The 72,089-nt window shown below is 40.2% G+C and overlaps 1 protein-coding gene across 1 annotated transcript; it reads right to left on the bottom strand.

Moving 5' to 3' along the window:
- Positions 1-31,232: 31,232 nt before the first annotated feature.
- LOC309797533 (uncharacterized protein) lies at positions 31,233-46,134 on the bottom strand. Its single transcript, XM_082646032.1, has 2 exons — positions 46,028-46,134; positions 31,233-33,539 (listed from the first exon to the last, which is right to left on the bottom strand). The coding sequence occupies exon 2, from the start codon at positions 33,469-33,471 to the stop codon at positions 32,404-32,406; it is 1,068 nt and encodes a 355-aa protein (XP_082502158.1). The 5' UTR covers positions 33,472-33,539; positions 46,028-46,134; the 3' UTR covers positions 31,233-32,403.
- Positions 46,135-72,089: the final 25,955 nt, after the last annotated feature.

Below are 72,089 nucleotides of genomic sequence, written 5' to 3'. Positions count from 1 at the left end.
ATAGTCAGACTAAAGACTCTATTTTGCCAACTCTGTTGCAGATTGGTAAGGCCTTGTGAACAAATTTCAGGCAATGATAAGTAAGTAGAAATGTTCCTAAATGTTGAAGGTATACATTTCTATTCTCCTTCCTCCTCCTGCTGGCTGTGATGCAGATGTCATCACATCCGCTAGAGCAGGAATCCACAACCCGTGGGCTGGCTGGCTGTTCTAGAAACAAGGTTTTATTGGAAATCAGCCTTGCTTATTTACTTACATATTGTGTATAACTGCTTTTGTATTACAAAGATGGAGTGATAAGTTATGACAGAGACCATATAGCCAGCAAAGCCTAAAATATCGAATATCTGGCTCTTTAAGCAAAGTTTACTGACTCCTGGGCTAGAGCATGAATTGCCTTCTTGGACCACAAAGACACTGAGAAAACAGTACGATACAACTTAATGTTCTTTTATCTGGGGATTTCTTTTAATATATAATGTTATCTATGTACCTATTTTTAACTGATAGCTTGATGAAGGGATCATATCACTAATTATAGTTTATAATATTTTCTGTGCATCTTAGCCATGAACGTTTTATTAATATTTGATTGAACTTTTAATTGGGTTTCTTATTAAAACTAATTTAAAAGTAAATTTGGTATTAAGACCTGGGAAGTATATACATTCCAAAGTTCCATCTGGGTGATGGTTGGAGGCACAGGCAGGGACAGGGTCAGTGGACGGACAATGGAGGGACATGGGCATGGGTGAGGATGGATTCCTGGGGGGCAGCAGAGTGTATGGGGTGGGTGTAAGAGACAGTGAAGGAGACTGAGAAAAAGAGGCCAGAGATTCAGGAACAGAACCTGGGGTGAGCAGCAGATCTCAGGTACCATATAAGGGGAGAGAACTGAGTTGTGTCAAGAATTGTGTTAAAAGCTAAAGAAAGGACACATTGGATAAAGAATGAGGGAAAAAAATGAATTAAAAAGTTAGGAAGTCTTTCATTTTCAAGGAAATGCAAATTAAAACCATAATAAGGTATGATATCACAGCCCCTAGGATGGCTAAAATCAAAAAGTTAGAGAATAACTAGTCTAGTGAGACATGTACAAACTGGAACCCTTGTCCACTGCTGAGAGAATTAAAATGGTACAGTCTGATAGCATCTAAATGTTAAATATGGAGTTACCACATGACCATATGACCTAGTAATTCTACTTCTAGGTATATATCCAAGAGAAATGAACACATGTTCACATAAGAACTTGTTCATGAATGTTCTCACCAGTGTTATTCATAATACCCAGAAGGTGGAAATAATGCAGATGTCCATCAGCTGATGAATAATGAACAAAATGTGGCATATCCATACAATGGAATATTATCTGGCAATAAAAAGCATTGAAGGGGGCATCCCTGGTGGCACAGTGGTTGTGACTCCGCCTGCCGATGCAGGGGACATGGGTTCGTGCCCCGGTCCGGGAAGATCCCACATACCGCGGAGCGGCTAGGCCCGTGAGCCATGGCCGCTGAGCCTGCGGGTCCAGAGCCTGTGCTCCACAACGGGAGAGGCCACAACAGTGAGAGGGCCATGTACACCAAAAAAAAAAAAACAAAGCAATGAAGTACTGATACACACTGCAACATGGGTGAACCTTGAAAACATTATGCTAAGGAAAGTAGCCAGTCACAAAAGGCCATATATTATAAGATTCCATTCATATGAAAGAAAAGAGAGTGACAGAAAGTATATTAATGATGGCTCAGGGCTGGTAGGGGATGGTGGGAAGATGTGGAGTGATTGCTAAAGGGTATGGGGTTTCTTTTTGAGGTGATGAAAATGCTCTAAAATTGAGTGGTGATGAGTGCACATATCTGTGAATATGCTAAAAATGACTGAATTTTGAGCTTTAAGTTGGTGAATTGTATGGTATGTGAACTATATATCAATAAATCTGCTTTAAAAATTAGGATGTCACCAATAGCTTTTGAGGAAGCATTTTAAATAGAGTATAAATAGGTGAGGATAGAAGACTGTGGCATGTGAATGGGAGGTGTGGAGCCATGTAGGGGAAGCAGTTTTGAGAGAAGGTTATTTTAGGTTTGGGACGATGTGAAGCCACTTGGAGAGCAGCAGGAGAATCCTGTATGTGTAGAGTAAGAGTAGTGACCAAGGGAGAGAAGTGATGATTGATGTAGTTAAGGCCAAAGGAAGTTCTTAGGAGATATAGAGATGGCAAGGTGAACTTTCTGAAACCTGTTTTGTTTTTTTCCAAAATGTGAGAGAAGAATCCTGGGAGCTCATTGAAAAGAGGAACGGCATCAGATTTATTTTTGTAATCTCAGTATCTAGTTAACTTAATGGTAAAGGCACATTTATTCATTCTCTACACATTTAACAAGGGCATACTCTGTGCCAGGTACAGAGCTCATGGCTGGGGATCCAGCAGGGAGGCCTAACAGATAAATCTCTCATAGAAGTCACATTCAAGTTTGTGGGGTAAAACAGTGCATGGGTTGTGGAGGAGACAGTGTTCACTGAATATTCATGTGCTCCTCTCTTTTTCCCAGCATTCCTTGCAGTGAGGTTGGAACCATGTGACTAAATCTGGCCAATGGACTGTGGGCATTCATAGATTTCTGGTTTAGGCTGTATAAAGCCAGTGTGCAGCCTCCATATCTGCTCCTCTGCTATGGTGACCTTGGAAACCACATGCTCATGAAATAATACTTATCCATATTAACTGCAATATGCTCTCATATCTCCTATTTGTTTTGATTTGCTTTCTCTCCATTTCTCTTTCCATCTCCTGCCATCTCTTCTTCCATCCCCCTGTCCTGATTTTTCTTTCAAGGGCTGGTTCCAACAGCCTAAACTGATTTCATGAGTGATTATTAGGCTCTTTGAAAAAAGTATTGTAGATCAGCATTTTCAACATTTAATCTGTACATGAATCATAAGGGATCTTGTTAATGCAGATTCTGATTCAGTGGGTCTGAGTTAGAGCCTGAGAGTTTCTAAAAGGCTCCCAGGTGATGATGGTGCTTGCTCAAGGACCACACTTTATATAGCAAGGTTCTAGAGGGTATTCCTCAACTCTGGTAATGAAATTTCTGACAAAAATTTATTTCTCTGGAATAATGCACACATGCACACACAACAGACTTGTATGTATGCATACAAACATATGCATATGTATATGTGTCCTCACAGTTGCTTGACAATATATCCCCTCCCAGGCACCCTCAATGGTACCTTTCTTCTTAAAGGCAGGATATGTTCAAACTTTTGTTTATTAACTGGTGTTTTAGTAGTGTGCCATTTCCTTATATCTGTTGAGAGGGTGAACACACATAGTCATTCTTGAGAACAGTTATGAATGTCTGTGTGTGGAGGAGAGATGCTAGGGAAAGGAGATCAAAACCTTATGAGAGATGAAGGAAGCTTCTTGTGCCTGGTGGAATTCCCACTCCCTTGCTTGGCTTCATCCAATCTCTGTTACTCATGAGAGCTCTTTTAGAGACATCAGAACATGTAATTCCTGCTGTCTGTAAATGTCTCCTTTGGTTTTCATCTCCTAAATGAAGTTCATCTTCTCTGTGTCTGTTGACATGTGCCATAAGTCTCATCACCTTCCAGTCTCCTAAATCCTCTGCTCTTATTCGCAGGACCCTACACTTATGTACGTATTATTATCGTTGGCACGGTTGTTTTCATGACAATACATCAACGTGTTTGCTAACAGTGATGAACCTGGGGGAACAACTGATACAAAAATGTGAGCTTTACACAGAGAAGAATTAGCTGAAAGTACATAAATCATCAACATTAATACTATTAAAGTAAGAGCTGACTGTAAGGGCCTCTGTACCGCAGCATTTAGTGTTTTGATGATAACCTTTACATATATACTAATTTTATGTCATTATAGGAGTAATGTTTAGGAGAAAAGCAAAACAAACTTTCTTCAAATATGCACCAATAAGAAATACAATAAATCCTTGAACATCCCCTAATTTAGAGTCAAAAATGCCTTACATTTCCAGTCTACTCTTTTTCTTTTCTTTTTTAAAAATTTAATTGAAAAAATTGAAGTATAGTTGCTTTATAATGTTGTGTTAGTTTCTGGTGTAGAGCAAAGTGATTCAGTTATATATGTGTGTGTGTGTGTGTGTGTGTGTGTGTGTATATATATATATATATTCTTTTCCATTATGGTTTATTATAAGATATTGAATATAATTCCCTGTGCAATACAGTAGGACCTTGTTGTTTACCTAATTTATGTACAGTAGTTTGTATCTGCTAAACCCAGACTCCTAATTTATCCCCCACCTCCCCTTTCCCCTTTGGTAACCACAAGTTTGCTTTCTATGTTTGTGATTCTGTTTCTGTTTTGTAAATAAGTTCATTTTGTATCATATTTTGGATTCCACATATAAGTGATATCATATGATATATGTCTTTCTCTGACTGACTTACTTCACTTAGTATGATCATCTCTAGGTCCGTCCATGTTGTTGCAAATGGCAATATTTCATTCTTTTTAATGGCTGAGTAATAGTCCACATTATATATATATATATATATATATCTCTCACATATTCTTTTCTTCTTTATCCATTCATCTGTTGGTGGACATTTAGGTTACTTCTTTGTCTTGGCTATTGTAAATAGTGCTGCTATGAACATTGGGATGCATGTATCTTTTTGAATTATAGTTTTCTCCAGATATATGCCCAGGACTGGGATAGCTGGTAACTCTATATGGTAACTCTATTTTTAGTTTTTAAAGGAACATCCATACTGTTTACCATAGTGGCTGTACCAATCTACATTCCCAACAACAGTGTAGGAGGGTTTGCTTTTCTCTACACCTTCTCTAGTATTTATTGATTTGTTTATTTAAAGAATTAATTTTTTTTGATTTATTTTATTGTTTTATTTATTTACCTTTTGGCTGCGTTGGTTCTTTGTTGCTGCATGCGGGCTTTCTCGAGCTGTGGTGAGTGGGTGCTACTCTTTGTTTTGGTGCACAGGCTTCTCATTGTAGTGGCCTCTCTTGTTGCAGAGCATGGGTTCTAGGTGCACGGGATTCAGTAGTTGTGGCACGTGGGCTCAGTAGTTGTGTCTCGCATGCTCTAGAGCACAGGCTCAGTAGTTGTGGCATGTGGGCTTAATTGCTCTGTGGCATGTGGGATCTTCCCAGACCAGGGCTTGAACCTGTGTCCCATGCATTTGCAGGCAGATTCTTAACCACTGCACCACCAGGGAAGTCCTCTCCAGTATTTATTATTTGTAGACTTTTTAATAATGGCCATTCTGACTGGTGTGAGGTTATACCTCACTGATGCTTTGATTTGCATTTCTCTAATAATTAGCAACATTGAGCATCTTTTTGTGTGCCTGTTGGCCATCTGGATGTCTTCTTTGGAGAAATGTCTATTTAGGTCTATTTAGGCCCATTTTTTGATTGGGTTGTTTGGTTTTTTGTTATTGAGTTGTATGAGCTGTTTGTCTATTTTGAAAATTAAACCCTTGTTGGTCCCATCACTGGCAAATATTTTCTCCCAGTTTTATGGTTTCCTTTGCTGTGCAAAAGCTTTCAGTTTGATCAGGTTCCTTTTGTTTATTTTTGCTTTTATTTTTATTGTCTTGAGAGACTGATCTAAGAAAACATTGCTATGATTTATGTCAGAGAATGTTTTGCTTGTGTTGTCTTCTATATTTTTCTGTTTTTCCTAATCTCTTATGTGTCTGCTGGCAAAAATCTGAGGAGAACAGCACATGAGCATTTTAACTGGACCCTTGGTTCTGAGCAAAGTTGGCTTCCCCATGCACTAATCTCTGTACTTTAGCCCACAGAGACCAGCATTAGGCATGGCTTTGAATTCTGGTAATGACATATTTCAGCTGATTTGTCAACCAGAACTGTTTGTCAGTGGCCAGCCTCTGTAAGTGGCATAAGGAATCCAGTAAAACAGAACCTTAAATCAGAACGGTAATGATTCATGAAATGTAAAACCAACCTTAAATCTAAAGGGTACTTGAGTACCATCTCTTGGCCATGAGGCCACATACTACAAATTAAGGCAAAAACTGAAAACCTGGAGCGGCCTGATGTATGAGAATAGGAAAGTTGTCCACAGCCCCAAATAAATGGCAGACCACACAATTCTGCCTCCAGAATGGTTAATAAAGGTGTGTGGAGGCTCTTCTCCAAAGATGGCCTTCCAATGAGGCATGCCTCCCTTGGCAGACTTTCTGGCAGGTGGGTGTGCCAACAGATGGGTGTTCAGGCACACAGATGTCCAGATGTTACTGGCAATCTTGGATCTACATGCCCTTCATGTAGCAAAGACAATCTACTGACACTGGTTGTAGTGAAGGAAAGTAAAGTGCTTATTGCAAGGCACCAAGCAAAGACAAAGGACAGTTCTTGCTCAAAAGACCAGAACTCCCTAATGGCATTCAGGGAAGTGTTTTTAAAGGCAACATTAGGGTTGTGGGTTTCAGGGTGTCTGATCAGCTCATGGACACTCTTCTGACTGGTTGGTGGTGAGGTAACAGGGTGAAGTTTCAAGAATCTGAATCATCAACCTCTGGTCCCAATGAGTTCAGAGTCTGTGTACTTGTGGTCAGCAGTTTCCATCTGGTGGGAATCTGGTTTCTGTAAAAACAACTTAGGAATGTGCATCAGACATTATTATCTATGTCTTTCAGTGAGAAATGGAAGGTCTGGTGGCTCTGCTATATGGCTGATCTATTGTTTAAATTTTTACCAGTTTCCCTGCCTGACAGCTATTCTTTGTTTCTACATGTTCACATTTTCCTAATCATTAACTCTTGAGCCAGCTTTTGAGACTCAGGGGAGCCTGAAGCAAAGCCTTTTACTTAAGAGAGCCAGAGCACGGGGTGGTGGGCTTGTATACCTGAGAGGGTCCTAAAGAGTCCTGCTTGGTATAACAGACAGACAGATGTTCAGACTGATTTCAACAGATTGACAGATGTTCCGACACACAAGTTTTGGACACACGGACATTCAGAAACACGATTATCAGACACATGGACAGGGCTTCAGACTGACGTTTAAACAGACTCACATTCAGAAAAGTGAACAGATGTTCAGACAGATGGTTGGTTGGACAGATGGACAGATGTTCAGAGAGCCATTTTTGCAGATAAGCATGCAGACAGATGGATGTTCGCACAGACAGACTGATGTTCGGACAGTGGGTGTTCAGACAGATGGACATAAGTTAAGAAAGATGGACATACAAACAGATGGACATTGGAACAGATTGATACACATTCAGACAGATGGGCATTCTTAGAGATGGGTGTTCTGACACACAGATGTTCTGAGATGGACTTTCTGAAAAATGGATATTCTGATAGATTCATATTTAGACAGATTAATATTCAGAAAGACATTTTTACAGATGGACATTCAAACACATGGACACACATTCTGACAGAGAACCTTTCTGGCAGACAGACTTTCTGACAGATGGGCATGTGGACAGATGGGTGTTCAGACAGACCAGTGTTCAGATGGATGGATGTCCCCACTAATGGACAGTTAGGCAGATGAACAGTTATTCACAGAGAGGGAAGTTCAGACAAACAATTCTTCTGACAGACATTTCAGCAGACAGGTGTGCTGACAGATGTTTTGTGGCAACCCTGCATGAAGTGAGTCTATCTATGCCATTTTGTCCAATACCAGTTGCTCACTCGGTGTCTCTGTATCACATTTTGCTAATTCTGGCAATATTTCAAACTTTTTCATTATCATTTAATTTCTTATGGTGATCTGTGATCAGTGATCTTTGATATTACTATTGTAATTGTTTTGGGGTGCCAAGAATGGCACCCATACAAGATGGTGAACTTAATTAATAAATGTGTGTGTTCTGACTGATTCACTGACAGGCGGCTCCCCCATCTCTTTCCCTCTCCTTGGGCCTTTCTCTACCTTAAGACACAACAATATTTAAATTAGGTCAATCTAGAGGCCTACAATGACCTCTAAATATTCGAGTGAAAGGAAGAATCACATGTGCCTCACTTTAAATCAAAAGCTAGAAATGATTAAACTTAGGGAGGAAGGCCTATCAAAAGCTCAAATAGGCCAAAATCTAGGCCTCTTATGCCAAACAATTAGCCAAGTAGTGAATGCAAAGGAAACGTTCTTGAAGGAAAGTAAAAGTGCTACTCCTTTGAACACATGAATGATAAGAAAGTGAAACAAACTTATTGCTGATATGAAAAGAGTGTTAGTGGTCTGGATAGAAGATTAAGCCAGCCACAACTTTGCCTTAAGCCAAAGCCTAGTCCAGAGCAAGGTCCTAACTCTCTTCAATTCTATGAGGGCTTTGAGTAGTGAGGAAGCTACAGAAGAAAAGTTTGAAGCTAGCATAGGTTGATTCATGAGTTTACGGAAAGTAGCTGTCTCTACAACATCAAAGTGCAGGGGCTGATGTAGAAGATACAGCAAGTAATCTAGGACATCTAGCTAAGATAATTAATGAAGGTGGCTATATCAAACAACAGATTTTTAATATAGTCTCATACTGGAAGATGATGTCATCTAGGACTTGCATAGCTAGAAAGAAGTCAATGCTTGGCTTTAAGTCTTCAAATGACAGGCTGACTCTCTTATTAGGGGTTAATGCAGCTGGTTATTTGAAGTTGAAGCCAATGCTTATTTACGATTCTGAAAATCCTAGGGATCTTAGGAATTATGCTATATCTACTCTGCCTGTGTTCTATAAATGAAACAACAAAGCCTGGATGACAGCGCATCTGTTTTCAAATGGTTTACTGAATATTCTAAGCCCACTGTTCAGATCTTTCACTCAGAAAAAAAGACTCCTTTCAAAATATTACTGCTCACTGACAATGCACCTGATTACCCAAGAGCTCTGATGGAGATGTACAACAAGATTAATGTTTTCATGGCTGCATCCATTCTGGGTCAAGGAGTAATTTTGACTTTCAAGTCTTCTTATTTAAGAAATACATTTGGGGAATTCCCTGGTGGTCAGTGGTTAGGACTCCATGCTCTCATTGCCAAGGGCCTGGGTTCAGTCCCTTTTTGGGGAACTAAAATCCCACAAGCCATGCAGCACAGCAAAAAAAAAAAAAAAAAAAAAAAAAGGAAAGAAAGAAACACATTTTGTAAGGCTATAGATGCCATCGGTAGTGATTCCTCTGATGGATCTTGGCGAAGTAAATTTAAGGACATTCGTGATTCATGGGAAGAGGTCAAAATATAAACATTAACAGGAATTTGGAAGAAGCTGATTCTCACCCTCGTGGACGACTTTTTGAGAGTTTCAAGACCTCAGTGGAAGAAGTAACTGCGGATGTGGTGGAAATAGCAAGAAAACTAGCACTACAAGTGGAGCCTGAAGATGTGATCGAATCGCTGCAATCTCATGATAAAACTTAGTGGAGGAGTTGTTTCATACAGATGAGCAAGAAAAGTGGTTTCTTGAGATAGAATCTACTCCTAGTAAAGATGCTATGAAGATTGTTGACATGAAAACAAAGGATTAAGAATATTTCATAGACTTAGTTGATAAAGCAGTGGCAGGGTTTAGAGGATTGACTACAATTTTGAAAGAAGTTCTACTCTTGGTAAAATGCTACCGAAGAGCATTGTAGGTTACAGAGAAATCATTCGTGAAAGGAAGTCAATCGATGCCACAAACTTCATTATTATCTTATTTTAAGAAATTGCCACAGCCACCCCAGTCACCTTCAGCAACCACCATGCTGATCAGTCAGCAGCCATCAACAGTGAGGCAAGACCCTCCACCAGCACAAAGATTACAACTAACTTGATGAAGGCTCAGATGATGGTTAGCAATTTTTAGCAAGAAAGTACATTTAAATTAAGGTATATACATTATTTTTTAGACATAATTCTATTACACATTTAATATACTACAGTACAATGTGAATGTCATTTTATATGCACAGGAAAACCAAAAACTTCATGTGACTCTCCTGCATTGTCTGCTTTATTGTGGTGGCCTGGAACTGAACCTACAATATCTCCACAGTATGCTTGTATTCAGACACAGAGACCTATGTTGAGGCAGATGAATGTTCCAAACGGTGGACAGACATACTAACAGATGGCTGTTCTGACACATGACTGGATGCTTGGACAGATGGACAGAAGATGTTCTGCCAGACAGATATTCTGCCAGAAAGGCCAAATTACAACTATTTACAGAGAATCTATTGATGAGAATGACCTAAAGACTAGCCAAAAATGATATTCCATAACAAAATATATAAAGAAGGAACCACGATGTGATGGGTAGGAGGGGTGGAGACAAGGTATGGTCAAGATCCACAACCAACAAACTGGAGGATAATCATAATTGCAGAGGGTCTCTCAAAGGAGTGAGGGGTCCAAGCCCCACATTAGGCTCTTTAGCCTAGGGGTCCTACACCAGGATGATGAGCCCCTAGAATGCCTGACATGGAAGGCCAGTGGGGCTTGTGTATGGAAGAGTTGGAGAGCTGTAGGAAACAGAGACTCTGTTCTTATACAGCGCATGAAAAATCTCACATGCTTCAAGACTAAGTGTGGAGGCAGTAATTTGAAAGGAGATTGGGTTAAATCCACTTGTTGATCTTTGAGAGCCTCCTGGAGAGGCAAGAGGCAACTGGGACTCCCTCGGGGGACACAGACACAGGTGAGAGCCATTTATGGAAGTTCGTTCTACCATGAGTACACTGGTGCAGGCAAACCCCATTTGGAGTCCTCCCTCAGGCCTAATAGTGCTGGGAGCTTACCTGTCCACCAACTGGTTGGCACCAGTCCCAGGACTCCCCAGGCTCAGAATTCAGCCATAAGGGACACAGCCCTGCTCACCAGTGGGCCAGCACCAGTCCTGGGCCTTGTCCCCCAAGGCTCACAGCCAGCTGCTGGGACCCAGCCCCTTCCACCAGTGGGTCACCACAACTCTAGGTCCCCTAGGCCATGCAGCCAGGCACACTGTGAACTGATGCCACCCATCAGTAAGCTGGCGCCTACACACAAAGCAGGGCCTAATAGCTAAGTAAGTCCAGGGGCTAGCCCTGCCTACCAGCATGCCCACAGTTGTCAGCCCCATTACAATAGAAGGGCCCATGCAGCCCACATAAGGGGCACCCCTAGAGCATATAGATCTGATGTCCAGAGGGGAGGGTGCTGCTGGACCCCATAGGACATCTCCTACATAAGGCCACTTCTTCAAGATTGGGAAACATAACTGAACTGCCTAATACACAGAAATAAACACACAGAATTCAGCAAAATGAGGAGATAGAGGAATGTGTTGTCAACAAAGGAACAAGGCTAAACTGCAGAAGAAGAACTAAGTGAGGTGGAGATAAGCCGTCTACCCAATAAAGAGTTCAAGGAAATAATCCTAAAGATGCTCAACGAACTTGGGAGAAGAATGGAAGAACACAGTGAGAATTTAACAAAGAGTTAGAAAATATAAAGAACCAAATGGAGCTGAATAATACAACAATCAATAAAAAATACACTAGAAGGAAGCAACAATAGATTAGATGATACAGAAGAATGAAGCAGTGAATGGAAGTCAGAATAGTGGAAATCACCCAAGCTGAACAGAAAAAAAGAATTAAAAGAAATAAGGATAGTTTAAGAGACCTCTGAAACAATGTCACATATACTAACATTCACATCATAGGGGTCGTAGAAGGAGAAGAGAGAGAGAAAGGGACTGATAACATATTTGAAGACAAAATAGTTGAAAACTTCCCTAACCTTGGAAAGACAACAGACATCCAGGTCCAGGAAGCACAGAGTTGCAAACAAGATGAACCCAAAGAGAGCCACACCAAGACACTGTAATTAACATGGCAAAAATTAAAGATGAAGAGAGAATCAAGAAAAGCAACTAGATAGCTACAAGGGAACTCCTGTAAGACCACAAGCTGACTTTTCAGCAGAAAGTTTGCAGGGCAGAAAGGAGTGGCATGATATATTTAAGGTGATGAAAGGAAAAAGCCTGTAACCAAGAATACTCTACTTGGCAAGGCTATCATTTAGATTTGAAGGAAAGATAAAGCATATTACAGATGAGCAAAAGCTCAAAGAATTCAGCACCACTAAACTGATTGATAACAATTATTAAAGGGATTTCTCTAAGTGGAAAAGTAAAGATCACAACTAGAAATATTAAAATTATAAAAGGAAAAACCTCATTGGTAAAGGCAATATACAGTAAAGGTGTAGATCAACCACTTATAAAGCTAGTAGAAAGGTTAAAAGACAAAAGTAGTAAAATCATCTATACCTATAATAACTAGTTAAGGGATACACAAAACAAAATGATGTAAAATATGATGCAGAAAACAGTACATATGGATGTGGGGAGTAAAAATTCAGCATTGTTAAATGTGTTCGAATTTAAGAGATTTTAAGCTTAAAATAATCGTATATATATATATATATATATATATATATATATATATATATATATATATGTATATAGGTTGTTACATATAAACCTCATGGTAACCACAAACCAAGAATCTATAATAGATACACACACACAAAAGAGGAAGGAATCCAAACATAACACCAAAGATAGTCATCAAATCACAAGGGAAGTGAGGGAAAGAAGAAATAAATGAAAAAGAACTACAAAACAACCCCAAAACAATTAAAATGGCAATGAGTATATACCTATCAATAATTCCTTTAAATGTAAATGAATTTTTGCTCCAATCAAAAGACATAGAGTGGCTTGAATGGATAAAAAACAAGACCCATAAATATGCTTCCTACAAGACATTCACTTCAGATCTAAAGTCACACATAGACTAAAAGTGAGAGGATGGAAAAGAGTATTCCTTGCAAATGGAAATGAAAAGAAAGCTGTTGTAGCAATACTTATATAATAAAAATAGAATTTAGAACAAAGACTGTAATCAGAGACAAAGATATTATAAAGATCAGAGCAGAAATAAATGAAATAGAGACTAAAAAACCAGAACAAAACAAAACAAAAAATCAATGAAATGAGAGCTGGTTCTTCAAAAAGATAAGCAAAACTGATAAACCTTTAGCCAGACTCATCAAGAAAAAAAGAGAGAGGATTCAAATTAATAAAATCAGAAATAGAAAAGAAGTTAAAACTGAAACCACAGAAATACGAAGGATCATAATTAACTGCTATGAAAAACTATATGCCAATAAAACGGAAAACCTAGAAGAAAGGGACAAATTACCAAAATGTACAATGTGAAACAGAAAGAAATAGAAAATGTGAACAGACAAATTACTATTAATGAAATTGAAAAAATAAAGAAAAATTTAAAAAACTCCCAACAGGGACTTCCCTGGTGGTGCAGTGGTTAAGAATCCACCTGCCATTGCAGGGGACACAGGTTTGAGCCCTTGTCCAGGAAGATCCCACATGCCGCAGGGCAACTAAACCCGTGTGCCACAACTACTGAGCTTATGCTCTAGAGCCTGGGAAGCACAACTACTGAGCCCACGTACCACAACTACTGAAGCCCATGTGCCTAGAGCCCATGCTCTGCAACAAGAGAAGCCACTGCAATGAGAAGCCCATGCACTGCAATGAAGAGTAGCTCGTGCTCGTCACAACTAGAGAAAGCCCGCGTGAACCAACGAAGACCCAACACAACTAAGAATAAATAAATAAATAAATAAATAAATAAATAAATAAATAAATACATTTATTTTTTAAAAAAAACTTCCGACAAACAAATTCTAGGACCAGACGGCTTCACAGGTGAATTCTATGAACTATTTAGAGAAGAGTTAGCACCCATCCTTCTCAAACTATTCCAAAAAACTGCAGAGAAAGGAATTCTTCCAAACCTATTCTATGAGGCCAGCATCACCCTGATACCAAAACAGAAAAAGGTATCACACACAAAAAAAGAATATTAGAGGCCAGTATCACTGATAAACATAGATGCAAAAATACTCAAAAAATATTAGCAAGCTAAATCCAACAATACATCAGATGGATCATACACCATAATCAAGTGGGATTTATCCCAGGGATACAAGGGTTTTTAACATCCACAAATCAATGTGATGTACCACATTAACAAGCTGAAGAATAAAGAACTCATGATCATCTCAATAGATGCAGGTATAGCTTTTGACAAAATTCAAAATCTGTGTATTATAAAAACTCCCCACAAAGTGGGTATAGAGGGAATATAATTCAACATAATAAAGGCCATACTTAAAAATTATGTATTATATAACATACTACTCAAGGGTGAAAAACTGAAAGCATTTCCTCTAAGGTCAGGAATAAGACAAGGATGTCCACTCTCAGCGCTTTATTCAACATAGTTTTGGAAGTCCTAGCCACAGCAATCAGAGAAGAAAAAGAAATAAAAGGAATACAAACTGGAAAGGAAGAAGTCAAACTGTCACTGTTTGCAGATGACATGATACTAAACATAGAAAATCCTAAAGAAGGCAGCAGAAAACTACTAGAGCTCATCAATGAATTCGGTAAAGTTGCAGGATACAAAATTAACATACAGAAATCTCTTGCATTCTTACGCACTAACAATGAAAGATCACAAAGAGAAATTAAAGAAACAATCCTATTTACCATTGCATCAAAAAGAATAAAATACCTAGGAATAAACTTACCTCAGGAGGCAAAAGACCTGCACTCAGAAAACTATAAGATGAAAGGAATCAAAGATGACACAAACAGATGGAGAGATATACCATGTTTTTGGGTCGGAAGAATCAACATTGTGAAAATGACTACACTACCCAACGCAATCTACAGATTCAATGCAATACCTATCAAATTATCAATGGCATTTTTTACAGAATTAGAACAAAAACTTTTACAATTTTTAATGGAAACACAAAAGACCCTGAATAGCCAAAGCAATCTTGAGAAAGAAAAACGGAGCTGGAGGAATCAGGCTCCCTGACTTCAGACTATACTACAAAGCTACAGTAATCAAGACAGTATGGTACTGGCACAAAAACAGAAATATAGATCAATGGAACAGGATAGAAAGCCCAGAGATAAACTCACACACATATGGTCACCTTATCTTTGATAAAGGAGTCAAGAATATACAATGGAGAAAAGACTCCTCTTCAATAAGTGGTGCTGAGGAAACTGGACAGCTACATGTAAAAGAATGGAATTAGAACATTTTCTCACACCATACACAAAAATAAACTCAAAATGGATTAGAGACCTAAATACAAGGCTATAAAACTCTTAGAGGAAAACATAGGCAGAACACTCTCTGACATAAATTGCAGCAATATCTTTCTTGATCCACCTCCTAGAGTAGTGAAAATAAAAACAAAAATAAACAAATGGGACCTAATTAAACTTAAAAACTTTAGCACAGCAAAGGAAACCATAAACAAAATGAAAAGATAACCCACAGAATGGGAGAAAATATTTGCTAATGAAGTGACTGTCAAGGGATTAATCTCCAAAATATACAAACAGCTCATGCAGGTCTATGTCAAAAAAACAAACAACCCAATCACAAAATAGGCAGAAGACGTAAATAGACATTTCTCCAAAGAAGACATACAGGTGGCCAAAAACCACATGAAAAGATGTTCAACGTCACTAATTCTAAGAGAAATGCAAGTCAAAACTACAATGAGGAACTAATGAGAACCTGCAGTAAAGCACAGGGAACTCTACACTTCTACTGTGTACAGTAGAAACTAACACAACATTGTAAAACAACTATACCCCAATTGAGAAAGAAAGCTACAATGGGGTGTCCTCTCACACCAGTCAGAATGGCCATCATCAAAAAGTCTACAAACAACAAATGCTGGAAAGGTTGTGGAGAAAAGGGCACCCTCCTACACTGTTGGTGGGAATGTAAAGTGGTACAACCATTATGGAGAACAGTATGGAGGTTCTTTAAAAAACTAAATATAGAACTACCATATGATCCAGAAATCCCACCCCTGGGCATATATCTGGAGAAAACCATAATTTGAAATGTTACATGCACCCCAATATTCATTGTAGCACTATTTACAATAGCCAAGACATGGAAGCAATCTAAATGTCCATCGACAGAGGAGTGCATAAGAAGATAGGGTATATATATATATATATATATATATATATATATATATATACATACATACACAAAGGAATATTACTCAGCCATGAAAAAGAATGAAATAATGTCTTTTTCAGCAACATGGATGGACTTCGAGATTGTCATACTGAGTGAAGTAAGTCAGAGAGAGAAAGACAAATATCATATGATAGTGCTTATATGTGGATCTAAAAAATGGTACAAAGGAACTCATTTACAAAACAGAAATAGAGTCACAGATGTAGAAAACAAACTTATGGTTACCAGGGGGAAATGGGGGAGGGGACAAATTGGGAAATTGGGATTGACACATACATAGTACTATATATAAAATAGATAACTAATAAGGGCCTACTATATAGCACAGAGAACTCTACTCAGTACTCTGTTATGACCTATATGGGAAAAGAATCTAAAAAAGAGCAGATATATGTGTAACTGATTCACTTTGCTGTACAGCAGAAAGTAACACAACATTTTACATCAACTATACGCCAATAAAAAATTTAAAAAAAACAAACAAATTGACAAAAAAAGTTTCTTGTTGGAGAACATTCCAAGGACAGGTGATGCCTAGGTCCTGAAGTGGTAGGAAGATGATCTGTTCAATGTATAGAAAGAAACCTAGAGGCAAAGGGCAATGAGGATTTAAAAAAATTAGAGTTATGTCTTATTTTTTCCCTGAATTCTGTTAAAAGATGGACAAATAAATTATTTCCCCAAGTTCAATGGTTGTTTTGGGGGCTCACCATATATAAAGGTTCATGATGACAACCTTCTTCCTCTGAGCTATTATACATGAATTTTTAAAAAATAATTAAAATCGACAGCATTTGTCCCAGTTCAAAAATAAAATACTTCAGTTCCAACAATAACAAGAATAAATTAATCAATAGAAGCATATCCAGAGAAGACACTGATGACCAAATTAGACAAGAGCCTTATATATCAGTTATAAATATACTATTTCCTTTGTACAAGATAGAGGAAATTATGAGCATAAGTCAGGTGCTCCTGAGACACATCCTAGAATCTAGGGCATCTTGACTCCCCTGACTGGTTTCTGGGGGAATGTGGGGTAAGAGGTGCCCTTGGCTTCTGGGTCATCATGCCAACAGGGCATCATGGTATTCCACTGAGACTCCTGGAGACTTCCATGCCCTCAAACAGTGTGAAGTAGTTGCTAGCATCCTGTGGCAGATGGGGAACAGGGAGAGGGGGGATGAGGGTTAGGGTCATTCCGTCCCAGGAAGCTCCCTGCCCATAGATGAAAACCCCAGTGGCAGCCCCCAGAGCCCTTGGTGAGCCTGGGTCTGCTTCTTCTGTCTGCTCTCTGGAGGAGAGCCACTGAAGGTCTTGGCATCCTTGGGGGATCTGGAGCTCTTGGGAATCTTCCTCAGGGCACAATGGCTCCCTTCAGCACCAAGAGTTAGTCCCATGGGGAAGGGCCACTGAGCCCAGGTTGGAGTGCTACAACCACATCCTGGTATGCCAGTGACTACACCTTCCTAAGTGGCCTATCAACGTGTCCTTGGTACACACCCAAGGGACCTGGCAGAGCCCCAGCAATCACCTGGGATTTCCCAAACAAGCCCAAAGTCTCGACCTCCTCGAAGGATTTTTCACCTTCAGGACTAGTGAATGGAGCCCTATAGTTGGCCACACATTCAAGTGAAGTTCTCACAAAGCTCATAATCTCCCCCTGAAAAGCAATATTGGACCAGTGATACAATTCTCATATATTTTTTGCCTTATATTCTTTATTGTTAGGAAAGTGAAAATCAAGTGACATGTTTGTGTGTGTGCATGTGTGTGTGTGTGTGAATGACAGTAAAAGTTGTTTAAGAGGAAGACTTGTGAAAGTGGGATCGACACAGAGGAGAAGTGTTTTGTTTTTGACAAATATCTCCTAGGACATGTGCAGAAAGCAATGAAGGAGACACAGAGATAATAACATATATCTATGTTATGATGGTCAAAGAAACTGAAGGAAGAAGCACCTGCTGCAACTTTGCCAGGAGGGACAGGACGCCCAGTAATGCTCAATCAAAGGATGATGATGCCTGTAAAAATTAATAAACAGGGGAATTCCCTAATGGTCCAGTGGTAAAGAATCCCCCTTGCAATGAAGGGGACACAGGTTTGATCCCTGCTTGAGGAACTGGGATCCCAGACACTGCGTGGCAACTAAGCCCGCATGCCACAACTACTGAGCTCGTGCACCTCAACTAGAGCCAGCATGCTGCAAACTACAGAGCCCACATTCCCTGGAGCCCAACTAGAGAGAGAAAACCCGCACCCCACAACTAGAGAGAAACCCGCGCACCACAACGAAGAGCCCGTACACCACATCGAAAGATCCCGCGTGCCCCAAGCAAAGATCCCACGTGCCGCAACTAAGGCCCGACGTAGCCAAAAATAAACAAATCTTAAAAAAAATTAATAAACAGAAACCTCAACTAAAATAGAGCCAGGAGGCCAGAAGGGGAAGCTCTCATACTCTACAACCATAGTGGAACCCCAAAGGAAGAAGACTTCCTCCTCTTGTCTGGCAAGAGCTCAGCCAACGAACGATTGTCACAATTCAGTAAATGAGAAGCCACTAGACTCTTAATTCTCAATTCCTCTAAGGAACTCTTTGTTTACTAAAACCCTCCCAACTTCCTTTCCCCCTCTCTCCTTATGTGAAAGACTTGCATGTGACTTGCCATGGTTGCAGACGCCAAATTGCAGTTCTTTGATGATCATGAGTAAACCCATTTTTGCTGGAGAAATAACTTGCCGTCTATTTTAGGTCAACAATTTTGGCCCACACAGGGACCCAGAGAAGACCCCCAACAACTGGAAGGTGGGCAAGCAAACAAGTGTGATACCAACACTAACCTCATTGATGCCTGCTGGGACCCTGGGGTTTGAGGGTAGGTCTTTCTCCTGGATCTGAGCTTCTGCCCTCTTTACTTTGAGGCTCTCCCGGTTTTATTCAGGATCTATATTAAGGCTTTGTCCTCTCTGATTAAAGCCTTGTTTATTTGGCACATTGACCCGGCTCTTTTGCAATCAGGCTGCTCCAACTGGAATTCCCTTGCCTTCAGCCTGATTCCCATTGGAACAGGGGCTCTTCTGTTGGATCTGTGCTGTTAAGCAGTTGGCCTGAGTCTTTCAGAGCTAGGCCGTGCCCTTGGAACTGGCTGGTGTTAGGCCTACAGGCTGTTTGAGCTGTTAGGGTTTTTTGTAATTTATCCTTCTATTCTAGAGAAAGACCTCTGGGAAATAGGATCCCAGTTATCTAAACATTTTGAAGGAGCATTCCCCCCCCACCCCTCAACCACAGGGGCCCTGGCTGATTTTATGTTTAAAATCTGTGGTCCTTCCTCATGTGCATTTCTATGTGGACCTGAGGCAGGAGATAGATGGGCCCCAGGCCACACATTTACAACTAGCCTCCTGTACATATTTCTTGAGGCAGGGTAGAGATGGGCTCCAGATTAGACATTTACAGCCAGCCTCCTGTTTATACTTCAAGATAGAAATAACAACAGGAATAGGCTAAGCACTGCCTGGGCAAAAGATCAAGAGGTCACATATTTCTCATCCTTGGGGTCAGGGAGATCTTGACTGCACATGCGCAGATAGGATCCTCGGGGGTCAAAAAGGGAGCGGAGGGCTTCCCTGGTGGCGCAGTGGTTGAGAATCTGCCTGCCAATGCAGGGGACACGGGTTCGAGCCCTGGTCTGGGAAGATCCCACATGCCGTGGAGTAGCTGGGCCCGTGAGCCACAACTGCTGAGCCTGCACGTCTGGAGCCTGTGCTCCGCAACAAGAGAGGCCGCGACAGTGAGAGGCCTGTGCACCGCGATGAAGAGTGGTCCCCACTTGCCATAACTAGAGAAAGCCCTCGCACAGAAACGAAGACCCAACACAGCAAAAAAAAAAAAAAATAATAATAATTAATTAATTTAAAAAGATGTTTAAAAAAAAAAAAAAAAAAAGGGAGGGGACACCAGACTATACTAAGTTTTACTAACTTCCCAAAGGTCCTTGTGCTAAAATCCATCTTGGCTAAAGTATGCGTGTGCACATAGGGGTGCACATAGGGGTGGGCCCTGAGTCAAAGGACAAAGCAAGATGATTGGCCAGAGAAAAACAAAGACCTGGAAGACTGCCCCCTTACAAATGATTTAAACTTCCCAGAGGCGTGACTTTTCTCTGAACTCAACCTTGCCTGTGTTGGCATGTACTCTGCTTTTCTAATATATGCCTACTTTCCTCTCTACCTTCTGTCTCCTTGTCAAAATTTTTTTCAAGGCAGACAAGAAATGGGGCTCAGAAGTTATCCGCTGGCCCTCCTGATCTAGTGCTTAAGATCTGGCACTCTCACTGCTGCAATCAGGGTTCAATCATGGTCTTGCTTCCAGCTGCTGCTCACTGCACTCTGAAATTAGACTAACCTAACCAAAGGCAATTACGGGAAACCTTTGAAATCCCCAAACTTACCTTTCTTAAAACCCCACTGAACAACCTTACCTATAAAACTTCTAAAACTGAACAAAACACTTATTTTTATTGGTATTTTGAGGCTTCCAAATGTTAGCAGGAGCCTAAAATTGCCTCTCTGCAAAATAAGATTTTAAGGTTAATTGAGGCAAACAAATGATTAAAGAAGGAAAAAATAGCTTCTGAAGCCTCACGTTCTTCTTCTGCAGCCTCTTTGTCTCAGGCTCTGCCTTTAGCGCCATCTTGTTTCCCTCCTCTGGGACCTTGTGCTCAGGCCCTGCCTTCAGGGCCATCTTTTTCCTTCCCCTTTATACTGCCTATTCCTCCTCTGTACCCTCAGGTCCTCCACACTAACTCCCTCGCTGAACTTCCCTTTCCCCCTGAAAATCTCCTCACCCCATTTTCCTCTGAATCTATCAGAACCTGTCCCTTTAGAATTGAGCTTTCTGAGGATCCAGAGGTTAAACCCTTAACTTTAAATATTCCTTGGGCTAAAACTGAACTGCGAGCCATAGTTAAAGAGTGTCCCAAAGTAACCAAAGATCCTCACAGATTTGCTGAGGAATTTCATATAACAATCTTACCAATCTTGTGCTCTGACTTACATCAGCTAGGTCATATGCTTGTTGGTGAAGGCCAGGCCCAGCATTGGATGAAAATTGCTGACTGGGAAAGTCCTGAAAGGTCTCTAGAATTAAAAGCAGGAGAGCAACCTGCTAACTTATATGCTCAGGCCAAGGCAATTTCTAGGTGACTTCATCGGGCAATTCCTAGGGCTTTTCCAAAGCCTATTGATTGGAATAAAATGCAGGCTTACACACACAAATCTGATGAATCTGTTCATAGCTATTACAATCAACTTCAGATTATTTTAAAGAAAATTCTGGTCTTCCTTCAGATGTTGATCCCACCCAGGTAGATTTAACTCTGTTTATTAATGGTCTGAACCAGGGTCTTTCCTTTCTAGTAAAAAAGAACAGGATGGAATAGGAAATGATGTCCACTCCAGATTTAGTTAATCTTACAAACCAGCTCTCTCACACTCTAGATGAGTCACCTAAAAGGAAAACTGCCAAAATTCTTAATCGTAAACTTCAGCAAATAAAGTTCCCTAAATGAAACGAAAACGCTCCTAGTTTCTGCTATTAGAGCAAAGAGCCAGGGCATTGGAAAAGAGATTGTTACACGTACAAGCCCTTCAGTCACCATCAGCCCTCTAACCAGGCTTTCCAACTTCCTCCCAATTCCCAGTTGTGGGGCTCCAAGGAACTACAGGGGCTCTTCCCAATCCTCCCTCTTAATCAGCTTGGAGAAACATTCCTTCAGATTTGGGATGGGTCTCTTCTCATCCTAACTGACACTGCAGCCACCCTCTCGGTGCTCAACCCCACTACTATAAAGCAGCCCCTGCCTCGGAGTACTAATACAGTTCAAACAGTGGGCATCTTTAATGAACCTCAAGAGGTTCCTGCCTGTGAACTGATTCCCTTTCGTTTAGGCCCTTTGAGAAACACACACTCTTTTCTCCTTAGTTCCTCTGCCGCTATCCATTTATATTAGGCTGAGACTTCTTACAGAAGCATCATGCTAAAATTTCTCTCCCCTGAAAGGGGAAAATAATTTTGGAATTTGATAGTAGTTATCAAAGCAGCCAACCAGATGAATTAAATGACTCTGACATCTTTTATCAGCTCTGTCTCTGAGCTGATTCTGGGAACACTGATCTTTTGTCCCTATTGAATCCACAACCACCTCCCTTATAGGCAAAATCTCCAACTGATATTGGCAAAATTCACAGTGCATCAATTCAAATAGATCCCTCAAAACCTCTCCCAGAATTAATCAACATGCTATAAGTAAAGAAGCCTTTCATGGCATAAAACCCATAATAGGACATTACAAGTCTCAAAGACTCATTATTTCTTGTAAGAGTTCCTGCAATACCCTTATTTTACTAATGAAGAAACCCAAGGGCCGAGGGTGGAGGTTTGTTCAGGACTTCAGAGCAATAAACAACATTGTCATCCCTCCACACCCTGTTGCTCCTAATCCTCATATTTCACTAACATCCATTCCCACTGGATGTAAATTTTTTATTGTCATTTGATTTATGAAGTACATTCTTTAGTATTCCAGTTGATGAAGATGGACTATTGTCTATCGTTTTTGCCTTCACTTGGAAGAAAAACAATTCACCGTGACAGTAATGACTCAGGGTTTTACTGAGCTCTTATTTCTCAAAAATTCTCAAGGCTGATCTGGATAATGTAAAGTTCCCAGAAGTTCTATTTTGTTGCAACATGTGGATGATTTGCTTCTTTGCTCTCCTCAGACCGCTTCACAGGAAGACAGCACCCACTTCCTAAAGCTTTTAGTCTTAAAGGGACACAAGGTTGCCAAGGAAATATTGCCATTTGCCCAAACCCAGGTTTGAGATTTAGGGCATCTGATATCAGAACAAAAGCTATACCTAGTTCCAGATAGCTTTCATGGTGTCCTGAGTTTCCCAAAACCCCAATCTAAGCATTGACTGCAAGGTTTTCTCAGGCTAGTCAGTTATTGCTGAAAGTCTATTCCAAATTTCTCTATTTTTTAAATTAAATTAAATTCTTTATTTTATACAGCAGGTTCTTAGTAGTCAAATTTCTCTCTTAAAGACAAACCTCTGTGTGTCTTACTCAACAACAACTCTGACCCAGTTTTATGGGAAGAGCCAAACAGCATAAACAAACTTTCAGGCCTTAAATGAGAGCTTGAGAAACCCACCTGCCCTTGGGAATCCCAGTTATCAGATCCTCTTTTCCTTTTTTGTATATGAAAAGGAAGGGAATGCCCTTGGGATACCACTGACCCATAGGGTATTATAGCCAGCAGGTGGACCCTGTGGCACACCTTAGAGCCATTACAGCCACTGCCCTTTTGGTTGAGGCCGCCAAGAAAATCATTGTGGGATTCCCTTTAATCATCCTTGTACCTCATGCAGTAGAAACCCTCCTGAATTCTCATCACACTCAACATTTCTCAGTTAGCCACCTCACCTCCTATGAAGTCCTTTTGTTAACTGCTCCTCATATAACTCTTTTATGTTGTAATAACCTTAGCACTACTACTCTTTTCCCGTCCATCACCAATGAAGTCCCTCACAACTGCTTAACGCTGAAGGATCTCCTCTTTCTCTTTTTTTAGAAATTTATTTTATTTATTTATTTATTTTTGGCTGCATTGGGTCTTCGTTGTTGTGAAAGGGCTTTCTCTAGTTGCGGCGAGCGGGGGCTATTCTTTGATGCGGTGCACGGGCTTATCATTGTGCTGGCTTGTCTTGTGAAGCACAGGCTCTAGGAGCGTGGGCTTCAGTAGTTGTGGCACACGGGCTCAGTAGTTGTGGCTCGCTGGCTCTAAAGCACAGGCTCAGTAGTTGTGGCACACAGGCTTAGCTGCTCTGTGGCATGTGGGATCTTCCTGGACCAGGGCTCGAACCCATGTTGCCTGCATTGGCAGGCAGCCTCTTAACTACTGCACCACCAGGGAAGCCCTGAAGAACCTCCTCTTGACTTCACTTGATGATTTGCAGGAAATTCCTTTGGGTAACAGTGGTTTCTCATGGTTCACCCATGGTTCTTATTTAAAAGGTGACAGTGGCAAATATCGTGCTGGGTATTCTACTGCAACTTCCTTTGAGGTGGTTGAGGCAGCATCTTTACTTATGGGTAATTCAGCCTAATAGGCCTACACAGGCTTGAGCTCTTACCCAGGCCTGTACTTTAGCCAAGGGCAAAACTGCCAATACTTACACTGATACTAGATATGCTTTTGGTGTAGCTCATGCTTTTGGAATGTGGTAGAAGCAACATGGTTTCCTTACTTCCAGCTGAAATAAAATTGAAAATGGCCCCTATGTTTAGGTGTTATTGGATGCAACACTTTTACCTGCCACTTTAGCCATTAAGATTTCAGGACATTCTAAACTTGACTCTCTAGAAGCTAAGGGAAATTTATCTTACTGACATTTCCACAAGGAATGCTGCTATTAAAGGGACCAAAAACAGCCAAACCTCTGTCATGGTCCAAAGGGATAGTTCCCCAAATGATAACTGAGGAAAACTGGACCAGAGAATTTCAACAATTGGCCTGAAAAAAAGGAAAAACAAGACTGGAAATTCAATATTTTTTTTTTTGATAACAAGAGAATGCTCTGGTTTGGACCAAATAACAACCCACTCTTACTGAAGACTCTAAAATTCCCACCCTGACTGGACCTGTACATCATCTGGTGACCTGAAAATAAAGATTTCCCAGAATTGAAGCAGATGATGTCTGAGTTCTACTTCTCTCACTATTTGGGGAACTTGCATGTGACTTGCCACGGTTGCAGACCCTGAACTGTAATTCTCTGCTGAATAAACCTACTTTTTCTGGAGAAATATCTGGCAGTCTATTTGTTTTCAGTCAACACAAGTTGGTGACATTTAGTACAATCACTTTTGCACAACCCTCACCACTATGTAGCCCCAGAACATTTTCATCATCCCCCAAAGAAAACCCTGTACCAATGAAGCAATCACTCCTCATTCATTTGTTCCCCAGCACTGGAAACCATTAATCTACTGTCTCTTGGATTTGCCTATTCTGGATATTTCACATAAATGGAATCATACGTGGTCTTGTGTCTGGCTTCCTTCACTTAGCATAATGTTTACAAGATTCATCCATGTTGTGGCATGTATCAGCATTTTATTCCTTTTTCTTGCTGAATAATATTTCATTGTATGGATATACTACCTTTTGTTTATCCATTCATTGAGTGATGGATACTGCATTATTTCCATCCTTTGGCTATTGTGAATAGTGCTTCTATGAACAGTAGTGAACAGGTTTTTATGGGAACAAATGTTTTCAATTCTCTTGGGTATATACCTAGGAGTTGAATTTCTTGGTCTATGGTAATTCTGTATTTAACACCACCAAACTGTTTCCCACAGCAGCTGCACCATTTAACATTCCCACCATTAATGCCAAAGGGTTCAATTTCTCCACATCCTTACCAATATTTGTTATTAAAAAAATAGCCATCCTAATGGGTGTGATATGATATCTCGTTGTGGTTTTGATTTGCATTTCTTGCATTATGACTAATGATGTCAGACATCTTTTCATTTGGTTATTAGCTATTTGTATATCTTCCTTAGGAAAATGTCTATTCAATTACTTTGCCCCTTTTTAATTGGATTGTGTTTTTTACTTGGATTGTGTCAAATTATGAGTTAAAAAAATATTTCAGACATGAGGCTTTTAGAAAATATTTGCAAATATCTTTTTCCATTCTGTGAGTTGTCTTTTAATTCTGTTGATAGTGTCTTTTGATACATAAAATTTTAATTTTTCTTTTTAAGTTTTAATTTTGATTGAATTTGTTTGCTTGTGTTTTGTGTCATATCTATGAAAATGTTGCCCTATTCAAGGTCATGCAGAGTTTCACCTATGTTTCCTTCTAAGAATTTTATAGTTTTTAAAATAGTTTTAGCACTTACATTTAGGTTTTGATTCATTTGGAGTTAATTTTTGTATGTGTTGTGAGGTATGGGTCAGATACATTCTTTTGCATGTGGATATCCAGTAGTCTCAGCACGAGTCATTGAAGAGACTATATTTTCCCCCATTGAATGGTCTTTTTAGTCTTGTCAAAAATCAATTGACCATAGATACGTAGGCTCTCAACTTGATTCCACTGAGCTATACGTTTTTCTATATGCCAATACCACATTGTTTTGATTCCTGTAGCTTTGTAGTAAGTTTTGAACTTGGGAAGTGTTCTTCTTCCAAATGTGTTCTTCTTCTAAATTATTTCCACTATGTGGGATCCCTTGCAATTGCATATGAATTTTAGGATCTGCTTTTCCACTTCTGCAAAAACGCTTTTGGAATTTTGATAGTGATTTGCATTGAATTTGTAAATCATTTTGGTAGTAGTGTCATTTTAACTATGTCTTCCAATCCATGAATATCAAGTATCTTTCCATTTATTTAGGTCTAGGTCTAGGTCTTCTTTAATATATTTCAACAGTGCTTTGTAGTTTTCAGTGTGCAAGTCTTGGACCTAATTGGTTAAATTTCTCCTTAAGTATGTTATCATTTTTGATGCTATTATACATGAAATTGCTTTAATTTCCTTTTAAATTTTCTATTATTAGCATATAGAAATAAAACTGATTTTTACATGTTGACCTTATATCCTGAAATACTGCTAAACTCATTTATGAATTCTAATTGAATTTTGGTAGTTGTTCAGCTTTTCTATATATAAAGTCATGTCATTTGCAAATTGAGAAATTCTTCCTTTCTAATTGGGATGCCTTTTATTTCTTTTCCTTGCCTAACTGCTCGGACTACAACTTCCAGTACAGTGTTGAATAGAAGTGGCAAAATCAGGCACCCTTCTCTTGCTCCTAATCTTAGGGGGAAAGCTGTCAGTGTTTCACTATTCAACATGATGTTAGCTGTGGATTTTTCCTCACTGTACTTTATCATGTTAAGGAAATTCCCTTCTATTCCTGAATTGTTCAGTAATTTTACATGACTGGATTTTGCATTTTGTGAAATGTTTTTCCTGCATCAAGATGGTTGTGTGTGTGTGTGTGTGTGTGTGTGTTTTGCTCTCATTCTACTAATGCAATGTATTATATTGATTGCTTTTTTTATGCTGTACACATCTTCAATTTCTGGGATAAAGCGCACATGGTCATGGTGCTTTATCCCGCTAGATTTATGTTAATTTGGCTAGGAGTAAGGCAGCCATATGTGCCAGAGACTTCAAATTCCTCTAGTATCCTTGTTTTTGTCTCCACTATTGACAAAACACTAAACACTCCCTAAACACTCCTCCTCAAGGAGAGTCTGTATCTCTCTTTCTGCTGTAATCCAGTGTTGTTGGTATGTTGGCAAGCTGTGGGGTAAGGGTGGGAGTAGGGATGGGGGAGGAGGATTCTATATAATCTTCCAATTAAATCTCAGTCTTAGTAGGCCTATGTCTAGGGCAAATGTTTATCGGGTGGTATAGCTTTTTCCCAAGTTCCTTGCCCTATACTCCCTCCTCTAGTTGGAGCATTCCCAATCTTTTTCCTTGAATCCCCCCCCCAACCCCATCTATTTGACTGTTTTCTCCTCCTTAGTGAGACAGGAAGGTTAAAGGGGGCTAAAGTGGGAGGAGTGTCCTTACCTCAGCTACCATAAGACTCTAGAAACTCTTTTCCCCAGGAGAGTAGGCATTTTTGGTGGAGAAGACTCTGGGTGTATTTTACAATGGTTACTCTTCTTCCACTAGAGCCCTGAGGGAATATTTCTCAGGTTGCCACCATGCAAACCCAACCGGGTTTCTGGATCTAATGACAATGGAAATGTGGGGGACTCTTAAGACTGTGGCCCCCCAGGAGTTTCTCACTCTCAAGACAGTCCACACAACCTTCAGCAATTTATCAAAATGAGCATTTAAATCTTTCTACCAGTTTATGGCTTCAGTAATTTCTGTTCCAGGTAAGCAGATCTTGGATGTATCTTTCTGGATATGCCTGTCTCTCCAGATTTCAGTGTTGCAATTTGCCCACCAACCTCAGTTCTCAGGAAGATAAAAGAAAAGTCACTGATTTTCAGCCTGCCCCAATTTTTCTTCTTGTAAGGATACAAGCGATCACTTGCAAGCTGTTTACATGTCATAGCTGAAACAGGAATTCCAAACAAGTTTTGGAATGCTAGAAAGTTGAAGATTATGAAATGCAAACAAAATCACAAAAATTCTTTAACTGCTCAAATGTTTAAATGCTGAAGTAATGCAACAGCTTCACAATAAGTACTCCAGTGTCAACAGAAAGAATATCAGGTGTTGTCTGTGCAGAATTATGCAGAAATGTTGAGTATGGGCAAGATAGCCAACACCCTGCATAGAATCCATTGCACTTTGATTCAACTTTGAATAAATTGTTTGCACTTTTGCACATCCACCATAATTTGCATTTGTATTATCTCTATGGAAAGCAGTACACTTCTCATGAACTCAATAAGTGAGCAGCAGCCTTCTAAGCAAGCCTTTTTCACAACAAAAACATACAAGCAAAGGGATTTATTTTTCAGTATTGTGATTACTTGCAACTTGGGCTGTGTTGTAAAAAGACAAGGCATTTTAGATCTTTAATAATCTCTGTAATAGTAAATAGAGCTATTACATTTTTTTATTGTTCCAGCATTTTATCCTGGCACTTAAAATTTTTTTGCAATTTTAGAATCAGAAAATACTCCTGGTATGTTTGATCAGTCATTTGTGCTGAAAAGATTGATAATGATGATACACAAGGTGGACAGTCATTACAACTTCTGCTGTGATTATTTTATTTTCATCCGAATTTGTTTTAATTAGAAAATGTATTTTATCTGTTTATAGCTGAGATAATCCTATATCTCTTAGGTTTAGCTGTTAATAGATACTGGTTTATAAATGACTTTCTATCACTTTTTCATATTGAATGAACAGTTTCATGCTGTGGAAAAGGTTTCAAAAGGATTTTTTCCCTCATTTAATACATAACCAATGTTCTGAAAATGAATCATGAATTTACATTTGCATTTGGGATTCAAATACTAGATGATAGCAAACACCACAGAAATTGAAAATACTGAATTTGATAGTCTCATGGCATCATGATTATGTTTGTCACTCACGAGGCTAAAGTTATAACAGTAAATTGGGGTTGAACTGTAGAAGTTGTTACCAACTAACAATAAATTGAACTTTGATATGTGATGCGGAAAAGCTGGACATCATGTATGGCTGCAAGCGAGAGCTGTATTCGCAAGGAAGAACCTTCCCAAAGAAAGCCACAGCTGATCTCATACAAGGTTTTGGGAAGCTTCGTTCAAGGATTGGTGGATTTTCAGAAGCAGGGGTGTGTATTGATTGACAGACTTTCAATTATGTTAGTGTGATCACTGAAATAAGGCTGTTATTGACTGGCAAACTTTCAGAAGTATGGTCACTAGACTGAGGTATCTGCTGACTGACTTGTCTACAGGCACGGGATAGTAACAAATTGGCTGACTTTCAGAAGCTGCAGTCTCTTTAACTTGCTAACTGTCAGAAGCATGGCCACTGTTGATTTTCAGAGCATGTGTACTGATCCAAAGTAATCTCTAATTAATGGTGATTACTTGCTTACAACTTGAGACTGTGACAAAAAGAAGTCTTTTCCTTTCTTTAATATGGAAAAGAAGACTCTCAATTCTTATTTACCTTCTCCTACACCCACCCCGCCCCCCCCCAACTTTGGTCTTTCCTCCGCCAAAAATACGAAAGAGACTATAAGGGATTGTTTCGGTCTTTGTGGAGATACAATTTTCAGCTAGCATTGCCACCTAAGTCATTTAAGTGCCAATTACTGAAGCAGAAAAATAGTTTCAACTGCTCAATTTTCATTACTGGGAAAAAGCACAACTTATTACAATAAGGGTGACCTGACAAAATCAATAGAGGATGCAGTTCGAAGTCATTCAATACGAGACATATCCAGTATACACAGGATACCTGGCAACCCTACCTTCGAGTCAGCTTAGCCTTCTCATTCACCAACCTCATCTCTTTGCTTGTGAACACCATGTCTTGTTTCTAATCCATTATCTTGTCTCCTGTCCTCCATATATGCTATCCCTGCTTGAGTTTGGACTCTCGTTCACCTATCACTTGAATTACCATAGCCCAGATTTCTAGGCATCAGTCTATACAGCTTTAATACATACGAAACACACCCTCTATACATCATTGCCAGAACAATGTTCCTTACTTAACATTTTTAACTGACTCCATCAATTTCAGGATAAAATCCAAACTTCTTTTCATGGCAAATAGGCCCTTTGTGTTCTGGCCTCTGCCTTCTACTCAGACTTTAACATCTGCCATTCTCCTGCTCATTAGTTCTATACTTGAGTTTCCATAAAGGTGTCATGCTATTACTCACCTCTACCTCTCCTATTTGGAATGCTTATCTCATCCTCTGGAGAGTTCTTATTATTCTTTCAAAACCTGGCTCAGGCATCATTGCCTCTGGAAAGCGTTCTCTGATGTCACCAGGTTTCCTTGGTTACATTCAATCTCTCCTTCATCACGTCCACATCTCTACAACTTTCTTGCACTGCAACATATTGTCACAACCTATCTATCTGCCTGTTAAAACAACCACACTTACATACAGTGACATAATAATTTGCTTTACTCATCTGATAGTCCTCCATCCCCTTTCCTCCATTCATGGCTTCTTGAAGGCCTGTGACTTTTTTCTTAAAATTCCCAGTGTGCAGCATAGTACATGTCCCAAAGCTGGGACTCAAACAACCAACCAACCAAACTACTGAGTTGCTTATAAATTACTCCTTTTGTTTTCTTAAAATTGTTTGACACTAGAGAACACCAAGTAGGAAAAACATACTCTTTATTTCATGAAGTGATTGATGTACCTTCCAATATTTTGGCACATATGCTAGATTCATTAAACTACTTTTGACAGCCCCTTCTGCTGTGAATTTAGAATATATGTTATTAAATATATATGTATAATATATATTAAATATAATTTAATAGCTTTAAACTTGAAAACTGCTTCTTTTTCCATTTAATATACTTAAGATGACAGCTCACAGTATATAGCATGTATAATTTCATAATAAATGACTTCAGAGCAAAAAAAATAATTCTGAGAACAGAATTAAAAATTGTGTAGAAAATTTCCAATTCACAGCAATTACTAGAAGAACAAAGGAAGAGAACAGACTTTTATTTCTACTTTTAAATGAAATCCAGGCACAAAGTTTGACATCAAGTCAGGAAAAGGACAAACCCCAGAAAGTCAGAGGTAGTTTACAATTCATTTGTAACTTTCATTTGGTCCTTTTCTCTAAAAATGTATACTTTCTTTGACCACATCTTTTATATACTATTACAATGTCAGTTATTTTTAAAAAAGTATTAAGTTTACAGTTTAACAGGAAATCCAGTGCACACTTCCCATCATCACCCAGATGTTTACAACAATAACATATGATATGCAGCATGCGATGCTGTAGAGAAAACAATTACTTTACAAATGCCCAAAGTCAATGTCTCCAGTCCAGAATTCTTCATTTTAGGTTATTATAAAGTGTCTGATAGGACTGAACAATTTCCACTTTTCTCATTATCTATTACATAGGTTTATCCTTGGAATTTATTATTTGATGACTAAATCATAGAATGGCTTTTCATATCCATTACATTTATTACATCACTTTCATGTATTCTGATGAGCTTTGGTTTCAGAATGTCACACATGCAAACCTACTTTCTAGGGGTTCTCTTCAATATGAATTTTATGATGATTAGTAAGAGATGACCTGTGATTGAAAAGTTTCCCACATGTATTACATTCATAGGGTTTCTCTCCAGTATGAATTCTCTGATGGGCAATACGTGATGAGCTTTGTCTAAAAGTTTTCCCACATGTATTACATTTGAAGGGTTTCTCTCCTGTATGAATCCTTCGATGTTGAATAAGAGCTGATCTTTGGCCAAAAGATATCCCACATTCTTCACATTGATATGGTTTCTCTCCTGTGTGAATTCTCTGATGATTACTAAGGGATGAGTTACACCTGGATGTTTTCCACACTCATTACATTTATAGGGTCTTTCTCCAGTATGCATTCTCTGATGTTGAATAAGAGCTGAACTTTGTCTGAAGGCTTTCCCACACACTTTACATTTACTTGGTTTCTATCCAGTATGAATTCTTTCATGAATAATAAGTGTTGAGTGGGAACTTAAGGCTTTACCACATTCATTACAATTATAAAACTTCTCACCAGTATGAATTATTTGGTGTCTGTTAAGTCGTGAAATAGCAATGAAACCTTTTCCACATCCATTACATCTATAAGGCTTTTCTCCAGTGTGAATTCTTTCATGTTGAATAAGAGATGCACTCTGACTGAAGGCTCTCCCACATTCACTACATTTAAAAGGTTTCTCTCCTGTGTGTATCCTCCGATGATAACGAAGGGATGAACTAGACTTAAAGGTGTTGCCACATTCATTACATAAATAGGACTTCTTTCTGGAATTCATTCTCTGACATCCAGGAAGGGATGTGTTGCAACTAGATGCCTTCCTACCTGGATTATATTTATAGAGGTTTTCTCCAGCATGGATTTTTTGATGTATAAAAAGGCCTGACCTTCTGCTGAAGGATTTACCACATTCTTTACATCTATAGGATTTCTCCACAGTGTGTGTTCTTAGGGGTTTATAAAGGGATGTACTGAGAGTGAAGGCTTTCCCACATTCTTTACGTATATACGGTTTCTCTCCAGTATGAGTTATTTGATGTTGAATAAGAGCTGAACTTTCGTTAAAGGCTTTCGAACAGTCTTTACATTTAAACAATTTCTCTCCACTATGGTTTATCTCATGTTTATGAAGGGATGAAGTATTAATGAAGGTTTTCTCACACATACTACATTTATAACGTTTCCCGGCTGTGTTGATTTTTTGTTGATTAAATAAATTGGAATTCTGTTTGAAGCTGTTTCCTTGTATTTCACATTTTGGTGGGGTGTTTTCTCTGGGAACCATCTGTTGCCTAACAAGGACTGACTTTGGGCTGAAGTTTTGGCCAAATTCAGTATTTTTATGTTTTCTTTCTACAGTGAGGATTTTTTTGTGAGCGACTGAAACTATCTGAACACTTTCTTTTTTCTTCTGCTTTTTCTCTAATCTGTCTTCATATTTGCAGGGGTTTTCTAATTTGAAGTCCCAGGGTCCATTCCTTTTGGATCTTTTCATTATCAGCTTCTGAAATGAAGAACCTTGTGTTTGAGTTGACTTTGTGGTTTTATAACTGTTCTTCCATCCTGGAAGGGAAAGAAAAAACTGAAGATGTTCCATGTGATACAGCATTTGGCTACTGAGACTAAATGTATAGACTGAATATTGATGGTATTTAAATAAGGTCTTGGTATATGGCCAAAAACAGTAAGAAGAAAAACTTAGGAGATTTAAGCAGTACAGAGAATCAATCAACATGAGTTGAGAACAACAGGGTGGAGAAAAGATTAAACAAACCCATTTAAAGAGGGTGAGTGTAAGAGTGATCAGAAGAATTGGCTAATGGAAAATGGAGAAGAGGGATTCAAAGGGGAGCCATGAATTGGAAAAGGCAGCCTGGGATCAGAGTCCAAAGCCTATGATAGAATCCTAAATTATCTTCATGACATTTTTCTTCTTTGTGTAATCATTCCTAATCTGGAAAGTCTTCATCCCTTTTCCCTCATGCCAAATTCCTTTGTATCCTTCAGATTCAGTTCAAAAGTTAACTCTGAGTCCCTTCTTGACTGTGAGTTTCCACAGAGCATTCCTGTTATTATAGGCACTCACCACAGTGTTAAAAATATATATCTATATATTCTATATATGTAATTATATTTATCTATATCTAAATATTTTCACTTTCCTTTTCTACCCTAATGTTCTCTGCAAGCAGATTAGCATGCCCTATTCACCTACAGATCCTCCTAATGGCATCTGAATTATACACAAAATGTTTGTTTTGTTAACCTTCCTTAATAACTTATATATACCTAATTGGAACAATGTCAAATAATCTCAATTATTTATATATTAATTTCATACACACACACACATACACACACACAGGATTCAAGACTTGCATGAGAAGTTGCCTTCCAGGACAGTACATTATACAAGCAGTGGGAGGGTTTCAGAGCCAGTTCAAACAGGAAGTAATTACTGAATTAATCTACAGAGGTGCTAACAGGTAGGCATGAAGCCAAAAGTTGCAAGATAAGAAAGCAGCCTTGCTCATTTATCAAGCAGGAGATGCTATGCAAGCAGCATAGAAAAGAGTCAAAGATCAATAAGACAGGAATAAACATAAAATGGTAAAAAGGGCTAACATGATAAGGTGGTAAAAAACAGAATTAAATTCAATAAATTTTAAAGTTGGGTAAGGACACAATTCATTGAATATTAAATTCTGGTGGGGAATAGGTATACATATATTTTGGCATTTTCTCCTGGGCTAGAGTAACCATTTAAAGGGCTCCTTTGCAACTCACTGTATTTTGAGATTCCTATCTGACATTCACTTTCTCACCTGTTTACAGATTCTCTCTGCTTGGTGAACATAATACATTCTGCTTTTCTCTTTTCTTCTACCAGTGTTAACTTCTCAGTTTCCTTCATGGGTAACTTTCTATTTCTACTTTAAAACTGCTTTCCCTAGGGTTTGGGATTTTTTCCCCCATTCTACACACCCTCTCTGACTAATTTTAAATGCACCCATCTTTACTATTTTTTTAAGGCACTGATATTTGCCAAGCCGAGCAAGTGAGAATAACACTCATTTTAAAATACATATATAGATAAGTATCAATAAATCACTCATTAAATTAGGAACCACATCTTCTGGAAGAGACCATAATGTGCATTTTGTGTAATAGCTCTTTTTCACTTAGCCAATCACAAAACCTATCTGCTCTCTAATCTTTACTATTTGTTGTAACAGAAAGAGGAGGTTTTTTTATTTTATTTTCTGTTCAACACCTTTCAATTTCCTTATCCATTTAAGTCTTGCTTAAGTGATCCAAATTTCAATAACATTATTTGGGCACAAGTGTGGGAGGCAGTGGTAAAAATGGAGTACTTTCCCTGTGAACATCAGTCATTGGTTCTAGGTTACTACACGAGCTGGGAAGAAAATAGCAAGATTCCAAAATTTTGGATTGTAGTTTATAAGGCAAAGTTAGAGACCCTGCCTTAGGTCTGAATGTAAAGACTGCAGTTTTACAACCAACAACTTTACTAGAGCCCTGAGCACTGGGCTCGGGTACCTAAATGGTACTCTGTTTCTCATGCTTTACTCTTCCACCATAGACTCCTAACTAGTCTCCCCACCTCAAATCGTGCTGTCAATTCAGTCTCCACACTGTAGCCACAGTAATCTTTCTAAAATCCACATCTTACCATGTTGCAAACTTCTGTAAGATCCTCCAAATTATCTTCAATGATTTGTATATAAGTACGGTCCAGAGTACTTAACATGGTCAACAAGGTGTTTCATGATCTGACCTTCATTCACCTCGGTACTCATCTCCCTCCCCTGGTTTCTTGCCATGTATACTGAACTACATGCAGTTTCTGGAGCACTACATGTTTTTTTCTTATTTTGTTATATTTGCATATGCTGGAGACATCCTTTCCATTCACAAATATTTATTAACTGCATACTATGGACCAGGTAATGATCCACAACTGCTGAGCCTGTGCACCTGGAGCCCGTGCTCCGCAACAAGGGAAGACATCACAATGAGAAGTCCGCGCACCGCAACAAAGAACCCCCGCTTGCTGCAACTAGAGAAAGCCCGTGCGCAGCAATGAAGACCCAACGCAGCCAAAAAAGAAAAAAAAAGCTGAAGAACTGAAAAAATCACTTAGGCATTGTAATACTAGAGGGTAAGAAAAGGAAGAAAAGCAGAAGAGTATGGTGGTCCAGAAGCCAAAGGAAGAAAGTACTCCAGTGAGGAGGCAATGATCAACTTTGTTAAACAATTTAAGAATTAAAAACTTAACCCTGATTGTGCCAAGATGGAGACTGTCTGGGATTTAATAACTGCTTTTCATGGACTAGTAAGGAAGAAAGCCCTACTGGAGTGCACAGAAGAAACAATGGGAGGTGAGAACATGGAGACATCAAGTATAGAAATGCTTTTGAAAAGTTCTGTTTAAAGGAGAATAGAGAAACAGGACATGGGGAGTTTTTATTTTTTAATGGAAGTAATTATAGCTACAAGGGTCCATACCAATACTGGGAAACTCACCTCAACTCTACTTCAAGTGCCAATGCCTTAGTCCAGAATGGGACTAATAACTTAAAACAGTCATGTTTCCCAATGAAGGGGACATCAGTCCTGGATTATGGACATCCTAACTGTTCTTTATGGTCTGCTTAAAGTTTTCTGTAGGTCTAAGATATGTCTCCTGAAGTGCAGTTCAACTTTTGCTCTCTCCCAGAATCAAGCCTGGGCCTGAGCTAACTCATGAACCAGGTTATGACTTAGGTCAGAAGTTTAGAGAACAGGTGATTTTGCCAATGACCACCACCCTGACTAGTTCCTGTCATTAGGTCTAGTTTCTCTTCCCTTGGTGCTTATGAAACCCTGTGAGTCTCTCTTCAACCTTCTCTCCCTAGATGATTTCATCCACTCCCACACCTCCTATCTGAATGACTATCCTGAGCCTCAAAACACTTTACAGAGGTATTTCCAGCTGCCTGCTAGACTCTTCATTTGAGGATTTTTCTTCAAATTCAGCTTGTCCAAATCCGAATCCAGTGCATTCCTTTCAAACTCTTTTTGTGTTTCCAAGTTCTGAATTATATCATAACTTCTTCAGCTCCTTTGCCATCAATTCTTAGTTTCATCTCAGAAGCTTCTCTCCCCTGCATTCCAAGTCTAGTCAGTCATCAAATTCCCTTGAATCTCTTCACTAAGATGTCTCTAACAACCATCATTAATACATCCAAGTTCAGGATCTCCTTACTCAATAGTGACTATTGCTATTGACCTTCAAGGTGATCCTCTGACCTGTTTCTCACCTTTCTAGTATTACTTCCCACTGAACTTAACCTTCTTACTATATAGAACTCCTCTTATTATTTCAAAAAGCACTGACTGCTCCTTATTTAATTCATTCAGCAAATACTTAAAAAGCACCTACAACATGTCAGGCTCTATCTTAGGCATGTGATCCACAAGACATTCCAGATCTGGTAATGAAAAGAAACAGTTAACTTCTTTAAGGAGCTCCCAGTTTGGCATTAGAGACAAAAAAGGAGAAGTGTGGTAATTTATACAACAAAAACACAAGACAGAAATGGATGAAAATGTGAGCTTACAACAACATCCAAACTACCCTCAGATAGTACCAAGTACAAGCTGGGAAGGCGTACTAGTGGTGGCCAGAATTTGGGGGAAGAAATGTCTAAAATGGGATTTTAAAGGATTAGCCATAGATTAGATGGAGGGATAGTGTGAGGGCTAAAGGCAGCATCAAAATCTTTGAACCCAAGCCAACTTTCCAGACCTATATCCTTCCCACCTTATCCTACAGGTGGTCAGATTCAAAATTATTCCTATAAAAATGTCACATGCATTTGCAGTCTCGTAAGGTTTTCTAGAGTCAGAGAATTGAGGGAGCTATATGCTGAGAATTACACACAACACCACGATGGGGGCAGAACTACACATCTGTAAATATATTCCAGAATGCCTGTGTTGGTGAAAAAGAGAAATGCTGTTTTAGAAATTCTGTTGTTGGTAATTCTGATTTTTAAAGCTTTTTATTATGGAAGATGTTCAACATGTACAAAAGTGGAGTGAATTGTACAATGAATTGCCAAGCCAGCATCAACAATCACTAATGCTGTTTCATCTATTACCTTATTATGGGTTGAACTGCATCACCCAAAAAAGATATGTTGAAGTCCTAATTTCCAATAACTCAGAATATAACCTTATTTGGTAAGGTTAAGTAACTTTGCAGATTCAATCAAGTTGAGATGAGGTGATTAGGGTAGGTTCTAATATGACTGGTGTCTTTATAAAAGGGAAATTTGGACACAGGCAAGCACAGAAAGACCATGTCAAGATACCCCAGGGGAACACCAAGTGACAAGAGAAGCAGAGACTGGAGTGATGCAGCTGCAAGCCAAGGAACAAGGACCACTGGCCACATCCAGAAGGTAGGGAGAGGCAAGGAAGGATTCTACCTGGAGTTTCAGAGGGAGAATCACCCCACAAAACTGTGAGACAATAAATTTCTGTTGTTTAAAGCCACACAGTTTGTGGCACTTTGTTGGAGCAGGCTGAGAAAATTAATACAACTCCCTTACGTCTCTTTCATTAGCATATGCTAAAGTACGCTAATTCTGTATTATATCATTTCATCAATAATACTTCAGAACACATTTCTCAAAGATAAGAACTCTATTTGTAAACATAACCACATATTTTTATTATAACCACCAAAATCAACATTATTGTTTGAAGTTATTTTTGCCTGTAAGGTATTAATTACATGTTCTTCACCCAATTCCAATGTGGTGGTGGGGGGGGCGGTTTCCACATCAATAATAAGCAATTCTTGGATACCAACTGGGTGTCCTCAATTCAGCTCAACTCTGACATTATCTACCTGGAGATAGCATCATATCCCACAGGTTAAGGGTTCAGTCCTACAAGACTGCCCCCTGCCTCCCTCAGACACCAGTCACAAACCCAGGTTATCATCTGTACTTCTGACCAACTGGCTATAAATCAGAGGTTCCCACGACCCCCTTCTTACGTTTGGTTAATTTGCTACCGTGGCTCATGGAACTCAGAGAAACATTCTGCTTACTAGATCACCAGGTAATTATAAGAGGATATAACTTGGGAACAGCCAGATGGAAGAGATGCACAGGTCAATGTATGGGGAAAGGGAATGGAATTTCTAAGCCCTCTCTAAGTACACCACACTCCCCAGATCTCCACATATTCACCAACCCAGAAGCTTTCTGAATCTGTCCTTTTGGGTTTTTATGGAGGCGCCATTATACAGGCATGATTGATTAAATCATTGGCCACTGGCAACTAATTCAACCTCCAGTCCCCCTCCCCTCCCTGGAGGTCAACTTTCAAACCTCTAATCACATGATTGGTTATGGCAACCAGGCCCCATCTTAAGATAGGGTCCAAAAGAAACCTCATTAACATAACAAAGACACCTTTGTGGCTCTCATCACCTAGGAATTCCCAGGGTTTTAGGAGCTCTGTACCAAATATATATTACTTATTATAAACCATAATATTTATATAAATCACTAAGGATCTTTATTCAAGCTGCTGTGATTTAAAAGCATTTGAGATAATTTTTCTCTGTGACTAAGCCAACAACCTGAAACACAATTAGGGTCATTTGTTTCATTTTGCTTTCAATATTTATGGAACACTTTTTCATTTTTGTTTAATCTTGTTTTATAATTTAATTTTTTTTTTTTTTTTTGCGGTACTTGGGCCTCTCACTGTTTTGGCCTCTCCCGCTGTGGAGCACAGGCTCTGGACACACAGGCTCAGTGGCCATGGCTCATGGCCCAGTCGTTCTGTGGCATGTGGTTATCTTCCCGGACCGGGGCACGAACCCCTGCATCGGCAGGCGGACTCTCAACCACTGCGCCACCAGGGAAGCCCTATAAAACATTTTTATGGTTCCAAAGTCAACATTATAAAAACAAGGTACCTTAAAAAAATTCTACATTCTATCCTTGTTCTCTCAATCCTTTTTCTTTTTCTTCCTTCACCTTATAGGTAACCATTTTTATAGATCTGCTTTTATCCTTTTTTTTTGCCTTCTCTATTTTTTTTTAATATAAGCAAATATACACTTTGTCTTTTTTGGTATCTCCTCCTTCCTTTGATAAAACTCCTATTCTCACTGTTCTGTTCTGCACTTTCCCCTACTTAGTAATATTATCACCCCACAGTGGAATTTACAGAATTCTTCCTCATTCTTATTTACAGTGAGAATTCCACCATGAGAATGTCCCTCAGCTTATTCAACCAGATTCCTTTGATGGACAGTTGGATTAACTCTAACTGTAATACACCAGGACATCATATGGGTACACGATAAAGGTACAGCTTTAAACCAATATCCATATTGCTAATTAGAAACCATAGCATTTATAAAATTCTAGCCCAAACTGGACCCAATGGGCTAACATTATCCAAAGCCACATACAACCAAAATCACCTCTTCTGCCAGCCAAGAAGAGAGCTAGCTGAAGGCCGTAGAACTACTCCTTAGAATGAGGAAGCTCTTTATGTACTGACATGGAAAGAGTTTCAATATATATCAAGAGAAAGGGGCAGAATAATGTGTGCTGTATAATATAATTGGAGTGGACAGAGAAAAACAAGAAATATTTGTTTATATTTGCATAGAAGAGCTCTCCAACTACTGCCTCCTTGTCACATCTCACCTTGTCGTATCCCACACATATTAATCTCCTCCTGCTCACTCACCCCTCGTGGGCTCCATTCTGGCTTCTGTCCTTACCACTACTCTAAGGCAACCATGACCTTCATGTGACAAAGGCAAGATGCTCTCTTCAGTCCCCACCTAACTTACCTCTCAGCAGCATCTGATAGTGACCCCTCATTTTCCTTCAGATGCTCACTACCTAAGCTACAGTGACCCTGAACTTGCCTCCAAATTCTTCTCATGTTCCACCAGCTTCAATCTCCTTTGTGTGCTCATTTTCCTCTACCTGATCTTTAATCCTTGGAGTTCCACAGGTTTGAGTGCTAGGCCCCTGATTCTTTTCACTCTGTACCCTTTTCACAGGCCAGCTTCATCTATAAACATACTCTAGGCAAGACTTCTCTACTCTCCATACCTAATTATACAAAACCCAGCTCAAAACAGCAACTTGAGTGTCTCAAAGACAGCTCAACTGAATTTATGATTATTTCCTCCCCCCAACCTGTATAACCTTTTTGTCTCTGTAATTGGCACCAGTTCTGAATCAAAACTTTAAAAGGCATCCTTCACACCTCTCCCTCTGCTAATCAATTACCAAGACTTGTTTATTCTGCCATCCAAATATGTCTCAAGTTCATCTACTTTTCCCTACCACTACTGATACCATCCTTTATGAGACTTGACTTCAATGACACTAGACTCCCGAGTTTCCTTCTATAGTACACCTTACCCTTGTCTTCCCTATGGGTTCATTTCTCTCTGCCTAGCCATGAAATGCCAGAGTTCCTCAAGATTGAGTCCTAGGCTCTTTCTTGCTCTTGCTGTACTCTGAACCCACTCCACAGTCTAACTCAAACTCAACCACTCTTTCAATTATCTTTAGTGACAGGGTCTCCCAAATTTACATTTAATGCCCAGGGTATATTATAAGGGGTGGAACTCCAAATCAAACAGGCTATTTGACATCTCCACTTGAATAAATGGGTCAACCAAAGACAATTTAAGTCATCCAAAACCATATTTATACCATCCCCCAAATCTGATCTCCTAGCACCACTATCTCAGTGAAGGATATCACTGTCCATCCCAGAACAAACCACAAACCAAGCACGCATCCTTGACAACTCCATCTCCTCTATCTTCCATATCTAAACCATCTCCAAGTCCTGTTGCTTTTATCTGCCAAATATCTCTGCAACTGGTTCCCTTTTTTCGGTCTCCATCACGACTACCTAACCAAGTCATTCATACATTCACTAACTAACTGGAAGCTGACTCTGACCAGACACTATTTTAGGTACTGGGGACATGGGAACAAATGAAACAGACAACCCAGCATGAGGGAATTTACAATCCAGAGGAAGAGCTGATAATAAATAAATATGTACTATTTGGCAGTAATAAGTACTCTGAGAGAAAATGAAGCATGGTGAGGGGATAAAGAATGTGGAGGACAAAGGACCTGTGTCCTGTGGAGGACAAAGAACAAAGGATGAGCTGTGTCTAACTGACAAAGTGCCATCTGAGCAGAAACCTGTATAGTGTGAGGAAGTGAGTCAAGTGGGCTCCTGGCCATCACGAAGAATGGTCCAGGAGAGGAAAAAGCAAGTGCAGAGGCCCTGAGGTGGGAGCCTGCTTGGCCTTCCTGATGAACTACAAGGAGGCCAGGGTGATTAGAGTTCTCCAATGAAGGGCAGAGAGGAAGGAGGTGAAGGCAAAGAGGTAGCTGGGGTCAGACCACAAAGGCCTCTGAGGGCCACGCTGGGGGCTTTGGATTGTGTTCTATGTGATAGAAGCCACTAGAGGTTTTGAGCATGCGAGTGAGATGACCTGATCTATCTTTTAAATAGACCATTCTGGCAGCTACAAGGACAGTAGATGTTGGTGGCAGAAGAGGAGCACAGGGGATGAGAACAAGTCTAAATCAAACATAGTAAACAGGGCTACAGAGCATTTGGGCTCAACTTTCACCTTGTAAGAAATTCACTCCTTAAAATCACTGCATGATATTTCATTAGGCTGCCGCTATAACCCCTACAGCACCTTTCTGCAAATTAGAAAAAGACCCCTATTCTCTGTGCAGATGAAGCCCCAGCAAGTCTCAGTGAGTCGAAGGCAGTCCACAAGCAACCCCTTAGCTGACCACCCTTCCAGGTTCAGTCTGCCCTGAATTCTTGCATAAATATAACAAAGGAAGAGAAAAAGACAAAGAAAGAAAAACACCTTTTCATTGGAGGTAACTGTTTACCTAGATCATCCCTGGATTTTAAACTTTTTGAATAAAAGAATATTTTCATGTTAGGTGTAAATCAAACTCATGAGACGTTCAAGTTGATTGAATCACATTATGCTTATTTTATATATAGATAACTTATATACATAATATGCCAGAATAGTGATTAGACTTTGGACTCATTTCTTAAGTAAGAGACTCAGATGAGACGTGTACCCTTTGAGCCATTTCCTCCCATCTCTCAACATGAAACATACAGATCCAGGGATGACAGTTTGTTTTCCCTTTTTGTCTTGTTTTTCCTATTTGTGAGGAGTCTTGAAGTGAAAATTATATTTTAAAAACACACTTGGAGGCAATTAGAGGTTCTAGGAGTCCTACCCTGGAAGCATAAGCTTTTCTGTCACCGGTTGTTCAAAGGGTTGGTTTTTGGTTTTGGTCTACAGTTAATGATCAAGGTACTTCCAAGAACATCCAGGTCCCTCACCTAAGCTCACAGGGAAGTGAGCTCCCCTTGGAAGGGAAACTGTTCCAAGGGCACTTTAGTCCAGGCAAATGGGAGACTCGCCAGGGGTGCAGGAGAGACACAACCACACGCCAGCACACCCAGGATGCCCCATCTCACTGTCTCCTTTGACCAAAGAGAGGAGGTTCATCCCATCAAGAGAAATGCACACACTGCTTGGCTCTGATGGCCTTACTTCCTCCAGACACCCACTCAGAGTTTTCCTTTGGGGACAGTTTCCCAAACCTGAGAAGGACTTGACATCACCACTAGGTGTTTTCAGGGTCTCTCTGGACAGCTTTCGACTCCAGTCATACTTTCTATTCAGTTTAATCCAACTAACATTTCACTCAGGAAGGGGGACTCCTCATGGATCAGAGGCTCCCGAGGCAAATGGAAAGGGAACAATTCTTCCGTCTCTTCCTTTGATCTTCCATGCCATACTCAGTCCACACCTGACGCCCCTCCTAAACTCTCCACTGGTTTCCTGCTGCCTGCGTTCTCTGTTTACTTTGTGGTGGTCTCTAGCAGTTCCCACAAAATTAGAATATTTCTCCCAAGTGACAGTTAAAAGATATAAGGAGAGATAAGTGTGGTTCCCACCTCAAAAGATCTCACATTATACGGGGAAGAATGAGCTCTACTAAAGGTGTGGGCGCTTTAGGGATCGAGACAGCCTGTCCCACAGCCCTTCTGCTGGGCCCGCATTGTGAGGGGTCATCACTGACTCATCTGGACCTGACAGCAACCTCAGACAAGTCCTACTACGTCTATGGCAGGTGGCTCCACATTGGTTGCAGGCTGATCCTTGCACAATATAAACCTGGGCTCGTGGCCAGGGTACTTCAACTCCTCAGAGGCTGTGCCTGGCTCTCAGGTCCCGGCCCCCTCTCCCTGCTCCCGTCTCCACACACCGGCTTCCTTTGTCTGGACTCTCGGACATGCTCTTCCTGTGCCTGAACGCTTCTCACAATGTGGGATCCGGCCCTTCCTCGGGAAGCCTTGCCCACAGCACCCCTCCTGTTCCACGTTCTCACAGCACCTGTGGCTCTTCCCCCGAGGTCCTCACCGGAGGCTGTCATTCCACAGCCCTGTGTGCGATTAGCCTCCCCCTCCACTGAGCTCCGCCAGGGCAGGACCTGCATCCTTCTGTCCAAGGTTGCACTGCTGTTTATCACGGGACAGGAAAGCAGTGAGCAAGGCTTAGAACCTGGCTCCCCCAGAGCCCTGGCCTCCCCAGGTCAACAGCTCTCAGTCCTCAACTTCCATGACAGCCGAATCTGCCAGTTTTCTCCTCTGGTGACTTCTTCTCAGGCTCAGCCACAGATTCTTCCTTCTTAACCCACCTCATAAAACTGAGGTTTCCTGGGACTCTGTCCTCTCCTCCGGTCCCTCATCTGCTCAGCTCAAGGCTTCAAATGCCACCTTTGCACTGATGGCTCCCTGACCTCCCTGTTGAGTTCTGACCCTGTTTACCTTCTACAGCTGTCCACTGGTGACCTCTACCCATATTTCACTAACATTTCAAATGAAACCCATCCCACACCGAACCTGTCCTATACCCTTAATAAAGGGACCTCTCCTCTTTCCTGAACTCACTGCACATGCCTTCCTCCAGGTAATGTCTTGCCTACATTATGGAATAATCTCCAGAAGGTTCCCACCTCTAGTTTTTCCTCACTTCAAATCTAGGACCAACAGTGTTTCCAAAGTAACCATTCTTAGTTAATTGAAACTGTGTAATAAGGACTCATGAATATATTCTCTGTGAAAATTTTAATAACATTGCATGTAACTAAAGTCCTCTTTCATCAATGCCCATTCTCAGTCCCAATCCAAATGTAACTAGTTACCAGCTTAGGTGTCCCCCGACCTTTCTCTTGGCACTTACACGCACATAATGCATATAGACAAACACCCACCTAATTTTCTTTACACATAAATGGCGATATGTCATAATAATGCACCGTAACTTGCTTTAGTCCTTCACGTAGCTTGGAGCTCTGCCCACACCAGGGCTGCTGCTTTCTGACTGTGGTGCTGTGTGCCAGTGTAGGGACCCACCTCAGCTTCTTTAGCCTTTACTGAGGGACGTTTAAAGTATCTCAGACTCAGACTATTTTTTCTAAAATATCAACAACCATACAACTCTTCTGCTTGAAACTCTTCAATTATTTCCAGTCATCCATGGACAGTTCCCATCCCTAAGAACTGTACCAAAGCACTTCATAGTGTGGCCCCCACCTGGCTCTCTAATCTCATTTCCTTCCTCATCTCTTTCTTTTCCCATATACCCTGAGCTTCAGTCTGAATGAATTATCTGCAGTTCCTTAAATGCACTAAGTTTGCTGAATGAATGCATGACAATGTAGCCCTCCTCTGAAACAACAGGAAATCACAAGAGAAAAGATCCTGAGAGATTCACTTGTGCAGTAATTATCAGAGAAGAAGAGGAAGCTTGTGACTAGGGGCCTTAGCATCCCTTCTCCAAAACTTCTTCAGGACTGAGAACCTGCAGAAAATTCCCCGACCAACATCTCCGAGTTGCACATGCACTCACTTACCAGACTGCTGCCTGCAGAGATTCCGCACCCACTCACCTAGAGAGGAGCCTCCAGGGCTTTCTTTCTCTACCTTCCAGGGATCTTCTCCTTACTGCAACAGGGAGATCACCTCAGGTTTGGAAAATGGGAGTCCTTCTCATAGACCAAAAAGAAGAAAAAAAAAGAAAAAGAAAAAAAAAGACTTGATTTTGCCTTGACACAAAGAGGTATCTGAGATCTGAGCGGAAAACTCAAAGGATGATACAGAGAACTTCTGTGGGATGCTCCAGTTGTGCCCCCACAATGTGAGGGGTGTGTTAGGGTAAAAGCAAGGGGCAATGTAACATTTAGTTGTATGTTAGTGAAGTATGATAAACATGCAGACTTGATTAACAGGGTGCTAATAGCTTTCTATACAAGAGGGAATATGTATATACTGTTAAATGTATGTTAAATGTACAGATTAAATTAATATTTGTAACAGGTATCTGTGGAAAGGATTATGTACCAAGTAGCTTGTTTAAAATGAGAAAATACTATCTGGCTCCCTTTGAAAGATGGCAGCAGTCAGCAAACTATGGGTCATAGGCCAAATCTAGGCCACTGTCTGTTTATGCATGGCCCTTGAGCAAAGAATGGTTCAGAAAAAAAAAGAAAAGGAATACGTTACAGAGACTATATGTGGCCCACAAAGCTGAAAATATTTACTCCCTGGCCCTTTACAGAAAAAGTTTGCTGATCCCTGTAAAAGAGAATTGAAAAAAGCCAGTGTTGGGTCAAAGAAAAAGGTTGAGGGATGCTCTCTGTTAAGAGATGAGCAAACACATCATAGTTCAGTCATAGTGGGAAAATGTTGCCTGCAGTGAGGGAATTTCTAATGTGCAGCTCTGTAGATTGTCCCATCCATGGGGCAATTCCATACCTACGAGGGAGAAAAAGGTTTTCAGGTTTATTTATGGAGATCCAGTTTGCACAGTGCTAAGGCAAAACTCAGCTAAAGTTTTTAATGACCCAGGGCTTTTACCCAGGAAATCAGATGCTGAGGTATCCCAATTTCTGAACTCTGTATCTACAGGGAAAATTTCCTTACCCAATGAGACAAGGTTACTATAGTTCTCCAGCATCACATCTTGGTACAAGTTTCTCTCAGAAGGAGCCAGCTTTCTCCACTCATCCCGTGTAAAGAACACAGCCACATCTTCAAACGTCACTGACACCTGTAGAGACAAGCATCTCAGCTCACCCAGGACCACCCATCACACAGGGTGAAAAAGGCGGCAGTGGGGAGTAGACGGGCTACCATGAAATGCTTCTATATTATTCTAGGTTCTGAAGGTTCCAGGTCATTTGCTTAATGAACAACTGACCAATGACAAATAGATACTGAGTAGCAGGAAGTATGAACCAGGCTCCGAGTTAACTGCTACAAGAGATGGGTGGAGGTATTAAGGCCATTAGTGGGAGTGTTAATTAGAATAATCTTCCTGTTGGCAATTTGATAACATACATTAGAAGCTTTAAAATGTGCATACTCTTTAACTCTCCAATTACTATATTTGTTTGATAATGAACACTGAACAAAAATGCACATGCAAGGACATTTATCATGGTGTTAGTAACAGCAAAGAAATGGAAACAACCTCAATAATCACTGAGGGAGCTAGTTTAAATAACTGAAGGCACTCTGTGCTCCCTAAAGCTTGAGGACAGTAATAATGGAAATTAAAATAGCTATAATTTATTGAATGCTTTTTTCAGGCTAAGTACTATTCTTAGAGCTTTATATTAACCTTTAGTGTGTATCTTTATTTTATCTTCACAACAACCCTATGAAGAAGGTACTATTATTGTGTCCATTTTACACAAGAGAAAACAAAGAGAAATTTATCCAAGTCACACAGCTGGTATGAAGGGAAAACTCACTCCTCCTGCATGTCTCCGCTACTCTTAATACAACACTACTTCACTTCTGACACCAGATGTGGGGGGTTTTCCACACACCAAGCAATTGTGGGACACCAGCTGGGTGTCCTACAATTAAACTCAATTCTGACACCTGAAGATAGTGTCAGATTCCCACAAGACTGGCCCCCTTTCAATGTCAATCACAAGTCCAGGTTGTTACCTGTGCTGCTGACTGACTGGCTCTAAATTGGAGGTTTCTACAACCCTCTCCTCAGGTTTGATTAATTTGCCAGAGTGGCTCACAGAACTCAGGAAAACATTTACTTACTAGATTACTGGTTGATTATAAAAGAAGATATAGGAACTGGCAGGTGAAAGAGCGGCACAGGGAAGGGGTGCACAGCTTCCATGCTCTCTCGGGATTCACCATTCTCTCTGACTCTCTACATGTTCACCAACCTGGAAGAACTCTGAACCCTTCTGGGTTTTTATGGAGGTTCATTACATAGGCATGATTGATTAAATCACTGACCATTGGAGACGGATGCAACTTTCATCTCCTACGGTGGTGACAGATGGATAAGAGGGGTTATTGGGGGGCAGGACTGAAAATTCCAACACTTTAATCAAGGTTGATTCCCCTGGCAATTAGCCCGCATCCTTAGGTGGGGTACAAAAGTAACCTCATTAACATAAACTCTGGTGTGGATACAAAACACACCCATTGTGCCTTCATTGCTCTGAAGTAATTTCAGGGATAAAAAGCATATATTACTAACCACTTAGGAAATCACAAGGGTTTTGGAAATTATGTGCCAGGAACAGGGACAAAGACCAAATATATATTTCGTATTATAAATCACAACATCACTGGTCAGTGGTAGAGGTAGAATTCCAATCCAAGGAACTGCCTCTCAACGCCTATCTCATAGGCTTAAGTAATAAATGATAATCCATACAATGGAGGTAAAGAGCAGTGATGGTAGCACCACACTGTGAACGCACTTAATGCCAATATACTCAAAAATGGTTAAAGTGGTGAGTTTAATCTTATGTGTATTTTATCAAAATAAAAAGCTAAAATGAGAAAATAAAAATATACATACATACATATGTACACATGTACATCAATAAATAATAAATAAATAAAGGTACACAGACAATTATTCTGAGGGCTGCGTACCAAAGGTATGACCATGATTATCTCAAGATGTTGGGGTAAGAGTGATTTTACGTTTTTATTCTCTGAGATTTTTAACATTAACATGCAGTGCAGGTATAATAAGATAATTTATTGGCACATGGCAGGGAATACAAGAAATGATCTTTGCCCTCAAAAGAATTTACAATCCAACTGGCAGACAAGAAAAACGCGTGAAACAATTTGAACAAGAAAAGTGTCGCTGGACAGGACCATATACTATTTCCTCGTTCAATCCTCATTTTAGAGATGAGAAACACAAGGTCCAGGGCAGTTAAGACACCAGGTCACATACTTTATCAATGGCAGAGACAAGACGATAACTGAAGTTTTCTTTTAACCCAGCACTTGGTGGGTATATTCTCTCTCTGGTCTTAAACGTCCTGTCACTGAGTTTTACACACAATTCCACATAGTACTGACGTATCGGCAGCAGGTGAGGTTAGGGAGAAATGTCACATAGGACTCACAAGCAGGGATGGAGAAGATTCTGGGTAAGAGAGCAGCCTGGCTCTGTTGGAATGGAATGGGAAGGGCTTAGAAAAAAGTAGCCCAAATATGCAGAGGCAGGTCCTAGCCACAGTCTCAGAAGATCAACCACTACCACATTTCATGGGTCCAAAAGATACACAACATCACATTGCAGAGAACTCTGGTCATTTGGGGGCCAGGCCTGCCCTGTGTTCTGAAAGATGTACTAGAGGAAAGGCTGGATGATAACTAACATGAACTTAGAGGCCAGACATACCTGGGTTTGATTTCAGGTTGTCTGACTTCGTTGAGCCTCAGTTTCAAGTGTAAAATGGGGGTAATAACTTCTGCTTCGCTATGACAGTGAGAACAAAGGTGAAGCCCTCAGGATATTCCCCAGCAACGTTAACTACTATTGTTAGATGAGGATGAGTAAAGGAAGGACACTATAGTCATTTCTATCTACCAACAGTAGATAGATAGACATCATGAACTAGAATAACATCGTTTAGCTACCACAACCACCACATATTGAACATCTACTATGTGCCCGGCCCTGATAAGAATGCTTTCCATGCACTAACTCCCAGGATCCTCTCATCTACCCTTTGAGGTAGGCCCAGTTGCTGTATTCATGTTACAGGTGAAGAAGCTGAGGCACAGAGAGGTAAGAAACTGAGGCACAGAGAGGTGGAGTTTTTTGCCCAAGACCCATTAACAGCAACAGAGGAGATGGGCACAAACCTGGCCATCTGGCTCAAAAGCCCCACTGAGGAATCACCGTATACACTGCTTCTCCACTACCAATATCCCATGATATCCCATACACTGCTGCTTCCTGAGGAGTCTTCTCTCTGCTCTTGGAGTCAAGAGACCTCTCCATCTATGTCCCCACCAGCATGGCTATCCTTTGTTCACACAGTGGCTCACCTGGATGGGGTCCCACCCTCATTCTCACAACATAAAGATGAAAATGGCAGGTCAACATCAGTTTTCAAGAGAGTGACAGAAGCAAGGCACATGATCCAGAAAGTTAAGATGGAGAAAAACTAAAAACTATGGACTGGGAAAAGCCTGGCGAAGGTATCATGAGGATTTCTCAGGGGCGGAAAGAAAAAGAAAAGCATTCTGGCCAAGGGTAGGGAGGGGGACACGACTGAGCAAAGGAGACAGGCCAGAAAGGAGCTCTGCCAAGTGTGCATGTTTGTTTGTTCTGACCCCAAGTGGTATAAGACATGTGGCATCTTACCTATCAATTCAGTAATCATACAGTGAATTGAGATTAATGAATAAAAGAGTGTCTATTAGAAAAAAAAGAGAAACACAGGCCATGGATTGGGGGGTTGGAGGCAAGCATTCCCTATGCAATCCACCATCCACCAGGGTGGACCAACTCTTCCAAGGCAGAAGGACATGGGCTCCAAATCCTGGTGAAGACTGTATTGGGGAGAAAACTTCAGTTTAAGGGTAAAATAACAAAAAAAAACCCACCTATCTCTAAGACCTGAGATGGCAATGAACTCACCCGAGACCTTGCTTCCCTCTGTTCAGTAGCCATGTCCTCTTTCTGGGCAGTTTCACCTTAGGATGGGAGAAGTCTCCAGAAGCCAGATCTGAGAGAAGAAAAAGGGAACCAGGAGGAAGCCCCTTCTGCTTTCTAGACCTCAGAATCAGCAGCTCTGAAACCTTTATACCACTTGAAAATGATGCCAAGTGCCCCCAGAGAAGGAAGTCAGAAGGAACGAGGGCTAGACAGGACCAGAGAGAAGGGCTGGGTCATCCTGGTCCAGGCCCAGCTCTTTCCCTGGCTCAGAGGAAAAGTCCTAGGACTCTATCAGCAGTAGCACCAACTCCCTGAGCCTCACCGCGTGCCAGGCACTACCTATCAATACATCATCGAGTCCCACAGCACAGTTGGCATTGTCAGCACCCCATTTTATAGATCAGGAAACTGAGGGCAGAGTGGGAGCAACTTGTCCCAGTCCACACAGCCAGGGAGGGTGGCACCAGGGTTCCAGGCACCGCGGGCTCCAGAGCACCTGCTCTAACCTCCCTGCGTGCATGTGACAACTTTTCTCCACCTCAAGCATTCCCACCCAATTCCTCCCCCTCCTGTCAAGGAAACAATTTCCAGATTTCTAGAGAAAGCTGCTTCGGAAAGGGAAAACATCAGCTCTCCTATGGCGGGGAGGGGCTGCTGTCTTGAGGAAAGGGCACATTAAACCAAAGACCTGGGTCCAGTCCTGGCTCTGCCACTGGGGGAAGCCGGCGACTCACTTCTCGCGTAAAACAAGCCTGTCACTCGGGAGTGCAGGTGTGATGGTAAGGGGAGGAAATAATTTTCTCACGTTCACTGCCAGCCCGAAACAAATTCAAATGCCAGCAGGCGCTGAGCAGGTAGCGCGCTGGGAACTGGTCGGGAAGAAGCAGGAGGGTGGCTGGGTCCAGCCACTGGGGACGAATTGTCCGACCTGTCTCGTTCAGGGGCACGTCAGTGGGATGGCTGGGGGCGGCAGGCGAACAGAGCCAGGGGTGCCCGGCTCTCGACCCGCGGGCGCCCAGAAAGACCCAGCTCGCGTCTCTTGGGCCTGTGCCCCATGCCCCGGCGACGCATCCTCCCAAAGCCCGGTCCTCCCTCCCGCATCCTGCCTACCCCCCGCCGCTCACCTCGCCCAGGCATCGGGGGTTCCGCGGGCCGCAGGCTGGAGGCTCCGGAACTGCCACGGCCGGACAGAAGCTTCCGCTGGGGACTCCACGCGGTGCCGCCCTGGCGGACCTCTGGCAGGTAATCAGCTCACGCCACCGGCAAACGCCCAACGCCCGACGCCCCACGTAGCTCCGGGAGGGGCGGGGCAGGGACAGTCGCGAGCCCCCTCTGGGAAATGTAGTCCATGCGAGAACAAAAAATTCTGGGAAATGTAGTTCTTCGAGCTCGTCTGCGAGGAGAGCCCTGGCTGAGCCTATCACTTGTCCAGACCCCATTCTGGGTTCGTGGTCGAGCTCCTTGGGCTGCTGGCTCCTGGGTTCCCGGTTCTTCCAGGAGGAAACCGAGGTTCCTACAGGGCAGTGACTTGTAGCTCTGCATGTGCGTAAATGAGAGCAAGGCAAGTAGACAACCGCCAAGAACAAACCTATTTCCCCGTAAGTCTTTCAACAAGAGTGTATGGAGGACTTCCCTGGTGACTAAGTGGTTGAGAATCCGCCTGCCAATGCAAGGAACACGGGTTCGAGTCCTGGTCCCAGAAGATCCCACATGCCTTGGAGCAACTAAACCTGTGTGCCAGAACTACAGAGCCTGTGCTTTAGAGCTGGTGAGCCAGAGCTACTGAGCCCATGTGCCACAACTACTGAAGTCTGCGCACCTAGAGCCCATGCTCGGCAAGAAAGAGAAGCCATCTCAATGAGAAGCCCACGAGCCTCACCGAAGAGTAGCCCCCCTCACACCACAACTAGAGAAAGCCTGTGAAGAGCAACGAAGTCCCAACGCAGCCAAAAATAAAGAAAGAAATTTATATTCGAAAAAAAAATGTATGGATCACCTGCTATGTGCCAAGCCCCATTGTAAAGGATTTGAAATACCTCAGTGGGCAAAAGAGAGATCGTTGCTCTGGAGAACAGTTTTGGGAGGTGGGGGTGGGGGAAGGAGGTAGAGAGCAGACAATAAGCCATGAATATCATTATATAACATTTTAGGAGATAAGTGTTATGGGAAAAAGTGAAAGAAGAGCAGTGTGGTGGGGATTTGGGGCTCATTTAGGAAAGTGAGTAGGGTGGCTCCTCGCAGGCCTCACTGAGAGAGTGAGAATGGAGGGAAGAGTCAGAGGCAGTGCAGGAGAGGAGGGCCATTTCAGGCACCGAGAAACCAACAAATTTTTTTTGGGTAAAGAAACACATGGCCCATTTAGAAGGTTTGATAAATAAAATAAAGAAAGATGCACTTGATGCCACCACACAAAAAGAAATGGTTAACATTTTGGTGAACATCTTTTAGCAGCCCTTTGAACTCCATATTAATCTCTCTGATAGTCACACCAATCTGTTTTTAACAAAATGGAATATTGCAGATAGCAATTGTAACCTATGTTGGTTACAATTATGTGTGGGTTTTTTCCCCACTTAAGAATATGCCTTGAATATTTGAACTTGCCAATAAATATTATCCGTCAGTAGTGTTTTCAGTGACTTCAGTACATTCCATTGCATTTAAATAAATTCTTTTGGTAAACATATTTAAACTTATTTATTTAAGTGTATTTACCTAATATTTTACCCCTACTGTTAGTTATATTTTTTCTAGTTTTTTGCTCCATTAATATCCTTGTAACTATATCTTTGAAAATTATTTTCTTTTATTTATTTATTTATTTATTTATTTTTGGCTGTGTTGGGTCTTAGTTTCTGTGCGAGGGCTTTCTCTAGTTGCGGTGAGCGGGGACCACTCTTCATTGCGGTGCGCGGGCCTCTCACTATCTCGGCCTCTCTTGTTGCGGAGCACAGGCTCCAGATGCGCAGGCTCAGTAGTTGTGGCTCATGGTCCCAGTTGCTCTGCGGCATGTGGGATCCTCCCAGACCAGGGCTCGAACCCGTGTCCCCTGCATTGGCAGGCAGATTCTCAACTACTGTGCCACCAGGGAAGCTTGAAAATTCTTTTCTTTTTTTTTTTTTTTGTGGTACACTGGCCTCTCACTATTGTGGCCTCTCCCATTGAGGAGCACAGGCTCCGGACACGCAGGCTCAGTGGCCATGGCTCACGGGCCTAGCCACTCTGCGGCATGTGCGATCTTCCCAGACTGGGGCATGAACCCGTGTCCCCTGCATCAGCAGGCGGACTCTCAACCACTGCGCCACCAGGGAAGCCCGAAAATTACTTTTTAGTTTAAATTCCCTGAAGTTGAATTGCTGGATCAAGGACTGGTAGAATTCTAAGTATATTGACTAGTTGCCTTCCAGGAAGATTTTACAATTTATATTTCCATAAGCAGTTTCTGACACCCATGCCCACTCTGGGTTTTTTCTTTTTAACGATTTAAAAAATGTTCTTTTTTTTATTTAATAGAGCAAAATTTTTATATTTAATTTGAAATTAAATATAATATCATATTTATTGAACCATTCAGATATATAAATTGCCTGTATATGTACTTTGCCCATTTCCTATTGAAATGTTAAAACTTTTGGTATCATTTTGAAATACTGTATATGCACAATTTTTTAAAGAGAAAAGTGCTTTGTTGTTTATCCTGTCTATGAAAATAATGCATTCATTGTTAAAAAAATTTACACACAGTATATGGAATGAAGAAACATGTAATAAAGAAATAAATCCAACAGAAACATTGGTTACATGTTTATATGCTATTCATATATGCTGTTGTATGTGCATATACACATTTGTGAGTATGAAACAAAAATAGAATCATATTTCTCATACTTTTAAAAATGTGAAATATACATACAGAAAGCCAATTAGAACATATAATCCAGTGTAACACATGATTATAAAGAGATCACCCCTGTAAACATCTATCCAACTTGAGAGGTAGCCCCTTACTAACACTCAGTACCTTCTTCCTAATCACTAATCAGCTACTATCATGACTTTTGAGATAGACCTTTTTGTGCTTTTCTTTATGGTTTTACTACCTACTCATACATCCTTACGTAATAGTTTTACTTGTTTTTAACTTTATAAAATAGAGTCATATAGTCATATTTTTTGTGTGCTTTGTTCTCCAAACATTTTGTCAGATGTATCCCCATTATTGCAGGTAGCTTTACCTATTATACTGTCAATGGACATTTGTGTTGTTTCCAAGTTTTATCTTTTAGGAACAGTGATAAAACAAATTTAGTGATATGTTATTGGTAGAATCTAGATGATGGTATATGGGCGTTCACTGTAAAATTCTTTCAACTTTACTTTGTATTTGAAAATTTTCATAATAAAATGTTGAGGAAAACTCCATACCTGGGGTTTGACCCAAAATGGAGTAGCCCCATTCCTCCCATGTCATCCCTTTTACAATTAAAAATCCATGGACATAACACAACGAACAAGCAAGGGAAGACTCTGAAATGTGGAAGGAAGAAGGCAAACTGAGAACTTTAGAGCCAGGGAAGGACATGTAGTAAATTCCCTTGTTTTCCTTACCACCTCCTGTATGTCTCAGCTAGGGTGTTGCAGAAGCTTACAAGCCAGAACCAACAACAGACCCAGACAAGAAAAAAACAAAACTCTAAGAAAAGCCTATTTCCCTTAGTTGAAACTGGGGAAAATGGTGGCCTAACACAGAGAACTTTTTTGGTAATACCCACCTTACTGTAACCAAACACCAGTGGGAAACCACCCCCCACTCATCTGAACTGTGGAAGCCAAAGGAAGCAGCATGTTTTTTCTCAAATGGAAAGAAAAGGAACTGTCAACCATGAATTCAATATCTGGTGAAAATACAATTCAGGAGTAAAAGGGAAATAAAGACATTCTCAGACAAAGGATAACCAAGAGTATTCATTGCTAGCAGAACTACCCTTAAAGAATAACTAAAGGAAGTATTCTAAACAAAGTAAATGATAACAGAAGAAGGCTTGGAACTGTAGAGAGAGAAAAAAAAGAACATCAGAATGGGTAAAAATAGGGATAACTAAAACAGACTCTCCTAACTATGAGTTTCTTAAAAGAGAAGTGATGGTTGAAGTAAAATGATAGCACGATTGGTGCCCAATGTATACAGAGGAAAGACTTAAGACAATTATATTTTAAAAAGTGGGGAGACAGAGGGACCTCAGTGGAATTGAGGTTTCTGTACTTTGCTAAGTTATGTGTGTATGCCTAGAGCAACCACTAAAAAATTATACAAAATGATATACTGAAGAAGACTATATAAATCAAGGGGGAAGTCTAAAAAATGTTTAAGTAACATACGAGAAGGCCAGAGAAGAGAAGCAGAACAAGAAACATGAAACAGAAAACAAGGTTAAACAAAATCCTTTCTCTCTCGTTAACCAAATGACTCATGATAGACTATCTCAAGCTTTATTTGTTTGTTTTTCATTTTCAAGTAAGAGTAATAGTAGCTTTAAAAAACATGCTGCTGTAATAAACCAGTCACAGAAAGACAAATACTCTATTATTCTACTTATATGAGGTTATTTGAATAGTCAGAATCATGGAAACAGAAAGCAGAATGGTGGTTGCCTGGAGCTTGGGGGAGGTGCTGTGGGGAGTTATTGCTTAATTGGTACAGAGTTTTAGATTTACAAGATGAAGAGTTCTGGAGATGGATGGTGGTGATGGTTGCACAACACTGTGGATATATTTAATACCACTGAACTGTACACTTGAAAATGGTTAAGATGGTAAATTTTATGTGTATTTTACCACAATAAAATGTCTTGGGAAAAAATGCTGCTGTAAATATTCTGTACATGCTGATGTACCTCTTCATGAGTTTTTCTAGAGTTTGCAGGTACCTGTGGATAATTAAGACTTTCCCAAGAGTGCATAGTTACTGATAGTTGTAAGGGAATGAATGTCTAGGCCACAATTTCCATTTGTGTTCTCCTGAGCAAGGAAGGTTCTCTCCTCTTTTCATTCCCTTCAAATAACCCTCTCCCACTCACCAGAGGACTCTTAAAATGGTGCAGTGCCCAATGGTGTCAAACTCTCTGGAGTACCACAGTCTAGGACTACTGAAACGAGTCTTTTCTAGGAAGACTTCTTTTCTGATTCATGAAAGACCCCACACATGGGGCTTCCCTGTCTTTAGTCACATTTCTGTTAGAAATGGGGTATATAGGCCCTTAGCAGTCTCTGAGACCAGATACTTCAACAATTTGAGAGTCGTGGTAGTTTCACTGTCCCTTCTCATCTAGTCAACAAACTGTCAAATAATGTACTGCTTTCAAGAAAGAGTGTATGGTGAGAACAATGCAATTAAGGCGCTGGTAAAGAAAATATTGAATGATTAAAATGCTACACACACACACCACACACACACACACACACTTTTTTTTTAAAGCAAGCACCGTTCTGCAGGAGATGATGTGAAAAGTATTTCAAAATGGATGCCAACCAGAGAAACTTACTGGGCTTACTCACTGATGTCAACTTTGTCTTCAGCTCTGCTCCATATTCATCCACAGGAGGGCGCATTAAATGTCTAACCTGTATTTTTTCTGACACCACCAAGCTGTTAACTCAATTGTGACACAGGCTACCTGGAGATGATATCAGATGCCACAAGTTAAGGCTTCAGTCGTACAAGACTGTCCACCACCCCAAATTCCACCCCCACTTCAGACACCAATCTCAAGTTCAGGTTGTTACCTGTGACTCTGACCTACTGGCTACAAATCAGGGGTTTATGCACCCCCCTCCTCAAGTTTGATTAATTTTCTACAGCTGCTCACAGAATTCAGGAAAACATTTTGCTTACCAAATCACCAGTTTACTATAAAAGGATATAATACAGAAACAGCCCAATGGAAGAGAGGCATAGGACAAGGTATGGGGAAAGGATGCAGAGTTTTCTTGCTCTCTCTCAGCACCTCTCTCCCAGCACCTCCACAAGTTCGCCAACCTGGACGCTCTGAACCCCAGTCATTTTGAGATTTTATAGAGGCTTCATTACATAGGCATGATTGATGAAATCATTGGTCATTGATGATTGAACTCAATCTCCAGCTCTCCAGCCCCTCTTCCCTCCCTTGATATTGGGGAGCGGGAATGGGGCTACTTCAACACTCTAATAACATGGGTTGTTCCCTGGCAACCTGCCCCCATCTTTAGGTGTTTTCCAAAAATTAGTTCATTAACATGAGGTCTGGTGTGGTTGAAAAGAGCTTGCTATGAATATCAAAAGACACATTTATCTCTCTTACCACTTAGGAAATCCCAAGGGTTTTGGGAGCTCTGTGCCAGAAACTGGTTGAAGATCATATATATATTCCTTATTATAAATCACAATATCACAAACTGGCCAAAACAACAACTTGAAACAGTCATGTTAATGAAGCTTCTTGTCTTTTCATTTATTCTCTTTTTTAAATGCAGATTTGTAAGTGTACATTTTCGTCAAATTTGATAAATTTGTTTGACCCCAAATAAAACATGGAACATTCTCATTATCCCAGAAAGTTCCCTCAAACTACTTCCCACTCAAAACCACCCACCCAGAAGCAACCACTCTTCTGATACCTTTTGCTGTATATTAGTTTTGCCAGTTCTAAAACTTCATATAAATGGAATCTTATAGTATGTACTTTTTTGTGTCTCACTTCTCTCCCTCAACATATTATTTATGAGATTAATTTATTATGGTCTGTGTATCGATACTTCTTTTCATTACTGTGTAGTATTTTTTCTTTTTTAAAAAATACCCAATATCAATAGAATTTACATTCTTTTAAAAATATTTATTTCATTAATTTTATTTTTTGCTTCATCGGGTCTTAGTTGTGGTGTGCAGGCTCAGTAGTTGCACTGCACGGGCTTAGTTGCACTGCTGAATGTGGAATCTTAGTTCTCCATCCAGGGATCAAACCCACATGTCCTGCATTGGAAGGTGGATTCTTAACCACTAGACCACCAGGGAAGTCCCACTGTGTAGTATTTCATTGCACAAATGTACAACAGTATTTATGCATTCACCTGTTGATGCACGCTTGGATTGTTTCTAAGTTATTATGAATAAAGCTGCCATGAACATTGGTGCACAAGTCTTTTGGTGGGCATCGATTTATTTCTCTTGAGTAAATACCTAAGACTAGAACAGCTGTGTATTACTCTGCTTGGGCTGCCATAACAAAATATACAGACTGGGTGGTTAAAAAACAGAAATTTATTTCTCACTGTTCTTGAGGCTAAAAAGTCCTGGAAAGTCTGATCTGAGAAGTGTAAGGTTAAGGCACCAGCAAGGTAGGGTTTATTCTGAGGCCTCTTCTCTTGGCTTGTAGGCAGCTGCCATCTTGCTGTGTGCTCACATGATCTCTTTGTGAGTGCAGGAAAGAGAGAGAGAGCAAGCTCCCTAGTGTCTCTTCTTATAAGGGTCCTAATCCCATCATGAGGGCCCCACCCTCATGACCTCAACTAGCCCTGATTACTTCCCAAAAGCCTCATTTTAAAATACCATCCACTGGGGGTTAGGACTTCAACATATGCATTTTGGGAGGAACACAAACATTCAGTCCATAACAGTAGGTGACGTTTAACTTCATAACAAACTATTAACTAGCTTTCCAAAGTGGTTTTATCATTTTACACTCCCAGGAGCAATGTAGGAGAGTTCCCGCATGTTCACTAACACTTGGTACTGTCATCTCTTTCATTTTAGCCTTTTATTGAGTGTATAATGGCATCTCATTGTACTTTCAATTTGTATTTCCCTGAAGACTAATGATTTTGAGACCCTTTTCAGGTGCTCATGGGTCATTTGTATATGTTCTTTTGTGAAGTATCAGCTCAAGTCTCTTTCAAGTCACTATCACAGTTTTCAAGGTCTCTGTGAAATATGATTTACTTGGTACCAAAGGATACAAGCAGATCTAAAGGGAGTCAGGAATTGCAGTGATGTGGGATGTCCTCCATCAGAGCTATTTTTCTTATTCTCCCAACCACAAATTAAACTTCACTAAACCTCTAGATGCTTTAAACTGTCCCTTAGCCTTTTGGTCACAGTATCTTAACTTAGCTGCTCCTAAACATTCCTTGGTGAATTTAGGTATGTCAAACAATGGTTCTGTAGGTAGGGAATGCCTCTGAAAGGACTCGCTGAATTTTGTCAAACTCAGATTGATAAAATTCATATCAAAACTGATATAAAACTCAGTTCAGTTATTTCATGCTGTTAAGAACTTTTATCCTGGGCTTCCCTGGTAGCACAGTGGTTAAGAATCCACCTGCCAATGCAAGGGACATGGGTTCCAGCCCTGGAACGGGAAGATCCCACAGGCCACGGAGCAACTAAATCTGTGCACCACAACTACTGAGCCTGCACTCTAGAGCCCACAAGCCACAACTACTGAAGCTCGCATGCCTAGAGCCCGTGCTCCGCAATGAGAGAAACCACTGCAATGAGAAGCCAGCGCACTGTCACGAACAGTAGCCCCCAGTCGCTCCAACTAGAGAAAGCCCGCACACAGCAACGAAGACCCAACACAGCCAAAAATAAATAAAATAAAATAAATTAATAAAGAAAAAGAAATTTATCCTGAGCACAGACTCTACATTCTCGCTATATGCTATGTTCATCGTTGCTCAGCTGTGTACCAGAGCCGTGGCACAGCTCTGTGTCTTCAGATGACCCCACTTGGAAGCACACTGCTTGCTCTACCACCAGTAGACTTCAGGGGTCACACTGCACGTCATCCCCATGGCTCCAGTCCTTACATCATCTTTAAAGTTTTTCCTATAAGAGGTTTAATTAATGAATTGTCTAATACATAACAACATGCATGTGTAATCAGTACTGCATATCATTATACCTATACCAATTAATAACATTGAAACCCAAATCTAATCTTGTCCTATAGGACTCAAATCATTGGCTAGGTTTAAGGAGCACATATTTTGAAACATTTAAAATTGATCCAGTTCTAACAAGTAATCCACACTTATTCTATTCTCATTCACATCATTTATGACATTACATTAATACTTTCTTTCATTTCTTGGCTCAGCAATACATCAGCCCAAGAAATGTGACTTAGCAAATTGTGGCATATTAATCTCTTGCTGGCACAGAATATATTTTGTAAAGATTTCAAGATACCCCTTACAGATTTCCTCCTGTGTCTAAAGCACTATGCTCATAAGGCATGTGATTCTGTGTGTTCTCAAGGCCTCCAGACACCAGGTAACAATGGCCCACACAGAAGGACAAATCTGAGAATAGTCTTTAAGTTGAAGTGAGCATTTTCTGTCCCAAGAGGTAAAGGTAAAAAATTATGATTAATAAACGTACCCATGCATCTTAACATACAGAAAAATTTAGATCTTATACCTTCTATCCAAGAATATATAGCTAAGATTAGATAGGTGTAACTTTGGGGCCATTATCCTCCACATCCTCCAAGTGTCCAGAAGTATCTTCTGGCCCAGCAGCCATAATTTCAGCTGGCTTCACACCATTTTATTGTTTCATTTATGTTTTGAATAGATACAAGGAGTGCAGTGTGCCATCTGGTCTTTCTCAGATATTTCCCTTCAGTGGGAGTGGTCTTTTCAGAGGTGCATACAACTATTCAGCAGCTGTCTCCTCAGATGTTTCAGATGATAGCTCAGGTACAAGGAAGCAAGACTCATGATGGCTTTGAAGCCCTAGGCCCTATCAGATCTAATGTATCTTGTAACAGCCTATGAGAATAGCTTAGTTTCCAAGGTTTCTGCAAGGGACTTGCCCAGTGTAAATACACTTTACCAATCAGGAGTCATTTTTATCTTAAGCAATGTTGCCTCATCATGCAGCTGATGAATCTTTCGAGCATGTTACCAAGGCAGTCAGAAACATAAATAAGATTGTTCAGAAACACAGTTGACATACTTTCTTGGGTGGTTACCAGGGGAACAGAGCTAAAATGCTATTCCAAGGTCAAATTCTTTCACAGAGAAAGAGACAGGATTTCCTTATCTTATTACCTATCACCCATCCCCTTGTTCTTTGGTTAATTGTTTTTTTTCATTAAACTCTATTTTGAGATCATTACTGATTCACATGCAGTTGTCAGAAATAACACACAGGGCTCCTGTGTATACTTTACCGTTTCCCCAGTGGCAACATCTTGCAAAACTATAGTACAGTAATGTGCTTGTTAGCTTTTTTAATACAGAAAAGAAGACAGGTTAGTATATACCTGGTCACCAGGACTTATATTGTAAAATGGGCCATTAACAACCAATTTATTTATTAAATAATTAGGTGATTTTTTTGATCAAAATAACTTTTTAGTATCCATAGTATTTTTATAGGAAATTTTCTACCAAATAATAGTATGACAGTATTTAACACACCAAACAGTGTTATTTGACAGAGTTAACAGTATCTCTTTCACCCTCACAGCAAGTGTCTCTTTTAGGTATCTCAAACTTAGTATGTTTTAAATTGGATGTTTCATCTTCTCTCCCAAACCAGTTTTACCAACATTTTTAGTAGACTTTATTTTTTTAGATCATTGTTAGCTTCACAGCAAAACTGAGCGGAAGGTACAGAGAGCTCCCATAGACCTCCTACCTTACCCACATACACAGCTTCCCTCACTATTTTTTTTTTTATATACTGCAGGTTCTTATTATTCATCCATTTCATACACATCAGTGTATACATGTCAATCCCAATCTCCCAATTCGTCACCTCAACCCTGCCCACTGCCACTTTCCTCCCCTAGTGTCCATACATCTGTTCTCCACATGTGTCTCAATTTCTGCCCTGCAAACCAGTCCATCTGTACCATTTTTCTAGGTTCCACATACATGCATTAATATGTGATATTTGTTTTTCTCTTTCTGACTTACTTCACTCTGTATGACAGTCTCTAGATTCATCCACGTCTCAACAAATGACCCAATTACGTTCCTTTTTATGGCTGAGTAATATTCCATTGTATATATGTACCACATATTCTTTATCCATTCATCTGTTGATGGGCATTTAGGTTGCTTCCATGACCTGGCTATTGTAAATAGTGCTGCAGTGAACATTGGGGTGCGGTGCATGTGTCTTTTTCACTAGGGTTTTCTCAGGGTATGTGCCCAGTAGTGGGATTGCTGGGTCATATGGTAATTCTATGATTAGTTTTTTTTTTTTTACATCTTTATTGGAGTATAATTGCTTTAGAATGGTGTGATAGTTTCTGCTTTATAACAAAGTGAATCAATTATACATATGCATATGCTCCCATATCTCTTCCCTCTTGCATCTCCCTCCCTCCCACCCTCCCTATCCCACCCCTCCAGGTGTTCACAAAGCACCGAGCTGATCTCCTTGTGCTATGCGGCTGCTTCCCACTATCTATTTTACATTTGGTAGTGTATATATGTCCACGCCACTCTCTCACTTTGTCACAGCTTACCCTTCCCCCTCCCCATATCCTCAAGTCCATTCTCTACTAGGTCTGTGTCTTTATTCCCATCTTACCCCTACGTTCTTCATGACATTTTATTCTTAGATTCCATATATATGTGTTAGCATATGGTATTTGTCTTTCTCTTTCTGACTTACGTCACTCTGTATGACAGACTCTAGATCCATGCACCTCACTACAAATAACTCAATTTCGTTTCCTTTTATGTCTGAGTAATATTACATTGTATATATGTGCCACATCTTCTTTATCCATTCATCCGATGATGGACACTTAGGTTGTTTCCATCTCCTGGCTATTGTAAATAGAGCTACAATGAACATTTTGGTACATGACTCTATTTGAATTATGGGTTTCTCAGGGTATATGTCCAGCAGTGGGATTGCTGGGTCATATGGTAGTTTATTTTTAGTTTTTTAAGGAACCTACATACTGTTCTCCATAGTGGCTGTATCAATTTACATTCCCACCAGTAGTGCAAGAGTGTTCCCTTTTCTCCACACCCTCACCATCATTTATTGTTTCTAGACTTTTTGCTGATGGCCATTTTGACTGGTGTGAGATGATACCTCTTTGTAGATTTGATTTGCATTTCTCTAATGATTAATGATGTTGAGCATTCTTTCATGTGTTTGTTGGCAATCTGTATGTCTTCTCTGGAGAAATGTCTATTCAGGTCTTCTGCCCATTTTTGGATTTGGTTGTTGGCTTTTTTGTTATTGAGCTGCATGAGTTGTTTGTAAATTTTGGAGATTAATCCAACTGACAAAGTTGCTTCATTTGCAAATATTTTCTCCCATTCTGAGGGTTGTCTTTTGGTCTTCTTTATGGTGTCCTTTGCTGTGCAAAGCTTTGAAGTTTCATTAGGTCCCATTTTTTAATTTTTGTTTTTATTTCCATTTCTCTAGGAGGTGGGTCCAAAAGGATCTTGCTGTGATTTATGTCTTAGTGTGTTCTGCCTATGTTTTCCTCTAAGAGTTTGATAGTTTCTGGCCTTACATTTAGGTCTTTAATCCATTTTGAGCTTATTTTTGTGTATGGTGGTAGGGAGTGTTCTAATCTCATACTTTTACATGTACCTGTCCAGTTTTCCCAGCCCCAATTATTGAAGAGGCTGTCCTTTCTCCACTGTACATTCCTGCCTCCTTTATCAAAGATAAGGTGACCATATGTCCGTGGGTTTATCCCTGGGCTTTCTATCCTGTTCCATTGATCTATCTTTCTGTTTTTGTGCCAGTACCATACTGTCTTTATTACTGTAGCTTTGTAGTATAGTCTAAAGTCAGGGAGCCTGATTCAGCCAGCTCCATTTTTCGTTCTCAAGATTGCTTTGGCTATTCGGGGTCTTTTGTGTTTCCATAAAAAATGTGAAATTTTTTGTTCTAGTTCTGTGAAAAATGCCAGTGGTAGTCTGATAGGGATTGCATTGAATCTGTAGATTGCTTTGGGTAGTAGAGTCATTTTCACAATGTTGAGTCTTCCAATCCAACAACATGGTATATCTCTCCATCTATTTGTATCATCTTTAATTTCTTTCATCAGTGTCTTATAATTTTCTGCATACAGGTCTTTTGTCTCCTTTAGGTAGGTTTATTCCTAGATATTTTTTTTCTTTTTGTTGCAATGGTAAATGGGAGTGTTTTCTTAATTTCACATTCAGATTTTTTATCATTAGTGTATAGGAATGCCAGAGATTTCTGTACATTAATTTTGTATCCTGCTACTTTACCAAATTCATTGTTTAGCTCTAGTAGTTTTCTGGTAGCATCTTTAGGATTCTCTATGTATAGTATCATGTCATCTGCAAACAGTGACAGCTTTACTTCTTCTTTTCCGATTTGGATTCCTTTTATTTCTTTTTCATATCTGATTGTTGGGGCTAAAACTTCCAAAACTATGTTGAATAATAGTTGTGAGAGTGGGCAACCTTGTCTTTTTCCTGATCTTAGTGGAAATGCTTTCCGTTTTTCACCATTGAGGACGATGTTGGCTGTGGGTTTGTCATATATGGCCTTTATTATGTTGAGGTAAATTCCCTCTATGCCTACTTTCTGCAGGGTTTTTATCATAAATGGGTGGTAAAATTTAAGTTAATACATGCATAAGCCCTCTGACTTCCCACATACCTGAATATGTGCATATTTTCCATCATTTCCCCTTTTGTTTGCAAATCTTGTTAGAAAGCAATGATGCTCAAAATATCCATCCCTCAATGCTGGGGTGCTGGCTCTTACCTCAGGTTCAGATCATGTCCCTCGCTGTTACGTCTCCTTTATTTTCACCTAGTCACTCACGTTGGAGGAAAACTACGCTGATCTCATGAACAGGCTCAGAGATATGTTAATGGGGAAACACTTTATAGGCTATACATTTTATCACTTACACTCAAATGTCACAGAAGCATTGCACATGTGCTATTAGCAGCAGACTTAAAGCAAACAGTGTCACATTTCATGAGTAGTTATAATCTGTGAAAATTTCGCTAGATAATTTTCTTTCCATTCAGAACATCAGGGAAAAAGCGTGGTTAACACAATACCTGTCATAAATACAGACCTTAACTATCAGAACTAGAATTTAACATCCACTAAAAGATAGTCTTTTTTCTCTCTGAAATAACCCTCATCTCCACCAAACACAGCAAATCAAAACTAGTTTGTTTGCAATTGACCATATCAGCTCCTTCAAGCTGGCTGAGGTAGAAGTCCTCAGGAGTCTCAGACTGAATTCCCCAAAGGCCTCTCAAGGCCAGGAATGCCAAGACAAAAGCCTGCCATAAGCCTCCACCTCAGTGGATTTCTGTCTTCTAGAGGTATCCCAAATATCAAGATTCGTGCACATGCCAGGAGACAGTCTTTCCCATTCACCTGATAAGGCTGCTCAGAAACCAAGAGTCCCAGTTTTTGGAGGGACTGGGTAGAGAGAAAAGAAAAATATTTCAATTCTACCCTCAGGAGTAGTTTACCCAATTGCTGTAAGTCACAGCTAACTTGAGGAGAAGGGCATCCCTCTATCTGGAAAACACAGATCAAAACTTTCCAGAGGGCCTCCCTGGTGGCGCAGTGGTTGAGAGTCCGCCTGCCGATGCAGGGGATGCGGGTTCGTGCCCCGGTCTGGGAGGATCCCATATGCCGCGGAGCGGCTGGGCCCGTGAGCCATGGCCGCTGGGCCTGCGCATCCGGAGCCTGTGCTCCGCAACGGGAGAGGCCACAACAGTGAGAGGCCCGCATACCGCAAAAAGAAAAAAAAGAAAAAAAAAAAAAAAAAAAACTTTCCAGACAAAACCCATAAATATTATAACCATATTCACCAGTTCACTCAGTAACCAATCCTTCCATTAACTTTTTATGAAGCCATCAGGTTTTCCTTTAGGATTATTTAAGTTTTTACCCAGTTCTGAAGTGTAATCTGAAATTTATCAGAGACCTGTCATTGTCAAAAGGTCGTTCCTATGAATCTGGAAGGTGAAGCACTTTTGCAAAAGCATCAGAGTACAACAATAACTGTCTACAAAAGACAAAAGACTTAAAAAGTCACAGTTAAACATATTATCACAATGTAAGTGATAAAGAAACTTGGTTATAGTAACTAGAATTATGACTGATTATAATCTTAACCCTTAAAAACCTTAATCTCTCACCAAAACCAAAAAACAATTGTGCATTTCCTGGTTGGAAAGCTTAATGCTTTAGTCTTATTCTCCTAAGCAGGCAAAAGTAGATAAACTTAGACCTGCCCAGCAATTAATATTCCAATATTTTACCTTTTTTGAAATGACTTAGTCAATGAATTCTCTTCATGTAATTTAGTTTAGTTTCAAGTTACAAAAATCTTGAGAGACTATTTTAGATAGACATTCCCAAAACATAATTATTCCCATAAAGAATTTTAAAATCCTTGCTCCTTTTTGTTCATTTACTCTTAGAGATCACATATGATTAGATTAAAGTTCCTGAGAACCCAGGTAGATCATGTACATCTCAAAGGTACAGGAAGAGAAATACCAATTCCTTCCAGAGAGCTAGCTTAACCAATTACAGAAGGCTCACTTTGATACAATAGCAGAGCCATGAGGGGCCATTGTTCTCCAGATCTCTTGGCAGCCCCCATTCATCATGCACAGCCACTACAGGGTCCCACATACTAGTAGACATCCACTGCAGTACTACCCCTGCAACTTTCAGGATTACCCCCTCAACTTTTGGACCCCACGTGTGAATGGCCGGCCACTCCGGGATAAAACCCACAACTTTCAGGCCCCACAAGCTAGTGGACAACCCCTGCAACATTCCATTCCCCATCCTGTGTTTCCCAACATCTCAGTGCTCACAAGAGTTTCCTTGATCTCCTGGCTGGCTCTGCCAACTGTTGGGCTGCACCCAGCAGGCCTCTAAGGCCTACATTTGCCCAGTTTAAGACCAAAGAAGAAGCCTGGAGTCAGCAACAGAGACACCAGTGGCTTAATGGATGGTAGGGGTTGGAGATTGCCAGTTATAGAGGGAATTACATCAGTTTGGTGCATTAGTTACCAGGACCCATACTACCCCTTTGATAAGGACAATCAGTAGCCTGGGCCTGGGGCAAGCATGTAGGAAGTTCAGTCGTGTGAGTAGTGTATAGGTGAAGCAGGCAGTGGTTGAGCAGGGGATGTTCAGAGAGTAAGAGAACCCCTATCTTGAGTGGCCTGACCATATAAATGTCATCAATATTATACCATGTCCCTGTTCCCTCCTTCCTGATCCTCTCCTCCCCACTTCATGTAGTAAAGTCAGAGTAATTTATTTACCTATTTGGCTTTGAATGATTTCTTTACCAAAATATTATATTAGATATGATTTCTTGAGACTACTTTTGGCTTCATTTTGACAATTTTTAAGGATATAAGCTGAATTTGTTTACGATAGAAATTTCTTGAAATAACTGGATCACTAGGCAGTTCTTTGGTCTTTTTAGGTTCTATAGGGAGTTTGTGTTGTAATCATGGCTTTGTATTGTGGGATTTGATCTGCATCATCAAGTCTGAATTCTTAAGGGACATCTGCAGCTACTTTCATGCAACAAAGATAACCTCACGTCCTTCTTGGCAAATATATCCATCCACAATACAGGGGCAAGTTTGTGCCTTTATATCAGTTGTATGTCACATTTAGAAATCATGATGAACCTGAACCAGTAGTTTTTGATGAGCAACAGGATATGCCTGAAGTTTAGAATGAATAAAAGGTGGCCTGTTTTGACGGTGGGCTTGGCAATACATTGTGTACCTCTGTGTGGCTCACAAATGAAAAGGTAATCTAGAAAACCAGATTCATTTGGAATCAGAGTTCATAAGTTAGACATAGCCAGCTTTCAATATTCAAGTGACAAAAGGTCAATGCCGAGAACAAAGTCATCTACTAGAAGGCCAATTGACAATGTGATAGATAAAGTTCCCAAAGAACTAGGTGTTATAGCTAAGGGGATTTCAAAACAAAGTGTTGAAAATGCCATGTGGTTTCTTTTTGTTGCTTAAAGTAAAATGCAAGATGAGAGAGTTAAATAGAGGGAGGACTGGTAAACAAAACTAGTCATGGCTTGATGCTTTTGAAGATTCTCAGTCTCTCCACACAGCAAATGATGATAAAAATAAGTAAATGTCTCTGAGAAAACATCAAATCCAGGATATTGCTTGAAAAACATGGTCTAAAGAAGAAGCTGATAATGTGACTGTGAAACTTTTGTTAAGACCTACAAAAGCCCAAAGGTTTTGTCTCAGTGTACTAATCAATCACACAAAAAGTCCCTAGAGAGATCAAAGATGTGTCTCACAGATTCTCTCAGTTAAGCAATAAGATCTTTAAAAAGTTTACAGGCATTGTTCAGCAATCATCTGAGGAGAACTCTTTGTTAAGGAGGGGTGTCTAGGAGAGTTCTGTAGATGCAGCTTTTGAGTAAATGCCAATGAGATTCATAGGTGGCCCACAAAGTTTTTGAAAGAATTATATTAGTAGAAGTACTACTATCATAGAGTGAAGGAGACAGAGTAATAGTATAAAAGGAAAGAGGTAGTTGGACCCCCACAATTCTACTGGCAGGAAGTAGGCTGAGTAAACTACTAATCTGAAAGCACACGATGCCTTTCATGAAAAAGAAAGAATAATCAGAGAGTAGAACCAAGACCTCAGAGTGTAGAGCTGAGCATCTAAAAATTTTTCAAGATTTGAAAACTGATTAAGGAACTTTCAGCATTTACCTGAATGGATTTCAGAATTGCTATGGACCAGTGACTTCTTTGTGCCTCATTCTTGAAGATGGATGTTTGTAATAACTATACTTTGCCTGTCTCACCACAGTATTTTGAATGTGTGTGGAGGGAGAGCATGTATTGTCTCTTTAGTTTCATAATTCTACAGATCAAGGGGAACCACACTCAAATAGCTGTATTTAAGTAGCTACTTTTGAGGAGCCTCATCCACATCTACACCAGACTTAAACAAAGAGATTCTGAATTTTAAGCTCTTCTTGTGATAGACTTTTGGAAACCTTGGGTTGTGCTGTATTTTGCATATGGGGAAAACATGAATTATTGAGGGTCTTAGGACAGACTGATGTAGACAGATTGTCGCAAATGATCCTTACTTGTTGGTGTTTACACTCTTGCATAAAACCTTCTCCTTGAGTGTGGGTTAGAGTTTTGAGTAGATTCTAATAAATAGAATTAAGTAAAAGTGATAAAATGTCATTTCTCCAAGATTTTGCTAAAAAGAAGACTATGACTCTCATCTTGAGCTGGAAGAGAGGGCTCTCCCTCTTTTGCTGGCTCAGTCTGAGGGATACTAGCTGCCATGTTTTACAAAGCCCTATGAAGAGACCCATTTGATGAGAAACTGTCTCTGGTCAATAACAAGTGAATACCTGAGGCCTTCCAACAGCCACAGGAGGGAGCATGGAAGTGAATCCTCCTCTAGTCAAGCTGTAGCTCTGGCTGATATCTTGGCCATAACTTGTGAGAGACCCTAAGCCAGAGTAACTCAATTAAACCACTCTAAGTCATTTCTGATCCATAGAAACTGTGGTATAATAAATGTTTGTTTTAAGTAATTAATTGATGGTATAATTTGTTATACAGCACTATTTAAATAATACAGCTTACAAAAGGAGAAAATGTTTAAGCTGAGACATTCTAGTTAAAGCACATAGCTAGTGTAAAGATCCTAGAGAAATTATAAATACACTTTATTCAGAACCAGAAAGAAGGTTTATATGGATCATACAATGGGAGAAAGTAAAAGTGGTAGGAAGTAAGTTTGAATAGATAGGGAGAGGTGAATTCATTTAAAGCCATAAAGGCCATGGCTATGAGTTTGGATTTATTCCAAGTTTGGTGGAAAATCAGGGATGGAGTTCCAGTAGGGAAATAATTTATCTTGAAAATGTTACTCTTCCTGTTTTTATAGGATGAATTAACTAGAAGAGGGAAGTAAGGAAGGGGGGGGGAGGTGGACAGTCAACATAGTTATCTTTTAGAAAGCTCTGACATTATTCCTGGAGAGAATAATGGAAACTTAGAGTGTAGTGCTGGCAAAGATATGGAAAGATTTGAAATAAATTTTAAAGATCATGCCAAGAGGACTTTGTGATTGAATGAGAGGAATGAATACATAAGATTACTTATGTACTTATTGGCTACAGCTGATAGATGGAAGATTCATTTTATCTTATATATCCACTTAAATTACAAGCATTTTACAGTAACAGATCTCATATTATAATTCTTTTAGATCCACACAATCCCTAATATAGAGTGTTTTATTGAATATACAATAACACTTGTATATAGATTAAATAATCTCATTTATTCTGATTGTCATGGGTTTTTGACAATACCTTGAATGAGCTCCTATGGCTTGATATTTCTGCCAAAAATCAAAAGTACTAGCTAAAAACAGAACAATTACTAAACACTTTCTGTACTTAAAAGAAAATAGGAATATGTAAGAATAATGAAGGCAGCTAAAGGAAAAACTGATTATCTATACATTGGTCGGCTCCCTTAGTTAGATATTGGTTATAACCGTATATTAACATTCCCTGGTCTCCTAGTGTGATATTTCATTTCTGTATTCTGACTGGCTCTGTATTGTTAGGACTGCAGTTTCACAAAAATGTTAGGTGTTATACATGAGCCTGGATAAAATTAAATTAATAGGGTCCTCCAAAGGGCTATTGATTTTGTCTTAACAATCTCCATACAGGGTGATTTTTTTCCTTGTGCTTCTCTTCAACAATTTTCAATCAAATACAGAATCTGTATTTTATATCCTTCAGAAATTTCCACTTAAATCCATATGTGACATTTGCCCCTAATACTAATTAGCATGAAGATTTCAACATGGACTGTAGGAGAGGAAAAGATTTGCTACTGTGCTGTTTGAGCACTTAATCATAAGC

This window comes from Mesoplodon mirus (genome assembly GCF_964341445.2).
Source record: "Mesoplodon mirus genome assembly, contig: HAP1_SCAFFOLD_692, whole genome shotgun sequence".
In the NCBI taxonomy this organism is placed as follows: domain Eukaryota; kingdom Metazoa; phylum Chordata; class Mammalia; order Artiodactyla; family Ziphiidae; genus Mesoplodon; species Mesoplodon mirus.
The sequence above is the reverse complement of the archived record's forward strand: the minus strand, read 5'-3'. Positions and strand labels throughout refer to the sequence as shown.

Coding starts and splice junctions, on each gene's coding strand:
- LOC309797533 (XM_082646032.1), bottom strand. CDS start 33,471: ATGAAAAGATCCAAAAGGAATGGACCCTGGGACTTCAAATTAGAAAAC.